The sequence below is a fragment of the Hyperolius riggenbachi genome, chromosome 8 (genome assembly GCF_040937935.1).
Source record: "Hyperolius riggenbachi isolate aHypRig1 chromosome 8, aHypRig1.pri, whole genome shotgun sequence".
Taxonomy (NCBI): domain Eukaryota; kingdom Metazoa; phylum Chordata; class Amphibia; order Anura; family Hyperoliidae; genus Hyperolius; species Hyperolius riggenbachi.
The window spans coordinates 60,810,416-60,882,504 of record NC_090653.1 but is presented as its reverse complement, the minus strand read 5'-3'; the positions used below and the strand labels follow the sequence as shown (position 1 = coordinate 60,882,504).

The following is a 72,089-nucleotide window of genomic DNA, read 5'->3' as shown; positions in this document are numbered from 1 at the left end:
CCAAATCTTCATGGTTTATTAAACAGAATCTTCTGAACAAGATGCAAAAACAAGTTTTCAAAAAGACCTTATAGTTTTTGAGAAAATAAATGTTAAAGTTAGGCGGAATTTCCGCGATTTACGGCGGAAATTCCGCATTGGAATGCGGAAATTGGTAGCGGAAAGCGGAATCGGTATTTGGCAAAGGCGGAATGCGGATTTACCGTGGAATCGGAAATTGGCATTTCGGACCATCCCTAGTCTGTTGGGGGGCCCCCAGGCTAATTTTGCCCTAGGGCCCAATTGTTACTTGAACCGGCCCTGGTAGAAAATAATCTTATTTCTCAGCATCAACATGGGTTTACTAAAGACAGGTCCTGTTTGACTAACATGCTCAGCTTTTATGAGGTAGTGAATGCTAATATGGATATTGGGAATGCTGTAGATGTGATATACTTGGACTTTGCAAAGGCCTTCAACACTGTTCCCCACAAAAGTCTGGTGCAAGGACTGGGGAAGAGTTTGTGTGCATGGATAGGGAACTGGCTAATGGACAGAAAACAAAGAGTTGTGGTCAATGGATCGTACTCAAAATGGGAGACTATTAGCAGTGGGGTCCCACAGGGGTCTGTTCTGGGTCCAGTGCTCTTCAATTTATTTATTAATGACCTAGTAGATGCAGTAGTGAGCAATGTTCCTATTTTTGCAGATGATACAAAATTGTGCAGAATCATCAACTCTCAGGAAGATAGTGTCATATTGCAACAGGATCTAGATAGGATAGCTATATGGGCACATACATGGCAGATGAAATTCAATGTTGAAAAATGTCGTACCAATGGTCTAGCACCATACAAAATAAATGGGATACAATTGGGGACATCAAACTTGGAGAAGGACTTAGGAGTACTCATCGACAACAAGTTAAATAATCGTACTCAATGCCAAGCCGCTGCAGCTAAAGCTAACAAAATTTTGGGATGCATTAAAATGGAAATAAAAACTCGAGATTCTAGCATAATATTGCCCCTGTTTAACTCTCTAGTAAGGCCACATCTGGAATATGGAATCCAGTTCTGGGCACCACATTACAAAAAAGATATTGCAGTTTTAGAGCAGGTGCAGAGACGAGCAACAAAATTGATACGTGGGATGGAAGGTCTCTACTTAATTGAACACTGCAGCTTTAAGCTGCAGGGCCGCACAAGTGATCCCCCCCCCCCCCCACCACCACCACCACCACCACCAACAGAGCTCTGATCGCCCCCTCTGTGTTTATTTTTTTTTTAAATAAATATTTATTAGTTTTTTTTTAAATATTTATTACTATTTGTATTTATTATTATTATTTTTACAACCCCTCCCTCCCCCCAGCCGGCCAATCACGGCGATAGGCTGTCATAGGCTTCTGCCTATGAGTGCCGATCGCTCTCTTGTCCCCCAGGGGGACAGCCGTGTCACACAGCTGTCCCCAGTACAGCGCTGCTGCTGATCGCAGCGCTGTACATGTAAATACAAGGTGGTTTCACCGTGTAACAGTCTTCCGAGCGACGATCGCTCCGCCCACCAAGCAGGAGATGCACGCGCAGCCTGTGCACGATCTCCTGAAAACTGCTGCCCGAGGACTTTACGCCGATCGGCATTAGGCAGTCCTGGGGCTGCCGCCTCGGCTACACTCATCGGCGTCAACGCGGTCGGCAAGCAGTTAAACAAAATTAGGCAAAATAAATGAAATCAATATTTAATAGATCCTCCTTTTGCAGAAATGACAGCCTCTAAATGCTTCCTGTAGGTTCCAATGAGAGTCTGGATTCTGGTTCAAGGTATTTTGGACCATTCCTCTTCACAAAACATCTCTAGTTTATTCAGGTTTGATGGCTTGCCAGCATGGACAGCACTCCTTAAATCACACCACAGATTTTCAATTATATTCAGGTCTGGGGACTGAGATGACCATTCCAGAACATTGTACTTGTTCCTCTGCATGAATGCCTTAGTGGATTTTGAGCAGTGTTTAGGGTCGTTGTTACATAGTTACATAGTTATTTGGGTTAAAAAAAGACATATGTTCATCGAGTTCAACCAGAGAACAAAGTACAACACCAGTCTGCTCCCTCACATATCCCTGTTGTCTTGTTGAAAGATCCAGCCCTGGCACAGCTTCAGCTTTGTCACTGATTCCTGGACATTGGTCTCCAGAATCTGCTGATACTGAGTGGAATCCATGCGTCCCTCAACTTTGACAAGATTCCCAGTCCCTGCACTGGCCACACAGACCAACAACATGATGGAACCACCACCATTTTTTACTGTAGGTAGCAGGTGCACTGTAGATAGCGGCGATCGAGCGCGGGGCGGCGGCGATCTGTGTGCTCACGCAGCTAGCAAAGTGCTAGCTGCGTGCAGCAAACAAAATTATGCAAATCGGCCCAGCAGGGCCTGAGAAAACCTCCTGAGCGGCTTACCTCGAACTACGTTCGGGGTTACCGCCAGGAAGGTTAACTGGAACTGAGTCTGTGGTCTTCCATTTCCTCAATATGTTCCTAACTGTGGAAACAGCTGAAATCTCTGAGACAGTTTTCTGTATCCTTCCCCTAAGCCATGATGGTGAACAATCTTTGTCTTCAGGTCATTTGAGAGTTGTTTTGGGACCCCCATTAAAAGAGGAGGGATATTTACAATTGACCCCCTTAAATACGCTTTCTCATAATTGGATTCACCTGTGTATGTAGGTCAGGGGTCACTGAGCTTACCAAGTCAATTTCTAAAGGTTTTGGAAACAATAAAATGACTACAGCACCCAAATTTATGCACCTGCCTAATTTTATTTAAACAATTATCGCGCACTTTCTGTATATCCAATCAATTTAATTTCCCATCTCAAATATCACTGTGTGTGTCTCCTATATGATATATTTAACTGACATTTTTTATCATAACAACCAACGATTTATACAGTAAAATCATGACGATGAACAAGGTTGCCCAAACTTTCGCATCCCACTGTATGTACGGCTTTAAAGAAAACCTGAACTGAAACATACACACGTCATACATACCTCTGGTGTAGTCTACTCCTCAATTTCTTTCTCCTCCCCTGTGTCCTGTTTGTCCAATTGGGATCAATAGAATTATCCATTCTCCATTTTGAAAATGCCCATTACCCCATTACAGCTTCCAGGTCAGCACACTGTTAAACCGCTATATCGCCCACTTGAGCCATAAGAAACAAGGACATTACCTTGCTCATCAGTTGTCCTTTCAGTTATAACTGACAGCAACTGATTTATAACTGACAGCAAATGCTATATTTCAGTTCTGACAAAATCTTGTCAGAGCTGGAAGGAATCATTGTTAAAAGCAAATGGTGAGCTTCTGAGAGGAATTGACAGCGAGGTTAGTATGTAATATTCATTTGCAGGTACATCATGTGTTTATTTTAAATAATTTTACTCGGTTCAGGTTCTTTTTAAGTGACTTACTGAAGTGGTATTTTAAATTAGTATAATTATAATTACACAGGCATAAGGCCTGTCTCCACTTATAATATACTATGGAGGCATAAACAGAAGCTGATGGTGTTAGATGAAGTTCACTGAATTAATGAATGCTTTAGAATTTCTATGAATGTGTGCTATGGCTGTTGTGAATGTATACTGCATGTGTCAGGGTTTATATGAAGGTATTAATCAATCTTGTCACTAACTGTCCCTCAAAGGAGCTCACAATCTAATCCCTACCATTGCCATATGTCTATATTATGTAGTGTAAGTACTGTAGTCTAGGGCCAATTTTTTAGGGGGAGCCAATTAACTTATCCGTATGTTTTTGGAATGTGGGAGGAAACCGAAGTGCCCGGAGGAAACCCACGCAGACACGGAGAGAACATACAAACTCTTTGCAGATAGTGCCCTGGCTGGGTTTTCGAACCAGCGACCCAGCGCTGCAAGGCGAGAGAGCGAACCACTATTTTAACAATTTAAAATAAGAAATATATCAATTTAAATGATAGAAATAATGTTTAGAGTAAGTTGAAGTGTACCCGAGATGGTAAATAAAAATATACATACCTGGGGCTTCCTCCAGCTTATCGCTCCCTCGCCGTCCTCCTCTGACATCTGGTTCATCCCCAACTGCGTCGTTTTTTGTCGACCGGCGATTTTTCGGAGAGACCTTGCTGCGTGGATACAGGCGCGATTACAAGAATGATGTTTAGCGACGCGCAGCTACAACGTGGGTTCCGATGTTTAAGATCCCAACTACTCTGCGCAAAGCACCGTGATCGCTTGACTACCCCTTCCCGCCAGTCATGTGACATCACGTGTAGCACCCGTCTGGGGGGTGGGTCATGGAATATTCAACTTAACACCATCTTCAGTATAGTACTCCTTGATATATATATATATATATAGGGTAGCTAGAAATGATGAGGCCCCATAGCAAAATTTTAGTTGGGCCCTCAGATGTAGGCACTCTTGAGCAATGTCACCTGCCTCGAGGTAACTGGTCTATTTACATTCTCATCCAATCATCACTGCTTATAGTCTATGGACACTGAGCTAAAGTGAAGGAGGAGGAATACATGAAAGTTAATAGTAAATCTATCAAGTACCACCTGGGCCCCCTTTGTTCCAGGGCCCTATAGTATCTGCTATGGCTGCTATGGCTATTGCTACGCCCCTGATATATATATTTGAAGTTGTGATCTGTTATTTTCTATAGGTGATTTTTTTTTATTTATTTTTTTTAGAGTTTACATTTTCATTGAATTTTATTAATGTGGATATAAAGAGCTTACATTGGAGTGCAATATTCTTAACCAAGACAATTAGAATTGTAGACATGCTAACTATGTGACTAATAAAGTATACTGTATTATTATTATTATTATTATTTATTAGATTTATATAGCGCCAACATATTACGCAGCGCTGTACAATAAATAAGGTTACAGACAATGATAACAGGGGTGACAGAACAATACAGGTAATAGACAATAGATACAACAATACAGGTAATAGCAAAAGGATACACAACACAATGCAGACAGCAGTACAATGCCAGATCATAAACTGGAGTGGTAGTGGTAACAAGTTCCAAATTCTGGGTAAAGTGCACACAGTCATGTATGATACACAAGGGGAGAGGGCCCTGCCAAAGGCTTACAATCTAGAGGGAGGGGTTGGTGACACAAAAGGAGGGGGTGCAGCAAGAAGTTATTGGCAGAAAGGATTAGGGCAGTGTTGAGTTAATGTAGGCCTCCTTGAAGAAGTGAGTTTTGAGTGCTTGTGCTTGTACTGTAATATTGAATAACAAGCATTCAATATACAGTATACTGCGAATCTAGTGTTAAAAGCCTCGGCATGAGGAAATACGGTACTTTTCTTATATGCATCCAATAGACCAATTCCCGGGGAAATATATTTTAGTTTTGGATAGTGTGGCAAAGGGTTTAAAGTAAACCAGAGATCTTGAAAAGTGAAGATTTGATACTTGCCCGGGGCTTCCTCCCGCCCCATAAACATGCTTGCGTTCCACGCCGTCCTCCCGCGGTCTGCGAGGAAGGTGTGGCTCCAGCTGAGAAAGGAATCAATCGCTTCCTTCTTCCCGGAGTGTCTCCCCATGCTTGGTCATTACAGAGGATCTGTGAGTGGAGCATGCTTGTCCCTCTTCAGCCCTGTCACAACATTTCATCTCTATGACTCCCTCTAGTGGCAGATTTCATTACATGACACTGCTAGAGGGAGTCATAGAGAGGAGACACTGCAACAGGGCTGGATATTGATGCCCACGAGGTGAGTAGCACGTGCGACTCTGCATATGGCGTGGGGGAGGGGGGTGCTACCTAATACTGTGGACATATCTGGCTATCTATACTGGGGAGGGAGTTGCCGAATACTGTGGGCATATATGGCTACCTATAGTGGGGAAAGAGGTTACCTAATTCTGGGGGCATATCAGGTTACCTTTACTGGGGGGGGGGGGGGGGGAAGGATGGCCTACTTGATATGGGGGGCACATCTGGCTTCCTATACTGGGTTCAGAATTGAATTAAGATGTAATGGGGCCCTAGGTAAGGTAGTAGAGTTGCCACCCCCTTGTGGTAAGCTGAAGTGGAGAGAGAAGTCAGAGAAGGTGGCAGGTGGGCCTCCCCACATCCACTAGGCCCAAGGCACCTGCTTTGGTTGCCTGGTGGATGATCCAACTCTGACAGGATTGGAGGGCTACCTAATACTGGGGACACAACTGGTTATCTATACTGTGGAAGTGTACCTACTTAATACTGGGGGCCCATCTAGCTACCATAGCTCCAAACCGGGGGGGGGCACCTATGACGCCAGGTGAAAGTAGTTCATCAGGCGGCATGGACGCTGGAGCGGCATCCCACCCGCCCCCCTTCCCTAGTTCCCTCCCAGCAGCCGCCACTCCTCTTCTCTTCTGAGCCGGTGCCCGCTTCCTCTAGGATAGTCCCCAGTCCCCTCGTCTCCGTCATAGACCTCAGATCAGCGCGTCCCGGGAACGCTGCTTTGAAGAGGAAGCAGGAGAGCGTCTCCCTGTGGCGTTGCATATACAGGAAGTACTTACTTCCAGTATATGCACCGTTACCAGGGGAACCAATCTCCTGCTTCCTCCTCAAAGCAGCACTACTACCTATACTGGGGCCACTTTACTGGCTACCTATACAGGGGGCAACACTATTGGCTACCTATACTGGGGGCAACTATACTAGCTACCTATCCTGGGGCAACCATACTACCTATACTGGGGGAACTATACTGGCTACCTATACAGGGGGCAACACTATTGGCTACTTATACTGGGGGCAACTATACTAGCTACCTACACTGGGGGAACTATACTGGCTACCTATATAGGGGGCAACAATATTGGCTACCTATACTGGGGGCAACTATACTAGCTACCTATCCTGGGGCAACCATACTACCTATACTGGGGCAACTATACTGGCTACCTATACAGGGGGCAACACTATTGGCTACCTATACTGGGGGCAACTATACTAGCTACCTATACTGGGGCAACCATACTACCTATACTGGGGGAACTATACTGGCTACCTATACAGGGGGCAACACTATTGGCTACTTATACTGGGGGCAACTATACTAGCTACCTATACTGGGGGAACTATACTGGCTACCTATATAGGGGGCAACAATATTGGCTACCTATACTGGGGGCAACTATACTAGCTACCTATCCTGGGGCAACCATACTACCTATACTGGGGCAACTATACTGGCTACCTATACAGGGGGCAACACTATTGGCTACCTATACTGGGGGCAACTATACTAGCTACCTATACTGGGGCAACCATACTACCTATACTGGGGGAACTATACTGGCTACCTATACATGGGGCAACAATATTGGCTACCTATACTGGGGGCAACTATACTAGCTACCTATACTGGGGCAACCATACTACCTATACTGGGGGAACTATACTGGCTACCTACAGAGTGTGACAATAATTCATCCTCACACGTTTGCCTCAGGCAGCAAAAAGTCTAGAACTGGCCCTGCTCCCAAATGTCCCTTTTTGGGAACCAAATCCCTCTGTGCCTCTTTCACCCTCATTTGTCCCTCTTTCAGGACTGATGTTCGGACTTATGTAAATTAACATGTTAATTGACTCAGTGGCGGCCGCTAATGAAGTATGGCCCGCATTTAAAGTTACGTGCATTGCTACGGAAGCAGCTCGCATAACTATGGGAAGGCACGGGCCATACATGGCAGCAAGCGCTGCTAAGTAAGGCGTGCATATTGTGCGCTCCTGCACATTAAGCTGAGCTGCTGTAGCAGAAAGTCCTATATGTGTATTTTTCTACTGAAAAATGTGTTTCATTGACTCAAAACTTTATCCCCTTCCTTTAAATTGATACATTTCTTATTTTCAAATGTTATTATGAAGCAAAATGAATCAGGATAGAGAGAACCAGTTTGGTTTAAATTATGAAACAACATATTTTTCTTAGGAAATCATATTATGTGTGATTAGAGGTGTATCGGGGTGTGGTTAGGAGTGTGGCTTAAGTGTCCCTCTTTCTGATCTCAAAAAGTTGGGAGGTGTGGGCTACCTATACTGTATTGTGTGTGTGTGTGTGAGTGTATGGGGGGGGGGGGATACCTTTATACTTGGCGCTACCTATACTGGAGCTGGCAAAATTCAGGAGGGTGCAACACTTTGGGTCTCTGCCTCTGGTGCTGTAGAATTTTGTCCTGGCCCTAAACTATATTGAGAAAAAAAAGTCAGACAATCAGGCCCAATATAGAGACTGTATTTGTAAACTCATCATCTCCTGTTCCTGCTGTGAGCGTGTGATGATTGCATACTTTGTGGTTTACACAGAAGGAATGCAGCACAATCATCGGTGGACAATTATTAATATATATCTGCTGAAGTCATAATTACACTCTCTAATAAATTCCAGGTTGTTTGTCAGCATTGGCATGGCAGCATACAGGGCAAGTCACGTTTCGCTGGCAGCAGGTCAGACAGACAAAATAAGAATGTAAAATGTGCAGCCAAGCTGAGGCGCTGCTCCACACATAAACCTCCAATCAGCTTCTTGCAAAGAGTACCTGATTTTTACTAAAGTGCTGACAGGCTTCCGCAGAGCCTCACAGCTGACATTGGTCACATTGTCCCTCAGCCAATCAGGTTGTTTCGGCATCAGCTCACAGGGCATAACTACAAAATTCAAACTGTATTAGCTGCGTGCATATTTCTGGTGTGTGACTGAGACACCATTGAAGCCAAAGAGATCAGCTGGACTGCCAGGCAAATAGTATTGTTTAACCACTTCACTACTGAGGGGTTCTGTACCAGAGCAATTTTCATCTTTCAGGGCTCCTCCCATTCATTCGCTTTTAACTTTATTACTACTTATAACAACAAAATGATCTATATCTTGTTTTTTTTGGCACCAATTAGGCTTTCTTTATGTAGTACATTTTGCTAAGAATTATTTTATTCTAAATACATTTTAACAGGAAAAATAAGAAAAAAAATGTCCGCCCCATTTTGCCCCTACGTGCGGACGCCCATTCTAGCTGTGAGGAGGACAGGAAGATGAGACTGACGAGTAGAGTTGTTCAAATCCGAATTCCGGAGATACCCGGATAGTTCTACCTGGATATCTCCCAGTAAACCTGTGCGGGCTGGACGGGGGGGGGGGGGTTAATCTTACCTGTATGACGTCTTGTTCGGTCCGTCTCTGGTGCCTCCCACGATGCGGTCCAAGCGGCGGTCACGTAACTACAAACACTTCCTCCTTCCGGGTTGGAGGAGGAAGTGTTTGTAGTCACGACCGGCGCATGGAACGCATCGTGGGAGGTGATAGGGACGGACCGAAAAAGACATCATACAGGTAAGATTGCCCCCGCCCAGCCCGCACAGGTTTACTGGGAGATATCCGGATAGAACTATCCAGGTATCTCCCAAATTCGGATTTGAGCAACTCTACTGATGAGCTACGTTGAAGGACACAAAGACTCAATCTCTAAGCAGCAGGGGGCGGAGTTGGGTAGGGTCATGGGACCTCTTGGCATCTGCTAGTTTTTTCAGTAAGTCTTGGGTCACTTGACTGCCTTTTCCAAAGGGAATTTTTCCAGAATAGCTGCATCAAATATAAAAATAGGTTGAGCAATGTTTCTTATTAACCTTTACTAACATCTCTTCTCATTTGTACTGGCTGATCAATCAGAAACGAAGTAACAAACAGGCTATGAGAACATCACAAATGATTCATATTCAACATAGCCCAAAGTAAAACAATGAACATCAAACAGTTTCTTATGTTTTGTAACATGTTACACATCAGCTGATAGTCCTGTGAGACTGGTACATTATAATCACTGATGCAGGACATAAAAGGTTGTGTAATGTGCTAATTTTGCATAAAATTTAGCAATCATGATTACACATAATGCCGATTTCATTTTTCTATATACGATGGGCTTGATTCACTAAGCTTAGCGCTGTGTAACAGTGCATGTTAGCTGCTGTTATGCACGCTAGTGAATCAGAGGGCCTTAATTTAGTGTCCCTACACGCTACCCGTGCTATTGGCAGCGTAGCGTGCGTAATCGGGGAGCGGGCACTCTGTGTACGCTGCGCTGCTGAATTGCAGCATAGCGACCGCTAGTAATTAACGTCGGCTCCACTCCTCCCGTCCTGAGCTCCAGCAGGTCCAGTCACATTAAAGGACCTGATCCTGCACTCTGATTGGCCCAATAGGTCTGTCACTTGACAGAAAAAAGGACAACTGAAGTGAGAAGAATAAGGAGGCTGCCATATTTATTTCCTTTTAAACAATAGCGGTTACCTGGCAGCCCTGCTGATCTATTTGACTGCAGTAGTGTCTGAATAACACAGGAAACAAGCATGCAGCTAATCTTGTCAGATCTGTTAATAATGACAGAAACATTTGATCTGCATATACACAGGTCTATGGCTAGGTTCATTGGAAGCAGAGGATCAGCAGGACAGCCGGGCAAATGGTATTATTTAACCCCCCCTGGGACCGCCTAACAATGATGGGCGTGGCCGTGGCGGCAGCCCAAGGACCGCCTAACGCCAATGGGCGTCAAGTCCTGGGGCTGGGCGATTGCCGCTCGGGAGACTGGAAAGACGGCAAAACCGCCATCTATTTACATGTACAGCGCTGGAATCAGCAGCAGAGCTGTACTGGGCAGGGGCGTAGGAATAGGCCCTGCAGCCCCTGCGCCCGCGGGGGGGGCCCGGCCCCCCCCTGGGGCCCGCTTGGGGCCGTTTTGTGGGTGCTGGAGGGGTGGCAGCATGAGGGGAAAGCCTTGCCCACAGTCGGCGGGGAGAGGGGTAGTTCCCCCCTCTCCCTCACCTCGGGGCTCTCCCCTCTGTGCTCCCCTCCAGCTCGTAAGTGTCTGTGGGGCTGTGGTGGGCAGCGAGCGGCGGGCAGATACATACCTGCTTCCGTGCGTTCCATCGGAGACTTCTCCCTCTAGCGGCTGACGTCACTTCCGGAAGTGACGTCAGCCGCTAGAGGGAGAAGTCTCCAATAGAACGCACGGAAGCAGGTATGTATCTGCCCGCCGCTTGCTGCCCACCACAGCCCCACATTACTGCTGCCCTCATTACGATTTTCAGGTGTCTGCTGCCCTCATTACGATTTTCAGGTGTCTGCTGCCCACATTACGATTTTCAGGTGTCTGCTGCCCTCATTACGATTTTCAGGTGTCTGCTGCCCACATTACGATTTTCAGGTGTCTGCTGCCCATATTACGATTTTCAGGTGTCTGCTGCCCTCATTACGATTTTCAGGTGTCTGCTGCCCTCATTACGATTTTCAGGTGTCTGCTGCCCACATTGTGATTTTCAGGTGTCTGCTGCCCACATTACGATTTTCTGGTGTCTGCTGCCCTCATTACGATTTTCTGGTGTCTGCTGCCCTCATTACGATTTTCTGGTGTCTGCTGCCCACATTACGATTTTCAGGTGTCTGCTGCCCACATTACGATTTTCAGGTGTCTGCTGCCCTCATTACGATTTTCAGGTGTCTGCTGCCCTCATTACGATTTTCAGGTGTCTGCTGCCCACATTGTGATTTTCAGGTGTCTGCTGCCCACATTACGATTTTCTGGTGTCTGCTGCCCTCATTACGATTTTCTGGTGTCTGCTGCCCTCATTATGATTTTCTGGTGTCTGCTGCCCACATTACGATTTTCAGGTGTCTGCTGCCCACATTACGATTTTCAGGTGTCTGCTGCCCTCATTACGATTTTCAGGTGTCTGCTGCCCTCATTACGATTTTCAGGTGTCTGCTGCCCACATTACGATTTTCAGGTGTCTGCTGCCCACATTGCGATTTTCAGGTGTCTGCTGCCCACATTGCGATTTTCTGGTGTCTGCTGCCCACATTACGATTTTCTGGTGTATGCTGCCCACATTAGGATTTTCTGGTGACTGCTGCCCACATTGCGATTTTCTGGTGACTGCTGCCCACATTGCGATTTTCTGGTGACTGCTGCCCACATTGCGATTTTCTGGTGACTGCTGCCCACATTAGGATTTTCTGGTGTCTGCTGCCCACATTACGACATTCTGGTGACTGACTGCTGCCCACATTAGGATTTTCTGGTGACTGCTGCCCACATTACGATATTCTGGTGACTGCTGCCCACATTAGGATTTTCTGGTGACTGATGCCCACATTGCAATTTTCTGGTGACTGCTGCCCAGATGGCGATTTTCTGGTGACTGCTGCCCACATTGCGATTTTCTGGCCCACATTACGATTTTCTGGTGAACACTGCCCACGTTACGATTGTCTGGTGAATGCTGTCCACGTTACGATTTTCTGGTGAACGCTGCCCACATTACGATTTTCTGGCCCACATTACGATTTTCTGGTGAACACTGCCCAAGTTACGATTGTCTGGTGAATGCTGTCCATGTTACAATTTTCTGGTGAACTCTGCCCACATTACGATTTTCTGTCCCACATTACGATATTCTGGTGAACGCTGCCCACATTACGATTGTCTGGTAAATGCTGCCCACGTTACAATTTTCTGGTGACTGCTGCTCACGTTACTATTTTCTGGTGACTGGTGCCCACATTACGATTTTCTGGTGAACTCTGCCCACATTATGATTTTCTAAAGGCCCACATTACGATTTTCTGGTGAACTCTGCCCACATTACGATTTTCTGGCCCACATTACGATTGTCTGGTAAAATGCTGCCCACTTTACAATTAATTTACAGTGAAACGCTGCCCCATTACGATTATTTGGCACCTATGGGGGGGGCCCCATCCAAATATTCGCAGGGGGGCCCAGTGATTTCTAGTTACGCCCCTGGTACTGGGGATAGCCGTGTGACACGGCTGTTCCCCTGGGGGACAAGAGAGCAGGTAGAAGCCTATGACAGCCGATCACAGTAATTGTCCAGCTGGGGGGAGGGAGGGATCTGAAAAAATAAATAAATCAATAAATAGGAAAAAATATTAACAAAATAAAGATATAAATATTTATTAACAAAAATAAACAACTTGGGGGCGATCAGACCCCACCAACAGAGAGGTCTGTTGGTGGGGGGGAAAAGGGGGGGGGGGAATCACTCGTGTGCTGTGTTGTGCGGCCCTGCAGCTTGGCCTTAAAGCTGCAGTGGCCAATTTAGTACAAATGTGCCTGATCTTTAAGGGGGTTTACCACTGTGGTCCTCAAGTGATTAAAAGGAAATAAATATGGCAGCCTCCATATCCCTCTTGCTTCAGTTGTCCTTTAAATCCATCCCAAGCCGAAGCTGGGGATCAAAATAAGATACTCACCTAAAGAGGGAGAAGCCTCAGGATCCTGTTGAGGCTTCCCTCGGTGGTCCGGTGTCCTCTGTCTCTGAGCGTGGCCCCCCTCCACATCAGGGGCGCGCAGCTCCTGTTCTTGCAGCATGGCCGAGCAGTAGACACGCGAGCACAGCCGCGCATTTGCAGGAGCACGAAGCCCATGGCTCAGGCTTACTGCACATATCCAGGCGCGGCTACTGCTCGGCCACTTTGCAATAACAGGAGCTGTGCGGCTCTGATATGATTAGGGACAATGCCTTTTGCTCAGGGCCGGGCCGAGGCATAGGCTGGAGAGGCTCCAGCCTCAGGGCGCAGTGTAGGAGGGGGCGCACAATTCATTCAGCTGTCATTCCTAATTGTGTTTGAAGCAGAAAGAAATAAGAAAAGGGGATACATAGCAGTGACTGCAAGCCACATAACTAGAGATTAAGGTGTTGGGGAGGTTGTGGGCCCTGTGGCGCTTCTTAGTCTAACAGCAATCAGTGTGTGACAGCTGAGGTGGCAGGGATGGAGGGGCGCACTTTGGTGTCTCAGCCTTGGGTGCTGGAGGACCTTGTCCCAGCTCTGCTTTTGCTAATCTTCAGGGAGGGAAGCCTCAATGGGACCCTAAGGCTTCCCTCTCTCTAGTTAACGCCTCGTTCACACTTGCGTTTTTGCAAAAAACGGAACGGATGTCCGGATCCGTTCCGTTTGCATCCGGTTTTTCATCAGTAGGTGATCAGGTTGATATCCGGATCCGTTTTTAAAGAGATACAGACTATATAAATTCTTGGGGTCTGGGAGGACTGCAGAAGCCCTGGGGTCTTTGTTGGAGACAGCCTGACGTGTGGAGACCATCCTTGGATATAGAGACTGCAGTTTAGACCGTGGATCCAGTGTTTTGGTACTCATTTTACCTGGGAATTGTCTCCTTTTTGATTTTTACATATACTATGTGGGAAGAAGGCGTGCTCCTTGCAGGAGATGGTGGGTGCACCAGGCAGGTAGCTGCTGCACCTGTAGAATCAGGTCCTCAGGTGTGTAGGGCCTCACCTCTTCGTCCGACATGCTGCCAAATATCTCCAGCCACAAGTCACTTCTGCTCCACTCCTCAAACGCTGGGCCCATGAAAATGCATAGGAAGTGGGTAGAACGTCCAGATTTTTTATAGCCAGTGTGTTGCCTCCTTTCCGTTTCTCATTGGTTCAGCTGTGCGGATGGTGCAGTCAGGATCCGGTCCGGGTGCGGCGGCCGGATCCGACGTACAGGAAAAATAGAGCAAGAAAAGTGTACGGAGTCCGTATCCGGTCCGCGTGGAGCGGACGAGTATGTACGCATCCATAGACTATCATTGGATTGCCAAACGTCCGTTCCGTTTGTACAGTATACGTTCCAGATCCGGTCCGGAAAATCCTGACTGCTAACGCAAATGTGAACCCAGCCTAAGTATCTCAATTTGTACCTGAGCTTCGGCTCAGATACACTTTAAGAAAGAGGGACATTTAAAACATGCCCCTGTCACTACTCTAGCCGTGCTCAGCCACACCCGTAGTCAAGAATATCACAAAAAATTTAAAAGAAAAATATATTGTTTTATCGATCAAACTATGCTGGTTCTATCTATCTCATCATTACTGATTTCATAATAACATTAAAACAAATAAAAATATCAATTTAAAGGAGGGGAATAAAGTTTAGAGACAATTTAAACCGTTTTTTAGGAGAAAAACACATATATTTTACATAGATCTGTACATCAGTCCTGAAAGAGGGAAAATTAGGAAAAAAGAGGGACAGAGGGACTTGGTTCCCAAAGATGGTCTGCCACTTCAAAAAAGGTACAGTTGACAGCTATTTATTTAGCGCCGACATATTACGCAGCGCTGTACAGAGTGTATTGTCTTGTCACTAACTGTCCCTCAGAGGGGCTCACAATCTAATCCCTACCACAGTCATATGTCTATGTACAGTGCTGGCCATAATTATTCATACCCCTGGCAAATTTTGACTTAAAGTTACTTTTATTCAACCAGCAAGTAATTTTTTGATGGGAAATGACATAGGTGTCTCCCAAAAGATAATAAGACGATGTACAAAAGGCATTATTGTGAAAAAACAGGTGAGAAAAACAGCAGCTCTCTGCAGTTGGTTAGTGGACAGTCATGGCTAAGACAAAGGAGCTCAGTGAGGACCTGCGGCTGCGCATTGTGGCTGCTCACAAGTCAGTAAAGGGCTGCAAGGCCATTTCTAAATGTTTTCAAGTTCCAGTTGCTACAGTGCAAAGTATTATTAAAAAATGCAAGATGTTCTGCGCTGTGGAAAATCTCAGAGGGTGTGGTCGGAAGCCAAAAGTGACACCTGTGCTGGCCAGGAGGATAGAGAGAGAGGTGATAAAGAATCCAAGGATCACCACCAAGGCCATCCTGGTGAATCTGGACTCTGCTAGTGGCAATGTCTGAAGGCAGACAATCCAATGGACACTGCACAATGCTGGGTTGCACTGATGCAGAACAAGGAGGACACCACGTCTCCAGATAAGGCACGCAAAAGCTCTCTTGGACTTTGCAAATGCTTATCTGGACATTTGGTCTTCTGTGAAAGAAAAATTGAATTGTTTGGTCACAATGATGTTTCCTTCATTTGGCATAAAAAAGGAGAAGCCTTCAACCCAAAGAACACCATCCCCAATGTCAAACCTGGTGGTGGGAGCCTAATGCTTTGGGGTTGTTTTTTCAGTCAATGGACCAGGGAACCTAATCAGAGTAAACGGCACCATGAAAGAAGAGTAATACATGAGGAATCTCAGCGACAACATCATGCAGTCTGCAGAGAAACTTGGCCTAGGCCACCAATTGACATCTCAGTATGACAATGACCCTAAACACACAGCAAAAGTGGTGAAGAAATGGTTAGCAGACAACAACATTAATGTTTTGCAGTGGCCCAGCCAGAGTCCTGACTTGAATCCAATTGAGAATCTGTGGAGGGAACTAAAGATCAGGGTGATGGCAAGAAGACCCTCCAACCTGAAAGTTTGGAGCTTATTGCTAAAGATGAATGGGCAAAAATACCTGTGGAGACATGCAAAAAGCTGGTCTGCAATTATAGGAAGCGTTTGATTGCTGTAATAGCCAATAAAGGCTTTTCTATTGATTATTGAGAAGGGTGTGAATAATTTTGGACTGGACACTTTTTGTGAAAATGTAAATAAAAGCTCAGAATGTTTTTCCCCCACAATAATTCCTCTTGTACATCGTCTTATTATCTTTTGGGAGACACATATGTAATTTACCGTCAAAAAATTACTTGCTGGTTGAATAAAAGTAACTTTAATGCTGGGAACACACCATAGGTTTTTTTCAGCAGATATATGGTTCAATAGATGATTCAATAATTTCCGACATGTCCGATCTTAGTTTCAATCGTTTTTCCGATCGACTTCTCTTAGAAGTAAATGGAAATTGATAAGAAAAGATAAGAAATCGGAAAATCGATCGGAAATAAGATCAGACAGTAAATCGACTGAAAAATCTCATCGTGTATTCCCAGCATGAGTCAAAATTTGCCAGGGGTATGAATAATTATGGGCAGCACTGTATGTATTGTGTAGTCCATGTATCATAATCTAGGGCCATTTTTAGAGGGGGAAGACAATTGACTTATCTGTATGTTTTTGGGATGTGGGAGGAAACTGGAGTGTCTGGAGGAAACCCACACAGACAAGGGGAGAACATACAAACTCCATGCAGATTTTGACACGGCTGGGATTTGAACTGGGGATCCAGCGATGCAAGGCAAGAGTGCTAACCACTACGCCACCGTGCTGCTATGGCAAAGCACTCTTACAAAATTGAGCGTCTGGGGTAGATAAATTTCAACAGATATCAGACGACCTCTGTATATACGCTGGATTCACTCAAGGTTCTCGGCTAAGGTGCTCTTTATCATCCACCAAGGCCGAGTTCACTCCACCGTGTGTCCATAGCTTTACACACCTTTACAAATAAGGATGATTAATGAGAAGCAAATAATTTCTCCTTGCATATTAATTTCATGTAAATGTTGACAGGAAGTTATTCTGATTGTTCCAGTTTCAAACTGCTGTAATTTACATGAAGGTTGAATGCAAGGAGAAATGATTTGTACCACATTAATCATCCCTATTTACAAACAATAAAAACAAATATGCAGAAGGCTGCGAGGAAGTGTCTAGCTGTCGGCCACTAGATGTCGCTGTTTCCTCTCTTTTTCTTTTCTTGTAGTAGCAGTAGAGAATTGTTCTTGGTTTTTAATCTTGCGCTTCCTGGTCCCATACAGATCTGTGGACTATCTAAAAAAGCTTTTATGGCAAAGGCCTAGTATTATTATTTAGTATTTACAGTAAAACCCCTGTTATCCAGAACTCCGTAAACTAGAAGTCTCAAGCGACCAGGAAGAAAAATCTGGTCTTGCAGGGTGCGCCTGGATCTAAGACTTCCTTCCAACAGGACACAGCTAGTTAGAATTGTCAGCTGCTCGTCTAGTGTTAGAACCACCAACACAGGCGCCCCACAAGGATGTGCACTGTCCCCGATTCTTTTTTCCCTGTACAAAAACAGCTGCACCTCATCTGCTGACACGGTTAAGGTCATCAAGTTTGCGGATGATACAACCATCCTTGGTGAAAACGGGGATATAATGAATATCGCAGTGAGATTGAGCAGATCTACAAGTGGTGTAATAACTTGTGGTGTATAGCTTATGGATAGTGGTGTATAACTTGTTCTAATTACAGCAAAAACTGTGGAACTGATTATGGACTCCAGACGGAATGCACCACCACCCGGCCCGGTCTCCAATGATGGGACTGAGGTTTCCAGGGTACACAGCTACCCGTGTCTGGGTATCACCATCACCGAAAGGTTGAAGTGGAACCTGAATACCACCTTAACCCAAAAGAAGGCCCAGCAGAGGCTGTTCTTCCTGAGGTAACTGAGGAAGTTTGGAATGCTTTGGGATCTACTGACCAGGTTGTACACGGCCACTATTGAGTCTGTCCTCTGCTCCTCCATCACTGTATGGTACTCAGGGGCAAGTGTAAAAGACAAAAACAAACTCCAGCGAGTAATTAATGTTGTTGAGAGGATCATCGGGACACCCTGCTCATACCGCCCCCCCCCCCCCCCCCATTCACACATCTAGACTGAGGTTCGGGGCAAACAGGATCACACACGACCCTTCCCACCCTGGTGGTCGCTTCTTTAACCTCCTTCCCTCAGGCAGTCCTCCTCCTCAACTAAGTCCTCTCCCTCAGTCTCCTCCAGCTACGCTGATGCCCCCGCACAAGGAACGCATGCCCATATGGTGACTCTAACCTGTTGCACTGTACCACAGACCATGACAAAGTTGCTAGCACTACGTTGTTGTTGTTGTTGTTATTGCATTATACTGTTGTTATTGCACTATGCCAATCGCTGTTGTACCACAAACAATTCCGGGTGAGGCACCTGTCGTACTTGGTGAATAAACCTTATTTTATTCTATTCTATAAATTTACTTTTACACCTCTTTATACAATAATAAACCTCTGTTGAATTAAGTTAAGTCTGTACTTTGTCCTATTTTGTTTTTAATTACTGTATTTCAGCAATAATACAGGGGTTAGGGTAAGTATACAGTGTGGGGTATAGTACTATTTTATAGCTAGGCCTATTTTTAACATTGATTCTCAAGCAACCAGAAGGCACACTTATCTGGCATCAGCCAATACTCATGGGGGTTTTACTGTATAAAGCATTGACATGTTCTGCATTGCTGTACAGAGCCTATGGTCTTGTTCCTTTATTGTCTCTCAGAGGGGCATACACTCTAATCCCTACCATAATGATATGTCCTTCATAGTCTAGGGCCAATATAATTGTGCGCTATGTATAATACACACTAGATTCTAAGGCCTGGAACCCACTAGCAGTATGTTACTAAGCCATTTCTAAGCACTTGTGATTTGAAAAGCTGCTGCTAATGTAATGCTATGGGCAGGGGCATACCTAGAAATCCCCGGGCCCCCCTGCAAAAAAACAAAAAATCCGCCCCCCCCCCCCATCTCCCTAGGGCCCGCTCAGGTACTTTTGTGGGACAGGAGGGGTCGCAACATAAGAGGAGAGCGTGGCCGCAGATCGGTGGGGAGGTCTCAGATCACTAAGTGCTTCATGTAACTTCCTGTGTAAACAGGAAGTAGCATGAGGCTCTTAGAGATCGGCGGCAGCAGGCTGAACACATACCTCCTTCTCACCGGAGGTCTCCGATCACTAAGTGCTTCATGTAACTTCCTGTGTAAACAGGAAGTAGCATGAGGCTCTTAGAGATCGGCGGCAGCAGGCTGAACACATACCTCCTTCTCACCGGAGGTCTCCGATCACTAAGTGCTTCATGTAACTTCCTGTGTAAACAGGAAGTAGCATGAGGCTCTTAGAGATCGGCGGCAGCAGGCTGAACACATACCTCCTTCTCACCGGAGGTCTCCGATCACTAAGTGCTTCATGTAACTTCCTGTGTAAACAGGAAGTAGCATGAAACTCTTAGAGATTGGAAGACCTCTGGCGAGAAGAAGGTATGTGTTCAGCCTGCCGCCGCCGCCGCCCGCTGCCACCAATGATTGTAGGAGGGGAGCGCTGAGAGGAGAACCCGAGGTGAGGGGGGGGGGGGAATGTCCCCCCCTCCCCACCGATCTGCGGTCACGCTCTCCTCGGCGGTGGCAGGGGTCGCATCCCCTATTGTTACACCAGTGGCTATGGGTGTGATTCCACTATAAAAATCACTGATAGCATTGCATTAGTAAGGGCTTTTCAGATCACTAGTGCTTAGAAAAAGCTGCTAGTGGGTCCCAGGCCTAATTCAGCTTTTCGTGCAAATTTCCAAGAAAATTTGAACGGAGCCAACTGAACCCAGTGGCTGCTGTGACTCCAAAATACTTCAGTTTATTGTAAGATTGGCCAATGGCCATACATACTTTGACATTTCTAGCTAATACAATTATTTTTATCAAATCACTCCAGAATCTATTGCCTTCCACCACCCTAATCAATCAACTTTTGGTAGTTTTTCATCCAGTTTAATTATATTAAGGTATGTTTGGAAATGTCCTTTAAGACGGGGCAGATAAAAATGGCGCTGGGGGAATAGAAATGGTGCCACATAGACTTACAATATATAACACTATTTAGCGTTTTATGAGAGTTAAAAAATGGCGCATGGCGCTTACACTTATAACGCTATAAGTGTTAAAAATGCGGGGAGGAGGGGCTAGGGTTAGGCAGCATAGGGTTTGGGGGAGACAGTGAGGCGATGGTGTTAGGCAGCGGGGTGGAAGGAGTAAGATTAGATGGAGGGAAGATGTGTGCATACCTTGTCCTGACCGACGATCGCTCCTTCACTTCTTCAGTTATTTTTGCTGTAGTCCTGCATCCAGCCAATCACCATGTAGCTTCGGTCCCTGCATGGTGATTGGCTGGCTGCAGGACTCCTACAAACTAACTAGTAAGTGAAGGAGCGATGGCGATCTCCGGCCGGGACAAGGTAATCTATGCCTCTGCACACATCCTACCTCCACCTAATCCTGCTCCCTCCACCCCGCTGCCTAACACCAGAGTCCCGCTGCCTCTCTTTCCCCACCGACCCCGCTGCCTAACACTAGCCCCCCTGCATTTTTTAATGGCGCACCATTCCGCCGATAAATGTATCATAAAACGTTATTTACCATTTTAATGTATTTACATTAAAGCGGAAAATAGCTTTTATGATACATTTATTGGCGGAACGGTGTGCCATTTTTCGCCCTGCGCCATTTTTAACTGGACCCCCTTGAAGAGGGTGGGTAAGGAGTTTGGGGTATCATTGACTGCATAACATTGTATTGCATTGAAATCTTAATGAGATCAAGTGGAGAAAGTGGCAGAGAATTGATAAGTTGTTGTATAAAGATCGCCATTAACCATTTCAGCCGAACGGGTATGAGTCTCATGTCTGTGGCTACTGCTGCTATAGCCGCAGGGGAGTGAGACTCACATCTGTGCACTTTGCGGAGGTGCGCGCACGATGGCGATGGTCAAGGAGACGGGGGATTAGTGGCAGGGGACAGAAGTTCTCTGAGCCAATTCGTGCTTGTGCAATTTTTTTTTTGGGGGGGGCTCCTCCCCCAAATGTCCCCCTCCTCGCGCTCCCCATCTCCTCCTCCCTAGATGTGCGGCGCCGCTCCACTTACCTGCTCTTAGTGTTCCAGGAATGGGATCTCCATCCACCTGTCCAGAGTCCTGTATCCATGGCTACAGCGGTGCCTCATGTGACCTGTTGGCCGGGTCACATGAGGCGCTGCTGTAGTCACAACATGAATAATAAACAGAATAAGGGTTTGAGCAGAGTTATAATCATCTTAAAACATAACTTTTATTATTCATAATAGGAATACACAGTTTAAAAGGAACAGTCGGTGCACAAAAAAACAGCAACCCCCCCCCCATCCAAAAAAAAGACGTAGTGGCGTAGCTATGAAGCTATGGGCCCTGGTGCGAGTTTTACATTGGGCCCCCCCAAGCACTCTATACATAATACTTGATACAGCGCACCAGAAGCTGCCAATGGCAACTACAGTATTAGAGGTGCAAGAAGGGGATGGGGAATAGTTTGTTAATGATTATGACTATTCAAAGTATCTATAGAAGTTATTATTACCAGCACAGGACCAATAAGCAGCTAATACTTTCGTTGAGAAAGAGCCCCATGGGGCCCCTCTGGCCCAAAGGCCCCATTTCCGGTCATTACCAGCAGAGCACCAATGAAAAGCTAACAAGATGGATGAAGGAGGGCCCTGGAGGAGCAGCACCTGCAATCCTGCAGGGGGGCCCAGAGCTGTGGGGGAAGGGGGGGGGGCAACTACTAAAATTCCCTTCCTCCAATACAGATGTCTATACTTCAGATCATGTGGTTTTTGGCTACACTTGTGATTGGGTGTAAAGATCCTGATGGCCCCACTTGTTTTATGACCCTTGTGAGATGGGAACCAAGACCATGAAGGGCATCAAGGGGAGGGAAAGAAAAGGGTGTGAACATTGGGGGATCCCATGAAAGTTTTGCTGGTTGGGGGCCCCATAAATTGTAGTGACGCCACTGACAAGGACCACAGACTGACAGGAAGATGGACCTGGCATGGCACTGGCTAAAGCATATGTTGCCCCTAACCAATAACACATGGGCTCAGTTCAGTAAAACACTGGAGAATTGTGGCAACATGGGGAGCACCAGAAAGGTATGCGGAGCTACGCCCCAGGAATTGGTGGTGTGTAGTAAGTAATGTCTGACCATGTCATGTTGTCTAAGTTGAACTGTGATTCTTTTTTATTGTTGGGTAACAGCCTTGCCTTTTAAAGAGGAACTGTAACCAAGGATTGAACTTCCTCCCAATCAGTAGCTGATACCCCCTTCCCCAGGAGAAATCTTTACCTTTTCTCAAATAGATCATCAGGGGGTCTGTATGGCTGATACTGTGGTGAAACCCCTCCCACACTGTGATGACAGCACCCAGGTAGTGACATCAAACTGTGGGAGCCTTGTTGCATTGTGGGAAATAACAGCTGTTTCCAAATGCCAAAAAAGCAGCAGCATCTCCTTTCACAGAGATCACCTGACAGCAGTAAAAATGTCACCATGTGAAACATTTCAGAATGTAAATTAAGGAGAGGAAAGTTTTACAATGAGCAAACACTGACTAAATAATCTATAAATTATTATTGTAAAAATTGAGCACTTTTTTTCATTATATTGTTTTCACTACAGTCCCTCTTTAAACTGTGTATCCCTATTGTGAATAATAAAAAGTTATGTATACAGTCCTGACACTTTAAAGGACACCTGAGGCAAAAATAAACAAATGAAATAAACGATTGTATCTATCTTCCTTCTCCTAAAAATGACTTTTTAAGATATTACAGTTTTATTTTATGTTTAAATCTACTTTTTAAGTTTTAAATGTTTTATTGTTTTTGCTCAATGACACATTCATTGAAGTATGCCAGAGCTAAAATCTATGAACTATTGACCCTTTTTATCTCTTTCCTGCTCTCAGAAGTCATTTTCTGCTAGGAAAGTGTTTTATAGTTGGAATTTGTTATCAGTGAGTGTCACACTGTAGTCACTTCCTGTCTGAGTCAGGACTGAGTCAGCCACTTACATACCTGATATTTAACTAAAAAAGGAACACAGCATAGTTATTTGTGTGCTAGGCACTGTACATAGGCATGTCTATCTCATCATGTCACATGTCATCCCGGGTATCCTTTAATTAAGCTGACATTTCAAGAACCAAAATTGTGGCCATTATAGGAAACTCCACATGTGGCACAAATCCAACACTCTCCGTTACCCTGAGAACATGAATGATAGCCTGTGGAGATGTTATTGATCAACAGGGACAGGGATACTGGTCAGGATGGAAGTAAAGATGGATGGCATTAAAAGATTACTGAACACCAATGCAACTGATGTAGCTTAAAGTGAACCTGAGGTGAGCATTATATTGAGGCTGCCATATTTTTTTTCTTTTAACAAGGCGCATTGCCTGGTTTTCCTGCTGATCTTCTGCCTCTAATACGTTTAGCAATAGACCCTGAACAAGCATGCAGCAGATCAGGCGTTTCTGACAAAAATCTGACAAGATCAGCTGCGTGCAGAGCCGGCTCTATGCAGGGGCAAGAGGGGGTGGGGCCCCCTCAAATAAATGTTGTGCCCCCTCAAGCAAGTGGGGTGGCAGCGGAGAGAAGAGGGAGCGATGGGCACAGCGGTGGGGAAGGGGCTCCCCTTCTCTCGCTCCCTCCTCCAGATATGAGCGGCTAGCAGCGGCGGCAGCACACTTCCTCTCTTCCCAGTGCGGGAGAGAGATCTGTGCACCACTATGGTCTAAACTAGACCAGACTAGTGGCGCACAGATCTCTCTCCAGCGCTGGGAAGAGAGGAAGTGTTCTGCCGCCGCCAGCTGCTCATATCTGGAGGGGAGAGCGAGAGAGGGGGAGCCCCAGGTGAGGTAACGGGGGGGGGGGGGGGGGGGGGAGACGTCCCCCCTTCCCCACCGATGTGCCCATCGCTCCCTCTTCTCTCTGCTGCCACCCCACCTGGGGAGTGGGACATCTATACACTGGGAGTCAGGACCAGGTAAGTCCTGGCTACATATACTGGGGACACCTCTACACCTGGCTACATATACTAGGGACACCTGGCTACATATACTGGGGACATCCATACACCTGGCTACATATACTGGGGACAGCTATACACCTGACTACATATACTGGGGACAGCTATACACCTGACTACCTATACTGGGGTGACATATACCCCTGGCTACATATACTGGGGACATCTATACACCTGGCTACATATACTGGGGACAGCTATACACCTGACTACATATACTGGGGACACCTATAGACCTGGCTACATATACTGGGGACAGCTATACACCTGGCTACATATACTGGGGACACCTATACACCTGGCTACATATACTGGGGACACCTATACACCTGGCTACCTATACTGGGGACACTGGCTGTATGTCATTATGTGCATTTACTGGTAAAAGGCTGTCTGTCATTATGTGCATTAACTGGTGAAACGCTGTCTCTCATTAAATGTTTTTACTGGTTAAAGGCTGTCTGTCATTACGTGTATTTACTGGTGAAAGGCTGTCTCTCATTACATGCATATACTGGTGAAAGGCTGACTGTTATTATGTGCATTTACTGGTGAAACACTGTCTCTTATGTGCATTTACTGGTGAAACGCCATCTCTCATTACGTGCATTTACTGGTGAAAGGCTGTCTCTCATTACATGCATTTACTGGGGAAACGCTGTCTGTCATTATGTGCATTTACTGGTGAAACGCTTTCTCTCATTACATGCATTTACTGGTGAAAGGCTGTCTGTTATTATGTGCATTTACTGGTGAAACGCTGTCTCTTATGTGCATTTACTGGTGAAATGCTGTCTCTCATTACATGCATTTACTGGGGAAATGCTGTCTGTCATTATGTGCATTTTCTTCATATTTTTTTATGTAACTACATTAGCTGGTATAACTACATTAGTTAGCCCCACCCACTTGATGTTATGGCCACGCCCAATTTTTTGCCGCGCCACAAATTTCCTCGGACATGATGCAGCCTACTCATTTTTGACTGCCCCCTCATATGTGCCTGTCTAGAACCGGCTCTGGCTACATGCTTGTTTCAGGTGTGTGATTTAAACACTACTGACTAGAAAGATCAGCAGAACTGCCAGGCAACCAGTATTGCTTAAAAGGAAATTAATATGGCAACCTCTATATGTCTCCAGGGGCAGGTCTTCCATGAAGCAATGTGAATCACTTGTTTCAGGGCGGCAACAATTAGAGGGCTGAAAGAGGCGGCTCCTCCCCCAAATGTCCCCCTCCTCGCGATCCCCATCTCCTCCTCCCTAGATGTGCGGCGCCGCTTCACTCACCTGCTCTCAGTGTTCCAGGAATGGGATCTCCATCCACCTGTCCAGAGTCCTGCATTCATGGCTAAAGCGGTGCCTCATGTGACCTGTTGGCCGGGTCACATGAGGCGCTGCTGTAGTCAGAGAGGAAGCAGGACTTCTAGTGTGGCTGGTGATCCCATCGCTAATCTGCTGAGAATGGGTGAGCCATGTGGCGCTGGTGCAGCACATACCTTATCAGTGAGGGTTATGCTATAATCCAACTTGGGAGAAACTGTCACTTGTACACCTGATGTTTAACTCTTTCTGGCAGAAAAAGAAGAAAAGGAACACAGCCTAGTTATTTGTGTGCCTGGCACTGTACATACACATGTCTATCTCATCATATCACATATCACCTTGGTTACCCTTTACAAACTATTCAGCAGGGACAACATCTATATTTCTGTTCTCAAAGTCTCTCTTGTAGCTTATCTGACAGACACGGTTCGTGTAAAATATGAAATAAATGAATGATCACCCCTTGCTTGCTCTGCATATAATCTAATGATTGCTGTAGAGCCCGGGGTTAGGAAATCTCTGATAGACTGGAGTGTGTGTGAGGAAACCTCTGATAGACTGGAGTGTGTGCTAACCACTGTGATAAACTCTGCTCTGGATGCCATTGAGACTTTGTAGCAGGAGCAGGATTAGTTTAATTAGAAGCAGTTGTACTTCAGGCAGCAGAGGAGGGGGAAGAAGGTCTTGTCTGATGGAGGATTCCCATGACATTAAGGTCTAGAGTGAGTAATCCTGATCTGCAGCAGCGGCCTGAGAGCCTGACTATAAAAGGAAGGGAGAGGGCTGTGTGGTCCTGGGGAGGGACACAGAGCCGTAGTCATGACAACACAGTGGACCATGTGAAGAAAGCAGATATTATTTTGGGAGCAATGCGTGGTCCTACGAAGAACTGTAATATGACGTACTGGATTTTGTCCAGAGCAGAGAAAGGCTGCACAGCAACAAAGGGAAGTGGCTTGTCAATACAAGACGTTCACCATGGTCATTTTTCAAGCGTTGGTAATAATCTGACGTCATCATTAGAATATGAATTTGTTTGGCTCTTGGGAAGTGGAGGGAGAATCACTTATCTTAAAGAGGAACCAAGGATTGAACTTCCTCCCAATCAGTAGCCGATACCCCCTTCCACTGAGAAATCTTTACCTTTTCTCAAATAGATCGTCAGGGAGGTCTGTATGGCTGATACTGTGGTGAAACCCCTCCCACAGTATAATGTCAGTACTTAGGTCCTGACAGTTTCCTGTCTGTGAACCTTGTTGCATTGTGGGAAATAACAGCTGTTTCCAACTTCCAAACAACCAGTATATCCCCCCCCCCCCATGCATATGTATATCTATAAAAAAGCAACCTTTTAGTCTATCTTCAAGAAAGGAGTTCCGCACAATGCCACAATTACACACTTTATTGGCGGACGTATCCTAACATAGCATCACATGCACAATACTGACATGTTTCGGACCTGCTGGTCCTTAATCATAGCAAAGGTTTTATGATGACTCAACTCTTATTTAAAAGGAAGGAGGCAGCCGGTGGGAGGGTCAATCCATATCTGCCCACTTGGGGTGGTAACCTTTTAGTCTATCACAATGTTAGGAGATTGTGGTTATAGATAATGGCAGTTGGTGCTGTCTAGTTTTTGTCATGTCTACCAGCAGTAAAGGTGATGACATTCAGGCTCATTGTGGCGCAAACAATATGAACAAATTACATGACGAATATCAATCATTTCTTGATCTCCCTTCTATTTTTTAACTTCTCACTTTGTGTCATCACAGCAGCCCGCCCGGCCTCCTATTCATGGGAGAGGCCATAATATGTTGACCTTTACAGATTGTTAGTGATGACGCTAACAAAAAAGGAAAATGCCAATGTTGGACATAGTCGGACACAGGATTAGAAAGGGCGTACGTAAAAAAAGGGCGCCTGGACAAAAAGGGCGCGGGGTGTAAATATCGTTTATAGAAATATTTACAAATAACGATTTACAAATTTATAAATAATAAATAATGTGTATGAAATCGGCAATTGTTAAATCGTTAATCTTCCCTCTTTAAAAAGTGAAACTTATAATTAAGTTTGTTAAAAAATCATTAATATAAGTTTAATCGTTATAATTGTATCTTATTGTGAATAATCTTCATTTATCGTTTCGTCTTATAATAAAATCTGAAAATATTGTTTATAATGATGATATATATATATATATATAAGTAGGTTCCTAAAAAGTGTTCTAAAAAAATTATTATGTATTACAAAAATGTTAATAAAACTATGCCTAACCCTACTCTCACACAGAACCCTCCCTGTACCTATCCCTAACCCCAGGACTCCCCTTGTGGTGCCTAACCCTAACCACCCCCCTGGTGGTGCCTAACCCTAACCACCCCCCTGGTGGTGCCTAACCCTAAGACCCCCCTGGTGGTGCCTAAACCTAAGATCCCCCTGGTGGTGCCTAACCTTAAGACCCCCCTGGTGGTGCCTAAACCTAAGACCCCCCTGGTAGTGCCTAACCCTAAGACCCCCCTGGTAGTGCCTAACCCTAAGACTCCCCTGGTGGTGCCTAAACCTAAGACCCCCCTGGTGGTGCCTAACCCTAAGACCCCCCTGGTGGTGCCTAACCCTAAGACCCCGCTGTTGGTGCCTAACCCTAACCACCCCCCTAGTGGTGCCTAACCCTAAGACCCCCCTGGTGGTGCCTAAACCTAAGACCCCCCTGGTAGTGCCTAAACTTAAGACTCCCCTGGTGGTGCCTAAGCCTAAGACCCCCCTGGTGGTGCCTAACCCTAAGACCCCCCCTGGTGATGCCTAACCCGAAGACCCCCCTGGTGGTGCCTAACCCTAACCACCCCCCTGGTGGTGCCTAACTCTAAGACCCCCCTGGTGGTGCCTAAACCTAACCACCCCCCTGGTGGTGCCTAACCCTAAGACCCCCCTTAGTGTTCGCTTTATTATGTGGATAGTAATGTTTTTCAAATAGTGACTGTAAAAAATATATTGCAATTTACGTTACGTACTGATTGCTTTATTTTGTGAATAATAATGTTTTACAAACAGTAAGGGATAAAATGTTATAATAATAATGTTTTAGTTATAAATAGGATAAATATGTTTAGTATTTTTATAAACGTTATTTGTCACGGGTGCATTTTGTAAACGTAAATCATCACAAGCACAGTTATAAAACATTTAAAAGCTCCGGGCGCCGTTTATAAAACGTTATTTATCTCCGGCGCCCTTTTTTCCTGCTTGGCGCCCATTAAATGTTATTTACTATGGGAGTGAATGGCTGTTCCCTTTTTGTCCACTAGCTGCCTGCGCCCTTTTTTCCCGTTCCCTTAGAAAGGGCCATTTTCAATAGATTTGATCTATCGATCAATATTAGTTTATTTTCCTAGAGTGAACTCGAATTACTTCATTTTTTTTCTAATTTGAGCTCCAGCAATAGTGAGCGCCCAAATTAGTCACTGAGCGCCGATGTAGCCGTAATTCTCATTACAACCTATGGCGGCGCCCAAATTATCAGCGCAGCTCTGTGCCGAAATGAGCTGTCTCTGTGCACGTGAATTTATTATAGGTTATCTATTATAGTGAGTTTTGGTGAGTTTGGGGATTGAAAATAAGCATGTAGTGATAAATCATGTACAAATATGGCTGAAAAAGTATTTGTAGTCCAATAAAACCGTAAAGGAACATTTGAAACACAGTTATACACCGTTTAGTCATAATTGATCAAACAGGAGAAAAGTGCAGTGAGAATAAGCATGCAGGAGTGTAACTACAGAGGTGTAGGTGGGTCCAGAGCTCCCAACTACTATTCACTCCCTCCGATAAAGAGGTCCATCCTTCAGATCAGGAGTTTTGTGTCTACACTTGTTATGGGTGTGAAGACCATGATGTCCACGCTTGTTTTATGACCCTGGTGAGATGGGCCCCAGGCTGTGAGGGTCAAGGGAAAGGGTGTGATCATTGGGGGACCACATCAACATTTTGCTATGGGACCCCATAATTTGTAGTTATGCCACTATAAGCATGACTATTAATTGAATCAAACAGGAATCATTCAAGAAGTCTAAAAAACTTTTTGAGTCTTGTAGAAGTAACAAAAAAGGTGCACGCGATTTGACATTTAAACACTGATCTTTTTCTACGATCGACTTTAGAAATTTAGGATTCATTTAGGAATGGAACAATTGAAAAAAAAAAAATGCTCGATCGAATGGACAAAAATGGCCTCCAGTGGAGAAGCAATACCGTCTGAGGTGGGAGATGTGATCGAGCTGCCACTCACCACCATGTCCAAACAGGAGGCACAGCTTCCACTCAACCCACCTTCCATTGGGATGAATAGAGAGGAGTGGTTTGGACTGCAGTGTAAAAGAGAGGTGTGGGTAGGCTTCAGGCAGTAGGCTTTCTGGACACTACAGAAGGGAGCCTGTTAGTCCACTGAAAAAAAAAAACACAGCTGTGGTCACATGATGCACTGATACACATTATGTCCCCAAATACGTGCTTAGATTATAAATTGCCCAAAGACAGGAACTTAACAGCACCTTGGGCCCCACAGCAAAATTATCATGGAGTCCCCGGTCGATCAACTACCCACCCCCTGGGCCAGATAGAATTGGGGAGTTGGGGGGCACAGTTAGAGTTGGGGGCGGGGACGTTGGGGGGAATCCGACATCATTCCTCCCTCTCCATCAGGGCCGGTTGTTGTAACAATGGGCCCCAGGGCAAAAATAACTTGGGGGGCCCCCAACAGAAACCCCCTGACCTTAGTTGCAGCCTAATGACCCTCCTGCTCCCCTGAGCAGGCTGCTGACCCCCCTTCCCAATCACCTCCCAACTTAACTATGCTGTCTAGGGGTCCTGCAGAGTCTTTGGCAGTGTAGAGTCTCACCTGCCAGCCAGCACAGGTGAGATGCTACTCTGCCCAAGACTCTGCAGAAGCCCCTGGGAGCAACAGTTAAGAGGAAGGGGACACTATGGGGGCCCCTACAGGCTCTGGGGCCCTGGATTGCCCCCTTTTGCCTCTATGGTAGCGCCAGCCCTGCTCTCCATGGACAAAATGGAATCTCTTTAAAATGTAAGACTTTAAACATGTTATTATTACTTTGTGTTATATGCTATACGCTCTCTCTGGCTGCATTCTGCAGCATGCCTCTGCTGTAAAGCAATATTCTGGACTACATTGAGACTGAGATCTCCTTATCCATGTATACGACAGTATATTCGTGTAACGGAATAATCACTACATAGCTTTTCTGCCTTGCTTCTGTACCAACCGTTATTCCTCTGTCTGTGGGAATTTTCCAACGGCTGGAATATTTTCATCATGAGCAAAACATGATTTGTTTGTATTTGGGATCTGAGAATAGAAGATGGGATAAAAATACACGAGACAGGTTTATTATTGGAAACATGTCTCGCAAATGTGAAGGCACAATTTGCCAATCGTATAAAAAATGCATTTTACCCACAATCCACTGCTCTGCCCCAGGTTTTTTGAGATATTTCTCCATGGCTGTAGACGAGGGTTTCACAATCCGCTGATCTGACGCAGATCCATTTCCAGTAATATGGTCAAAAGAGGAAAGTCTGTGGGGTGTGTGGTCAATCTCAGAATGATTAAAGCCACAATTCCTGCCCAGGAGTACATCACTGAACAGGGGGCGGGGCTATACATATGACCCTGTCGGCGGACTCTGCTGCAGGGTCATTTGATTGTCAATTTTTTTGCGTTGTGGTGGCAGGAGCATCGCATCACAAAGTGCAAAAAAAAAAAATGTAAAAGGGACCTTAAAGGGGAACTTCAGCCTAAACAAACATACTGTCATTAAGTTACATTAGTTATGTTAATTAGAATAGATAGGTAATATAATCTCTTACCCACCCTGTTTTAAAAGAACAGGCAAATGTTTGTGATTCATGGGGGCTGCCATCTTTGTCATGGGGGCAGCCATCTTTTTGGTTGAAAGGAGGTGACAAGGAGCAGGAAACACAGTTCCAAATGTCCTGTGTCCTGATAACCCCTCCCAGCTGCACACGCTAGGCTTTAAATGTCAAATTCAAAATGTAAAAAAAGAAAAATTTGCACCAAAACAGCAGAACGAGAGCAACAACATCAGAAATCCCATCATGCTTTGCACAGCATCAGGGGAAAAAAGCCCGGGCAGTTTTCTTCTATGCAGCTAAAAATGAGGCTTGGATAAGAGAAACAAAGTTCTGATGCTGTGAAACTGTTAAAGAAACACCAGGCCTTTTCAGTGCTGCTGAGTCAATTTTTAGTCCGGACGTTCACTTTAAGTGATATTATATCCAAATTTAATCTATGGTCTCAAGCATTAAACACAGCATAAAATCAACCCCTTCCCGACCACCTAATGCCGAAAGGTGTCAGGAAGGTGGCAGCCCCAGGACCACCTAACGGCAAAAGGCAGCAAGGGCGGTGGGCAGAGATTAGCAGGGATTGTGCGCAACGATGTGCAAGCGCATCCCCACTTCAGTGACGGAGCTCCGCTGTGTCAACAGCCTGCCGGCGGCGATCGCCTCTAGCAGACCGTTAGATGGCGAAACCGCCTTCTATTTACATTGTTCAGTGCTGTGATCTATGGCAGCACTAAACTGGGGACAGCCGTGTCACTCGGCTGTCCCCTGGAGAGGCTCCGATTGCGATCGCCTCTCATAGGCTGATGCCTATGAGAGAGGATCGCCCTGATTGGCTGATGGGGGGAGGGAGGGGAGAAATAAAATAAATAAAAAAATAGAACATTTTATAAAAAAAATACAAATAAATTAATTGAAATAGAATAAACATGGCACCAGCCATCAGAGCCCATCAACAGAAAGTACTGTTGGAGAACAGAAAGTTCTGTTGGTGGGCAGAAAGTTCTGTTGGTGGGCAGAAATTGGGGGGGAGGATTCACTTGTGTGCTAAGTTATATGGCTCTGCATTGAGCTATTAAAGCTGCAGAGTACAAAATTGTAAAAAAATAGCCTGGTCACTAGGGGGTGTAAGCCTGTGGTCCTCAAGTGGTTAACAGCTAAAACCATCTGACTATTTTTCAAGTTAATGGAAGGGTTAAAACTCAAGCTTTTTACTTTATTTAGCTGCTACTTGACAAGCTTGCCTTGGAGACTAGCATTATCAGATTATTTCGGAAGTGTAATAAACTGTGTAAACAAGGTAGAAAAGTTCCTGCTGCATCCAAGGGGGATGCATAGAACTTTATCTTCCTTATTTTCTCACTAATTACTTAATTAGCATTCAATCTGACCTATAGCTGGCCATGATATCAGTTAGCTTCAGTGAGGTGTAAATATGCATTGAAATGATACTAGAACAGTCTTATAGTGTTTCATATTCATTTTTTACCGTGTTTAAAGCATTAGGGCAAACATTGGGGTTGATTCACTAAGACAAACAACATGCCTTATCAGAGTTAACATGCCTTATCAGAGTAGCATAGTGAGCACTACAAACTAATGCCTGCTAATTGGTAATGACGAGGGCTCCACTCGTCCTGCCCTGAGCCCCTGCGGGTCCAATCACTTGAAAGGTCATTACCCCCGCACTTTGATTGGCAGTGGCAGGATTGGAAGTGACAGGCAGCCTATTGGGCCAATCAAAGTGCGGGGATAATGTCCTTTAAAGTGATTGGACCCGCAGGGGCTCAGGGCAGGACGAGTGGAGCTCTCGGCATTGCCAACTAGCAGGCATAGGTTCGTAGCACTCGCTATGCTACTCTGATAAGGCATGTTAACTCTGATAAGGTGTGTTAACTCTGATAAGGCATGCTATTTGTCTTAGTGAATTAAGCCCAGTTCATTTTGAGTGTAATCCCACTTTAAGATGTTGAAGTAAGAGTCGGAGATTGTACCATGCAGCTGTAAAGACATACTGGTTCCTTCCATGGTCGATCTGTTGTACTTTGGCCAGAACATTTTTTTGCACAGCTTAGCACATATTGTATCTGTAAAGGAGTTTGCATTGAATTCTCTCCTCTCTGAATATCTAAGAGCTCTAACTTCTCCTATCCTCTCTCTTCAGTTCTCTATTCCAGATTTAGAAGTTCTCTCCATCCAGCAATGTTCCTGGGAACTTGGGAAGAAGTGTCAGCCAGCCAAGGATGATGTCACCAAGTCACATGACGCTCCGCTCCTTATGAGGTGACAGCCGTTGTACCAGAGAACGGTTGATCAACTGTTTTTATCCTGCTGGGAAAACAGAGTGAAGGCAGAAGAAATATTTATTTGAAAGCTTAAAGGGATAGCGCAGTAAATGTTGATAGCTTGGCTATGGATAAAGGAAAAAGTTGATCACCCAGTACGTGTTCCACTGGATCTCTATATTTAGCCACCCTCTTCTTCTCTGGATGTAAACATTCCCTCCTCTTATAACTAGTATGAGTATCTGAATCTCTCTTTATTTATGCCGCCTGTAATCCCTTGCTTGTCAGTCTGGGCACTAGAAGCCAGGAAAGCTTTATTGCATTACAAAAACTGTCAATGTAACTCTACAGCTCGGTGACGGGAAACGACAGTACGAAAACCTCATCAGTGCTTTGGTGTTCCTCCAATATCTGGTTAGCAAGCTGATCTGCAAAGATAAATGATCCACAAGCTGGTAAGCTCTAGAGTGTAAGCTTGCAAGGGCGGGTAACTAGGGACGGATTAGGTATAGTTTATTGCCCAAGGCCCACTGTCACCCCCCCCCCCCATCCTTTTTGTCCTCTGTATTCCCCCTGTCGTGTGCTCCCCCAGTCCTGTGCTCCTCCAGTCCTGTGCTCCCCCAGTCCTGTGTCCCCCCCATCCTGTGCTTCCCCCCATCCTGAACTGTGCTCTCCTCATCCTGTGCTATGTCCCACTGCTTACCTCTGTTAAAGGGAACCAGAGACGAAGCACCCTTGTGTATTTTACATATATATCAGTAAGAACATTAGAGAAAACACTTACCATGCTCTCTGTTTCATCCTCACTGCTAAAAGTGTCTGTTATCAGCTGTGATAAGAATCCTGGACTGAGCATTCAGTCTAGCTTTGCCGGGAATAATTATAACTGAGTCATTATAGCAGAGCCACAAGGGGGCAGGCTTGGGCTTGAAAAGACACCAGAGAAGACAGACTCAGCTATAATCTTTCCGTAGCAAAGCTAGACTGAGTGCTCAGTCGGGGATTCTTATCAGAGGTGATAACAGTCAGATTAACCAGGGAACAATGAAACAAAGAGCAGATTGGGTGTTTACTGTCATGTTCCCACTGATTTATAAGATAAAATACATGAGGGTGCTTCATCTCTGGTTCTCTTTAAGCAGGGTGACCACGGAGCAGGTCTGCTGTTTACATGTTTGGCAATGCTAGTCTGCTCTGCGCTCTTTGCTTCCAGGTGCCCTAGGCCATGGCGTTTGTGGCCTTGCCTCAAATCTGGTCCTGCAGGGTCCCACTCTTATTGTTTCTTATTTTGCTGTAATTTACCCTATGAACGTGTACCAATGTCAGTGATGTCTCAAACCACACATTACAGCAAATCTGAAGCGAACATAAAGTGATGAGATAATGAATTGTATGTGAGGTGCAGCTAAGAAATAGGACATTAGTAGCAAAGAAAAAAATGTCTCAGGTTGTTTTCCAGTACAGGAAGAGTTAAAACACCTGAGTTGTTACCTATGTACAAGAGCTTATCTGAGCTATCGCACACTTGGCAGTGCGTGAAAGGTCGCGTTTTCTGTCATGTGCGTTTTTTTGCATTTTTATTGTGTTTTCTGTGCTTTTTCTGTGCGTTTGTGTTTGGCATTTTCTTCCCGCACATGCATTTTTCGTGCGTTTTGTATGCGTTTTCATTCTTTTTTTAATGTGTTTTATGTAAATCACTAGGAAGTCAACAGGAAGCGTAAATACATCAGACATTTTTTTTTTTTACAAAAACGCAGAAAAAAAAAAAAACCTGCATGCAAAACGCATACAAAACGCAATACATTGAGTCACCATTGACTTTCATTATGTGCATTTTTTATGCATTTTTTAAAATATGCAACAAAACCAGTGTTTTAAAAACGCGTATTAAAAAACGCATACACATGCATATTTTCATGCGTCCTATAGACTTAACATTATACACATTAACGCTGCGTTTTACGCAACGCTAGTGTTACTGCTTAGTGTGTTGCCAGCCTCAACCATCTTGGTCAAAATCAGCCTTCTTTCTAAATAGCTTGAACTGTCAAGAAACAGTGAGGGCCCTTTTCCACTTGCAATCACTAGCGTTCGCGCTGAACGCTAGTGATTGCAATTCAGCAAATGCCCAAAATTTCGCGGCGATTTTCCGACATTTGCGATCGCGATTTTGCTATGCTATGCACTGCATAGCAAAATCGCGGCAATAATCGCTCCGCCGCGCGATCGCGATCAGGTAAAAAACGAATCGCGGTAGTGGAAATGGGTGCTTTGCGTTTTTGCGGTTCAGCCATCGCAAACGCCGTAGTGGAAAAGGGCACTGAGAGACAGCTTGATAGAAGGTTTTACTGCAGGAAAGTTCAAAGGGTAATTAGCTCTGCTCTGTTATACAGCTTAAAATACAGAGTGTGGTTTCTAAACTGCAAATATGACAGAATGATGCAATGTTATATATAAAGCTATATAACTCAAAATAAAAATATGATATTCTTTTCTTTGCTACTAATGTTTTATTTCTTAGCTGTACTACACAAACAAGTCATTATTTTATAAGTTTATTTTGTGCTTCAGTTTCAATTTAACTATATATGTATTTGTACTTGTATTGCTGGATGTCATGATCGTACAGTGTTGAACTTCTCATTTATATATGTTCCCCAATAAGATGTTGGCGCTAAATAAATAAAAAATAATAATAATAATAATAAAGATAATCTAGACTTATTTTCAGGGGCAAAGCTGCACACTTTCCAGGCAATCTGAATGATGGACTACAGGATGATGGAATGCACCCCAAAATGCTAATTTTGTCAGATTTGACAAAAATGTCAGAAACTCATTTTCTACTGCATGCTTGTTCAGGGTTTATTGCTAAAGGCATTCGAGGCAGAGGATCGGCAGGATAGCCAGAAAACTGGTATTGCTTAAAAGGAAAAAAATATGGCAGCCTGAATGGAGAGAAATTGTCACTGGCATACCTGAATGTTTACTCTTTCAGCAAGAGAAAGAAAAAAAAGGAACACAACATAGGTATTTGTATGCTTGGTACTATACATATGCATATTTATCTCAGAAGTTCTCGGTATTCCTTTAAGCAGTTGAGCTTTCTAATGAGTAGAAAGCTGTGCATTGAATGTAATGTATGGCATTCAGCTCTACTCATCGTGTGGTAAGACTTACACATTATTCTGCTTAATGCAGTTTAGTGTATATGTTACGGCCAGAACCCGAAGTGTGGCCACTTCTAGTTCTGGCCAGCCACTTCGGGTTCTGGCCGGCCAATGTGCAAAGTGGCCGCAGCGCAGCGGCCAATGTTAGAAATGGAAAGTTTACATTTATTTTACAGCCGTCTCGCTGCGGCCAAATGTATTAAAAGTTGCTTAATTTAATTAAATATAGCCGGCGGCGATGTGATAGATGAAGCCGCCGGCTTTCGCACTGCCTCCTCCTCCTCTCCTCCTCCCCCCCGCCTCTCTCCTCTCCCCTGCCTCCTATACGACATACGGAGCAGCCAGGCGGGGACACGCGTGTCCCCGAGAGTCGTTCGTCGCGGCAGGGGAATCCTGCCGTTCCTGCAGAGCGGGCGCTGGCAGAAGCAATGTCTGCAGCCTCCCCGCTCTGCTTCCCCTGCCGCGACGAACGACTCTCCCGGCGGCTCCGTATTGTATGGAAGGCAGGGACAAGGAGAGAGGCGGGGGGGGGGGGGGGGGGGCGGGGGAGAGAATCGGGGGGGGGGGGGGGGAGGCAGTGCGAAAGCCGGCGGCTTCATCTATCACATCGCCGCCGGCTATATTTAATTAAATTTAAGCAACTTTTAATACATTTGGCCGCAGCGAGACGGCCGTAAAATAAGTGTAGCTTTGCATTTCTAACATTGGCCGCTGCGCTGCGGCCACTTCGCAAATTGGCCGGCCAGAACCCGAAGTGGCCGGCCAGAACTAGAAGTGGCCACACTTCGGGTTCTGGCTGTAACATATACACCCCTTCAGAGGCATAGCTATGGGGAGGCAAGGGGAGACATGTGTCCTCGGGTGCAGCACTGTGAGAATGCTCATTGTGGCCATGCACCCCCACATGCATGAGTGGCGGCTCGTTGGTTGCCCGAAGTGTCCCCGCTTCCCTCCCTCTCTCTGTAGAGAAGTGCAGAAATGTTAATAACAGAAGTCTCACCTGCTCTGACGTTTCGGCGATGATTTCATATCTGCTCTGCAGCGCATCCAGCGTCCTCTCCTTAGTAACCACGGCATCATGTGACAAGAGATACCACTGTTACCAAGGACAGGACCCTAAGGGCTCAGCAGAGGAGAGATACCATCATCGCTGGAACGTTGTAGCTGGTGAGTGTTTTGCTGTTTCATCTGGCTATGTAATGGGAGGACACATCTGGCTATCTAAACAGGGGGAAGGGGGCACATTTGGCTATCTGAAGGGGGAAGAGGGCACATTTGGCTATCTGAAGGGGGAAGGGGGCACATCTGGCTAACTGAAGGGGGGCACATTTGGTTATCTAAACGGGGGAAGGGGGGCACATTTTGCTATTTAAAGGGGCACATGCATCTGGCTATCTCAATGGGGGAAGGTGGCACATCTGGCTATCTAAAGGGGGCACATCTGACTATCTAAAGGGTGCAAAATCTGTTCCCACGACCACTCCCACATTCATGTAGCATGGCCACATGCCGCAGGACTATCCAGAGGGGCGCACAAAAACTGTTTCTGTCCCCAGGTTCTAAATATCCTAGCTACCCCTATGCATCCCTTACATCTGTACATATATTACGTTTATGAAGCCCACTTGCAACACAGGTTTGCTTTAATCTACAATGCTCTAGCCTTTGCAATCAGCAGCTTGAAGGGCTAATCGTATGCCAAAACAGACCTATAGATTACACGGTGGAACCGAGCCCAGAGGAATCTTGTGTTTGTGCATGGCCAGTTCCTGCTCTGGCACAGCAGGCACCTCGGAGCCCAGTCCTGCCCGCTGGCAACAGACTAGAAACACTATACTTTGGGCAGCACAGCACATTCCGCGGCTTATGATGTCACACTCACTAATTGTTTACTTGCTTCCTCCTTACATGTTTAATGTTTCTGCGGTCTGCCAGTGTGATAAGTGTTCTTGGAAACAGCTTCCATCTCTCACAGTGCCTGCAAAGTCCTTCACACCAACCACACTACTGATTGCTAGCAGCACTTTCTCTGTAGACTCTGGCTTGCTGCAAATCTTTTGAGTCAAGTTTACTGAAGCCAACTTCCTGGAGGAAAAAAAAATATGTTAGTACTGAATAAAGAGTTGAAACTTATTAGATACATTCAGTGACGGATATTTGGAAAAGGCCACAAAGCGCTGGGCTTTGGGCGGCGGCAGCTCAAGGGGCGGTGGCAGCTCAATGGAGCAGCTAGACATGAAAAGGGGGGTGCTACATTTGAAAGAGAAGGCTGCAAATGGGGAGCAACACATGATAATGGAAGCTGATGCCCAAGGGGGCTGTACATGAAAGAGAGGGGCTGCATACATGGATGTTACACATGGAAGGGGGGTGCTGCTGCACATGGAAAGGGGAGTCTAAATATACTCGGTCTAGGGGCGAAAAAAAGTATAAATCTGGCCTTGGATACATTTTATTGCTGTCTGTACCTCCATTGGAGAGATTTTCCCTCACTCTGTGCCCCGGGACCTCTATGTATCTTTGTTGCTTTAATATAAAAAGTAGTAGTCAGGAAGTGAGGGACACCACTAAAAACTAGTGAAAATTGTTGTCAACTAATTACGATTATGCAAAATTTCATGTATATTTTCAAAATTACACCCATACGTAATTATGATTGGTAAAGACAACTGATTTTGTGTAATCATTCGTAATTTTGCATAATTTTTGTGTAAATTTTGCATAATTTGGTGGTGAATAGCAAAGCCCCCATGCTACTGTCACCAAAATTGCTACATATGTTAAAAGGATACTGAGCAGGTACAAATAAAAACATCTGGTACTTACCCGGGACTTCCTCCAGCCCACCGTAGGCTGTGAGGTCCCCCGGCGTCCTCCTGGCTCCTCTCCCGGTCCTGCTGGCAGCTCCGTTAATTGGCGACTTCCGCCTAAACTTGCCACTACGAGTCCCCGCCGCGCACGTTACTCGTTATCACGCCGGGTGCTACACATCATCATGCCGTCCGGCGTGAGAGTCCTGCGCATGTGTGGTGCAGAGTTAGAGAACTGCGCATGTGCAGGACTCTCACGCCAAACGGCGTGATGATGGGTAACGTGCGCGGCAGGGACTTCGGCAGTCGCCAATTAACGGAGCCGCCAGTGGTACCGGGAGAGGAGCCAGGAGGACGCCGGGGGGACCTTGTGGCCTCTGGTGGGCTGGAGGAAGCCTCAGGTAAGTACCAATTTGGTTTTTGTGTACCTGCTCAGTATCCCTTTAACCTCCTTGGAGGTAATCCCCGAGCTAGGGCCGGGGCGGAAAACTGCAGCTAAGAGCGGTAATCCTGACCTCTGCTCAGGGTAGCCGCCGGTAGATCCCGACATTGGCCGCCATTCTTCTTCTTCTCCTCCGGGGCTCTGCTTCTTGCTGGTTAGATCGCCGGCTGTCGTCATGACTACAGCCGGCAATTTCACTTTAGAGTTGGAGCGCCACCCGGAGGATGGAGGCATAACTGCAGCGCTGGAGCCGGGGAGGTGAGTGATTGCTGGGCTGCTGCAGATCTCCCTGCCAGCATGATTTTTTTCCAGGTTTTAGGGTCTGAAAAGGTGCAAAAAAATTGCATCGCTTTTAGACCCTAAAATCCGAAAGGAATCATAACGCCAAAGGGATTAAAGAGAATTGTGGGTCAAAAAGGAAAAATGGTTTTTAAACTCAGAAAAATTACAGTTTAAAAACCATTTTTAAAACTATGCAAAAATTACATGAAATTGCAAATGATTACAATTACAAACTAAATGAATTACGATTTTTCTACAAATTTCGCATGACGATTTTGCATCCTGATTGCGAATTTTGATGCAAAATTGTGTCTATACAAAATTGTGCTCATCACTACTAAAAACTAGTCAAGGATTCTGTCTATTCCTCCTCCTCGTCATCTTTCTTTTTTATGGTGTTTCATTTTCCTTTATATTAACATGTGCCATTTTTATAGGTATGCACAGGGCCAGATTTACCATAAGGCACTGTAGGCACGTGCCTACAGGCGCCTGATGATGGAAAGGCGGCTCACTCCTCTCCCCCAGTGCCTCCCTCCCTCCTACCCCATGCAGGGTCCTGATGAGAGTGTAAATGAGAGGTTAGTCACCCGGCTCTCTGCATTCCACTGATGAGATCTCCCTTCAGTTAGGGGCACCTCTAGCTACTTAATACTGATATCCCTCTAGCTACCTAAAACTTGGGGCCCCTCTAGCTACTTAATATTGATGATACTTCTGGCTACCTAACATTAAGGGGCACAAGTAGATACCTATAACGGGTAAGGGAGGGAAGTAAGGGAGAAGTGACAGCTGGGCCAGCCAGTACGCGTATATTGAAAAAGGGCGCATGGAAAAAATGGCGCGGGATGTAGCCGAATTTATAAGTTATAATGTAAAACAATGTTTTCCATATAGAGACAAAAGGAGAGGCCAACAGGCACCGCAATAACAGGTGTTTAGCATAGGTGTAATAATCTTGGGCTGCAGCACTGGTCTGGTGTATATCTGGCAAGGATAGCGTGCTCAAATCCAAACAGAATACACAATATATATAGCACAATAGGAGATACACAGGATTGGCACATGCAGTTCCTTGTTTTAAAACAGCTTTAATGGATCCGGCTGTACATCATGGGAAAACATAAAATGAATTTCCAATCACTTTAAAACGTTCCTACCAGTTCCAGTGCTTGGTGGGGTGAAGTGGGAGCGGTGGCTAGAGTTGGGCCGAACGGTTCGCCTGCGAACGGTTCCATGCGAACTTCAGTGGTTCGCGTTCGCGTCCCGCAGGCGAACCTTTGCGGAAGTTCGGTTCGCCCCATAATGCACATGGAGGGTCAACTTTGACCCTCTACATCACAGTCAGCAGGCCCAGTGTAGCCAATTAGGCTACACTAGCCCCTGGAGCCCCACCCCCCTTATATAAGGCAGGCAGCGGCGGCCATTACGGCCACTCGTGTGCCTGCATTAGTCAGAGTAGGGCGAGCTGCTGCAGACTGTCTCTCAGGGAAAGATTAGTTAGGCTTAGCTTGTTCCTGTCTGGCTGCATACCTGTTCTGTGAACCCACCACTGCATACCTGTGCTGTGAACCCACCACTGCATACCTGTGCTGTGAACCCACCACTGCATACCTGTTCTGTTCAGTGGACCCGCCACTGTATACCTGTTCATTGAACCCACCACTGCATACCTGTGCTGTGAACCCACCACTGCATACCTGTGCTGTGAACCCACCACTGCATACCTGTTCTGTTCAGTGGACCCGCCACTGCATACCTGTTCTGTTTAGTGAACCGCCACTGTATACCTGTTCTGTTTAGTGAACCCGCCACTGCATAACTGTTCTGTTCAGTGGACCCGCCACTGCATACCTGTTCTGTTTAGTGAACCCGCCACTGCATACCTGTTCTGTTCAGTGAACCCACCGCATCAGTGCGCATACCTGTGCAGTTAAGTGAACCCGCCACTGCATACCTGTTCTGTTCAGTGAACCGCCACTGTATACCTGTTCTGTTTAGTGAACCTGCCACTGCATACCTGTTCTGTTCAGTGGACCCGCCACTGCATACCTGTTCTGTTCAGTGAACCCACCGCATCAGTGCGCATACCTGTGCAGTTAAGTGAACCCGCCACTGCATACCTGTTCTGTTCAGTGAACCGCCACTGCATACCTGTTCTGCTTGACTGCCTTCTCCGCCACCACCAACAGGGTCCGGGACTCCAGGCGGATTGCTGAATTTTTTAGGCCGCTGCTAGCAGCGGCCGCTGTAATAATTTTTCGGGTGCGTGTACATGACTGCCTAATTTTTCTGGCTGCACTGCGGGCAGCTGCAACAACAAAAGAAAAGGCATGTACATGCGCCCATTCCCCTTCGTGATCATTACCTTGCCGTGGTGAAGGGGCTTGCGTATCACAATGGAGCAATGACCGGCGCCTAGATGAGTGTCTCGGGGGGCACACCCACGATAATAAGGTCGTTGCCTCATTGTGGTCAGACCAAATTTGATCAGCTGGACAGTCACTGTTCTGTCATTCAGCTACATCAGCCAGGTGACCATATGGGCTGTAAAGCCACCAAAACCTGCACTCTCGCCATGGTGCGCACCAGTAAAGCACGGCCGTCACTACACAAACAGCTGTTTGCGGTGCGTTACACGATGAGTTTGGTGTGTCAGTGTGAAGCAGTACCTTAATTACACTACCTGATTGATGTATACACATGCAAGATGTTTGAAAGCACTTTAGGCCTGTCATTTAGCATTCAATGTGATTTCTGCCCTTAAAACGCTGCTTTGCGTCAAATCCAGATTTTTCCCGGGGACTTTTGGCATGTATCCCACTCCGCCATCCCCCCCTCCAGGTGTTAGACCCCTTGAAACATCTTTTCCATCACTTTTGTGGCCAGCATAATTATTTTTTTTTTTCAAAGTTCACATCCCCATTGAAGTCTATTGCGGTTCGCGAACTTAGACGCGAACCGAACCTTTCGCGAAAGTTCGCGAACCCGGTTCGCGAACCGAAAATCGGAGGTTCGGCCCAACACTAGCGGTGGCTTGCCTGATGCACGTTTCGCTCGTATGAGCGTCCTCTGAGGCTCTGCGCAGAGCCTCAGAGGACGCTCATACGAGCGAAACGTGCGTCAGGCAAGCCACCGCTCCCACTTCACCCCACCAAGCACTGGAACTGGTAGGAACGTTTTAAAGTGATTGGAAATTCATTTTATGTTTTCCCATGATGTACAGCCGGATCCATTAAAGCTGTTTTAAAACAAGGAACTGCATGTGCCAATCCTGTGTATCTCCTATTGTGCTAAACAATGTTTTCCCTTAGTTGCGTTGTAAACAAAAATATAGTGCTGTATCGCTGTAATGAACGTATATTAAACGGCAAAATACCGTCTATAACAACAACCGTATTCTGTAGTAAAACGTCAAATCGCGTGTATAACATAAACGTATTGTTGAATGAAACGTGAAATGGCGTGTATAACAACAAACGGATAGTGTATTAAAACTTCAAATAGCGTCTATAATAAAAACGATATTTACACTGCTATTAAGCATAGTAATAGAATAGTAGATTTTAAAGGTATTTCACATCAATTATACCTAACTGTAAGCTCACACAGATCTCTCCTTCTCCCTATCCCTAACACCTAGACCCCCCCCCCCCCCTTTGTATTAATGCACATAATGTAATAAATCGTATAATTACACATATTGTGCTGTAACTATATCTAACCTTACTCTCATACACAGCCCTCTCTGTACCTATCCCTAACCCCTAGACCCCCCCTGGTGGTGCCTAACCCTAACCACCCCCCTGGTGGTGCCTAAACCTAAGACCCCCCTGGTGGTGCCTAAACCTAAGACCCCCCTGGTGGTGCCTAAAACTAACCCCCCCGATGGTGCCTAAACCTAAGACCCCCCCGGTGGTGCCTAAACCTAAGACCCTCCTGGTGGTGCCTAAACCTAAGACCCCCCTGGTGGTGCCTAAAACTAACCCCCCCCTGGTGGTGCCTAAAACTAAACCCCCCTGGTGGTGCCTAAACCTAAGACCCCCCTGGTGGTGCCTAAACCTAAAACCCCCCTGATGGTGCCTAAAACTAAGCATCCCCCTATTGGTGCCTAAACCTAAGACCCCCCGGTGGCGCCTAACCCTAATCACCCCATAGTGCTGTATATTTCACTGTAACTATACATAACCCTCCCTATACCTATACCTAACCCCTAGACCCCCCTGGTATAGCTTAACCCTAACCCATAATTTGTATATTTGTAATACATTAAATAGTCTTAAAATGACGTATACAATATTAATATTATAAATAAATAAAATGATATATCACGTAAGCATTAAAAAAATCTTAAAATAACAGTAATATTAAAAACTATATTTTACTAACTATAATCAACACATTATAAGTGTAAAAAAACAAAGTTAATACCAAGTATGATGTACAGGATCTTCTCAAAAAATTAGCATATTGTGATAAAGTTCATTATTTCCTGTAATGTACTGATAAACATTAGACTTTCATGTATTTTAGATTCATTACACACAACTGAAGTAGTTCAAGCCTTTTATTGTTATAATATTTTCAGCAGTGGCTGAATAGTGTAATGGTTAAGGGCTCTGCCTCTGATGTAGGAGTCCTGGGTTCAAATCCTGGCTCTTCCGACTCGGTAAGCCAGCACCTATTCAGTAAGGAGTTCATTGGGCAAGTCTCCCTAACACTGCTACTGCCTACTGAGTGCGCTCTAGTGGCTGCCTCGCAAGCGCTTTGAGTCCGACAGGAGAAAGGCGCTATACAAAAAAAGGAATTATTAAAAGGAATTATTAATATTGATGATTTTGGCATACAGCTCATGAAACCCCAAATTTCCTATCTCAAAAAATTTGCATATTTCATCCTACTAATAAAAGAAAAGTGTTTTTAAAACAAAAAAAGTCAACCTTCAAATAATTATGTTCAGTTATGCACTCAATACTTGGTCGGGAATCCTTTTGCAGAAATGACTGCTTCAATGCAGCGTGGCATGGAGGCAATCAGCCTGTGGCACTGCTCAGGTGTTATGGAGGCCCAGGATGCTTCGATAGCAGCCTTAAGCTCATCCAGAGTGTTGGGTCTTGCGTCTCTCAACTTTCTCTTCACAATATCCCACAGATTCTCTATGGGGTTCAGGTCAGGAGAGTTGGCAGGCCAATTGAGCACAGTAATTCCATGGTCAGTAAACCATTTACCAGTGGTTTTGGCACTGTGAGCAGGTGCCAGGTCGTGCTGAAAAATGAAATCTTCATCTCCATAAAGCTTTTCAGCAGATGGAAAAACAATAAAAGGCTTGAACTACTTCAGTTGTGTGTCATGAATCTAAAATATATGAAAGTCTAATGTTTATCAGTACATTACAGAAAATAATGAACTTTATCACAATATGCTAATTTTTTGTGAAGATCCTGTATTTCTAATAGAATAAGGTTCAAAAACGGGATTTATACATTGGTATTTAAGCATTATACGTATGTAAACGACTTTTAAATGTTCGTTGTGTAAACGAACATTTACTTGTTACAGTCCTGTAAGCGTTCCTATAAGCGAAATTTAAAAACAAAAAAATAAGTGTATAACACAACATCAAAACGAACTTGTAAACGATATTTCTTATAAACCTTAATCTGTTAATAGTACTGTAAACGAACATTTACTTGTAACAGTCCTGTAAGTAAAATTAAAAAACGGAAAATAAGTTATAGCTCCTATAAGCGAGATTTAAAAACGAAAAAATAAGTATAACACACAGTCAAAACGATCTTGTAAATGATGTTTGTTATAACCCTTTTTGTATAAACGAAAACTTTTGATAAAACGTTCCTTGTAACCGCTATTTCTCGGGCGCCCTTTTTTCCTGTCGGGTGCCCAATAGCCGATATTTTGTATAGCAGTCTATGGCGGCGCCCCTTTTAGTCCACTAGCCATGCGCGCCCTTTTTTCCCTGCCCTAGCCAGTACACTCACGGTGCGGTTCAGTGGGTGTTTGTAGGTTCATAGAGGGTGAAGTCTTTCTGTGCCTGTAGGCTCCTGTGAGGTAAATCCAAGCCTGGGTATGCAACCACCCCCCTCCCCTCCCCCTCTGCAAACTTGATATTTCAGCAGACTTCACTGTTGTATATGCTAAATATCCAAAGCTACAGAAATTTCAATGCCCATATGCACCCATGTTCATATCAGTAATAAACAGAAAATCGCACGCCGGCCGCCTCGCGTCATCACGGCGGCCGGCGTGAAAGTACTGCGCATGCGCGATTAAAGCGCGCATGCGCAGTACTTTCACGCCGGCCGCCGTGATGACGCGAGGCGGCCGGCGTGTGACGTAATCCGCGTCATACGCGGAAGCTGCAGCCCGACACTCCACCGAGTGTCGCCCGGGCTGCGGCCTGTCAGCCATACCGGAGCGGGGTGAAGGAGAGGAGCCAGGACGCCGGCGTGGGACCTCCCGACCAGCACTGGGCTGGAGAAAGACCCTGGTGAGTACAACTTTACTTTTTTTGCTGAGCTCGGAGTCCCTTTAATGTCTCCTGGCCACCTTCGTCTCTTATAAAGTTTTCTGGTGTCTAATGGCCCCCCTCCAACCCCTATACAGTTCCCTTGTGTCTAGTGGTCCTCCTCCCTTCCCTATATAGTTTCCTGGTGTCTAGTGGTCCTCCCTCCCAATACATCTCTCTGGTGTCTAGTGGCCCCAGCCCTCCCCTATACAGTTCCCTAGTGATAAGTGCTTTCCCCCTACCTCCCCCATATGGCTTCCCTGGTGTTCTAGGGCTTCACCTCCAATATAGCTTCCCAGGTGGTCTACAGTGGGCCAAACATAATGCAAAGTGGGGAAACCACTTGGGGCCAAATTGAATGGTTCCGATCGTGGGAACCACGAATTATCTGGCCTTGGGTACGTAGCTTAATGCCATACCATAGACATATTCTGTCACCGTCTAAAGACAATTTTTGGGGTAATTCAACGCACTTATCTGTATGTTTTAGGGATGCCGGGCCCCCTGCAGGTTCTGCCTCTCTGACAACACCCCGCCCTCCCTGGCAGAACGCAGCGTAGCTAGGTGTTAACATTTACCCGATCCCGCCTCATGTCTCCTCTGCCTAAATATTCTTACTATCTGTTCTGACACATTAAAATAGCCTAAGTCAGGGCTGGTTCACACGGGGCCTCTGCGGGTTTCCGTTCCTGATGTTTACTACCAGGATAGACCAACGCTGCATTGAGACGAATGGGAGGATTCATCTCCATGTGTTTACTGTCCTTGACTGGTGATTGTGTGAACGTCGTGGTCGATCTGCATGTAGTGACCTGTATCGGTTGCACACAAAACATGATCCAACAATGGGATGGCAGGAACTGATGCCAATTGCTTTTCTGCTTGGTTAAAGACCCCCAAAAGCGTAAGTATTGCCACGCCGCCAGTGAGCTGAACACGGGGTGAGCCGAATTACGGTTCCCCCTGCTGCCACTCAAATCCCCGGTGGCATTAACCACTTCAGTACCATAGGCTTACACACACAACCCCCCCCCCCTCCCCCGTGAGCAGGCTATTTGTGTCTTAATTCAGGCCACTGCAGCTTTAAGGTCTCCCTGCAGGACCATACAACTCAGCACACAAGTGATTCCACCTCCCTTTTCTGCCCACCAACAGAGATTTCTGTTGGTGGGCTCTGATCGCTGCTGCAGGGCTTTGTTTATTTTCTTATTATTTTATTTGTTTTTTTTTTTTTATTAAAATGTACATTTTATTGTAATTTTTTATCTCCCATTCCTCCCTCCCCACACCAGCCAATCACAGTGATCAGCTCTCATAGGCATCAGCTTATGAGAGCTGATAGCTCTCTGGGCCTCTCCAGGGGACAGCCGAGTGACACAGCTGTCCCCAGTACAGCGCTGCCATAGATTGCAGCGCTGTACAGGGTAAATAGACAATGGTTTCGCTGTCTATCAGTCTCCTAGTGGCGATTGCTGCTGGTAGACTAATGATGGATGGAGCGGAGCTCCATCACTTAAATGGGGATACGCGCACATCGGCACACACGATCCCCAGCAGAACACACCCCAGCAGTTCACGCCAATTGGCAATGAGCGGTCCTGGAGCTGCCACCTTGCGACCACCAACTGGCGTTAGGCGGTCGCAAGGGGGTTAAATACTATTCCCCCTCTGAGCTGTAGCAACTTGGAGGGAGATGTAATTCAGAGTCTGTCAATGGTCAGATTCCCAAATTACCCTTGCGCAAGGCGTGGAGCATAGCATTAGTGCTATGGCGGTGCATTGCTTCAGCGCTCGGCACTGAGCGCTGGGTACCGAAATGACCTGCTCTGTGTGAAGCGGCCCTTTCCCCAGTTGGCAGGAGAGTGCGTTTAAAACTTTTAGACATGATAACATTTAAAGAACAAGTAAACGTTTCAAATGTTATTTGGATGTATAACTTAATACAATTACTCCTCGCAGAGTTCTCCTTTAAAGTGGTGCCCTGGATGCCCATCTCCTATGACCTTGCCCTATATGGAGACCTGGTTATACATGAATGCCTGTGTATAAAACATACATCTAGTTCTCAGTCAGCACGCTGTATACTTTGGCTGTGTGTATGGGAGCTATTCTGTCAGAAACACTCGTATTTCACATTATTTCATCTCTGTGGTTAGCAGGCTGTTATTTTTCTGTTGTTGTTAATTATCTTTATTGAGGCATACCCATGAGAACAGATTGTTTCAGCATTCTCTGCATGGTGTTTTTCTTACTAGTGTCAGCAGGGGTACAGCTAGAAATCATAGGGCCCAATGGCTAATTTTTGCTTTGCTTGGGGCCCCCACCAAAAATGATAAAGCACTTGATGAGTTGGGTTGCTGCAGTCATGGAGATGGGGACAACTTACTTCCCTTACATGTCATAGGTAGCTACAAGTATCCCTTAGTAGTATTATGTAGCCAGAGGTGCCCTCAGTATGAAGTTGCCCCGACTGAAGAGAGATCCTGTCAGTGGAATGCAGAGAACTGGGTGCGTAACCTGCCATTTATACTCTCATCAGTAGAGAGGGGCGTGAGCCGTCTTTCCATCATCAGGAGCCTGTAGGCACGTGCCTACAGAGCCTTATGGTAAATCCAGCCCTGCCTATGCTCCACTCACGCTACTCTGCATGGAAAAAAGGGAAGAGGTCACATGTGGCTACCTCTACTGCATCTCTGGGGGCCTGCTGTGGGACTCCATTGGACTCCCTTATCACAACTGGTTGCTCACACAGGGACCCTCTTAGCTATGGGCCCCATTGCAGCCGCAATGGCTGCTATGGCGATCCCTACACCACTGGCCACATCACCAGTTCAAATATAGTAAGTCCAGTATAGGATAGAACACCAGAATCTTCACTTTCAAGTTTCATTCAATCTATTCAAAGTTAGGAGGGTTAGTGTTGGGGGATATGGTAGGGGGAGGATAGAGGTCATAGTCAGGTAGAGGAGGTATGTGGCATTTAAGGAGGAGGTTGTTTTGGGAGCTGGTTAGTTTTAGATGTAGGTAGGAGAGGTAGCGTTCGACACCATGTAAGCTGATAGTAGAATATTGCCAATATAAGATTATGAATATCGGCAACACCTGGCACTCAAATCAACAAACACCTAGTACAGGCATGTCCAAAGTCCGGCCTGGGGGCCAAATGTGGCCGTCCAGCCATTTCTGGAGGCCCCCAAAGCTCTTTACAGTTGTTAATTCCATACGTCCTGCAGGCCATAGCTGTGGTGTGGCATACAGGGGCCAGCAGCAGTAACAGGCACTGATTAGCAGCTGCCACTGTTAGGGCTGGATTTACATCACTGGAGCCTATAGGCACAGATGTCCTGGCACCCTAGACTTCTCTGTCACCTAGCGTTAGGTAGCCCATGATACCCTCAGTATTACGTTGCTAGTGGTCCACATGAATGAAGGAAGATCTCGTCAGTGGAATGCCAAGACCTGGGTTAGTAACCTCTCATTTACGTTCTGCCCGGGACTCTGCATAGGGAAGGAGAGAGGGAGGCACTAGAGTAGAGGAGTAAACTGCCTTTCCATCACCAGGAATCCAGTGCCATATGGTAAATCCGGCCCTGGCCACTGTGCTAACTGAACACGGTATATGGGTTATTTCCTATGGAAATGTTTTGGCAAAATATCACAGGCATAGTGTACCTAACGGCAATCAGCAAACATGGTGTTTAATTTCACTAGTTCAGCCCTAGCACTTTCAAAAAAGACGATATGGCCCTTGGCCAAAAAAGTGTGGCCATTCCTGACCTAGTGTACATTTATTTCCCCATACCTGATACCACCAATAACTCAAAAATAATCACTGACATGCCTCTTGTAATGAAACCCACTCAAACATAAACCCCCACAACTTAGACTATTCAATGCCTGTCCTAGCAATCCCCCTAACCCCCTCCCAAGCCCACCAGCTAACTCTAACCTCTCCAACTCCCAAAAAATACTAAACATTAACAAAGTAGCCCAGCACTGAAATGCCTAGATCACCAAAAACCTGCTTCCACAAATAAACCAGGGTGGAAATGGCCAGGAATGAGATTACACTGACTGCTGTGTAATGTCAGCCTCAGATGTTTTTTCTGAGGAACTTTCAGTGCAGCAGTATTTGGCATCACATTCAAACAACTGGATCTGCCTCTAAAATGTCTCACCTTGCTGCTGGATAGAACTGCCTCTCTCCTGCCTGTGTTTTGGGGTCATGTTTCCAACTGTGGTTGGAGCCTGTAGTAGTCAGTTTATTTACATCACCATATGGTAGGCATCACACTCATGGACGCTAATTAAGACGTACTTCAGAATGCCAAACACCTTTTTTTATCTACTATAAAACACAACAGCAAATTAACAAACACCTTTCATGTGAACCACAGAGTCTGGGGCTGTACAACATCTCTGCACATAGCCTGCAGGGTCTGCACTTATATCAACCGCCACAGAGATGAACAGGCCAAAGTTCTGCAATACTTGCCTGAAATACTGCTGCTGGAGTTCTGAATGCCGTACAAAGAAGCACTGATTATTTAATAATGAAACAGATATAAAGCTGGCCTCAGATATAAAGCTGCCAAGCTATTATTTACAGTAAATTGGGCTCCTGATTAGCTCACACTTCATACTCATACAGTGTTAGTTTGCCCAAGTCCTGCCAACAGTCTGCAGAGGGGGATAAAGAGTGCAGAGGGATAATTTACAATAAGAGAGAAGGGAGAATATACATTAGAAGCAGTGAAAACATCTGGAAATATATCTCATGCTTGGAACACACAATGCAATTTTCCCGCCCATCAGCAGGAATCAAGCGATTATTTTTGACATGTTCGATCCGTTTATGATTGAAAAAGGGATCAATTTTGCGAAGTTATCATAGGAAAATTGATCCCTTTGTCGATTGGGAGCAGTTTGGACATGTACACGTTACAACTTCCTGTCTGATCATCCATTGATCGAACAGGAAATAGCATTGTGTGTTTCCAGCATCAGAGCTGGGCTCATCAGCTACAGTGCTGGACTTCTGTCTTAGGACGGCCTTGGTTAAAAACTTGAGCTTTCTTAAACAGTGTGCCACGCTGAACTACTTACCTACTCTGATGATCCAGTAGGGGTAGGGGGAGCGGATCAGTGAATAATGGTGCACAGTGCCTATGCATAAAAATGGCAGCGCATTAAAAAGATACGCTTATCGCTATTTATCATTAGTACTGCATAATAATGGCGCACAGGGAAAAAAGAAGAAAAACGGCACACACTAACGTTGTTTATCAATAGCGCAGTTCATATGCCAAACAGCAGACGTTATTGCCCACAGTAACGTTATTTATCAATAGCGCCCTACATAAGCCAAACTGTAGAAGTTATTTAACTGCAAAACGGTGAATAAATTTAATGTAACACTGTCAAGGTTAGGGTTAGGCACCACCAGGGGAGTGGTTAGGGTTAGGCACCACCAGGGGGGTCTTAGGGTTAGGCACCACCAGGGGAGTAGTTAGGGTTAGGCACCACCAGGGGGGTTGTTAGGCACCACCAGTGGGGTGGTTAGGGTTAGGCACCACTAGGGAAGTGGTTAGGGTTAGGCACCACTAGGGGGAGTCTAGGGGTTAGGGATAGGTACAGAGAGGGTTCTGTGTGTTAAAGCTAAATAATGATAAGTTATCTGCCGTCCTTTCACTATCCCTGGTCACCCGATCCCTATACACCCCAGCACCAGCATCATCAGGTTTGATCATTCCTTAACTTGTTTGATGGATGTATAATATGTGGCATGAAGATAAATAAACGTTTAAAGGGACAGTGGCCCGGTCTACTTTTGATGTACTAAATAATGATAAGGCTTTAACATTATATAGCGATAAGCGACATACGGATTAGCGGCAACACTGTGCGCCATTATTCGCAGGCGCCATTTTCAGATGGATCCAGGAGGAGTGGAAAAAGTATTTTACATTATGGTTGCTATTGCTAATTATGGAAGGGGTTCTAGTACATAGCAGGGAGATATAAACATTTTGGTAGGGGATTATGAAATTGGGGAAGTTTAGTTATGAGGAAATTTGCTAGGACATGGGAAGAATAGTTTTTGACGTAGAGCAGCATATGTGTCTGTTTAAGGTGGGGGTGGATCAGATTGAGGTTTGTTAGGACACGAAGAGGAATACTTGTGAAATAGAGAGATTTATATAGGGATAATGTTAATGATAATGTGTTATGTTAGAGGAGAGCGAGATTTGGAAGGGGATGAAGAGATGAATCCACATATATGCCTGCAGGACTCTATCGCTTGGTCTACTGACCAGCAGAGATCCAGGGTTCTGATCCAAGTTGCTTTTTCTCCTAAGTTTACTCCTAGGTGATATTTTCACACCTCATCAATAAAATGTATTTTAAACCACCAGAAAATTAGAAAATACTCACCTACTTTTTGGTACTTTTTCAATTGCACAATCCTGAAAAGTTATTTTAAACAGAAGATGAAAAAATGTCTCCTAGGAGAAAACTAAGGAGAACATTTGAATTTAAGAATGACCCCTATCCCATATGCAATTAACTTTTCCTCCTGCGTTTTCTCCCAGGAGATACTTTTTCACCTTCTCTTTAAAATAACTTTTCAGTACTTTTCAATATACAAAGTACTAAAAAGAAGATGAAAAAGTACTACTTTATCAAAATTATTTTGAATATTTTATCACTTGCTGGTGGTTGTAAAAGCATTTTATTGACAAGGTGTAAACATATCACCTAGGAGAGAACGCAGGAGAAGACGTTTTTCTCCTGAGTTTTGTCCTAAGTGATATTTCACAACTTGTCAACAAAATACCTTTGAAACCACCAGCAAGAAATAAAACACTTAAAAAATAATTCTGACAGTACAGTACTTTTTCACATACTCTTGGTATTGAAACGTTCTTTTAAAAAGAAGAAGAAGATTTATCTCCTAGGAGAAACCCAGGAGTTTCTCATAGGAGATAAGGGCCCATATGAAATTAATTTTTTCTTCTGAGTTTTCTCCTAGGTAATATTTTCAAAACTTGTCTATAAAAAGCCATTTAAATCATCAGCACGCAAGAAAATGCTCAAAACAATTTTGATAGTTCTTTTTCACCAACTTTGTTATACTTCTTCAATTGCAAAATGCTGGTAAGTTTTTTTTTAAATAGGAAATGAAAAAATATCTCCTAGGAGACAACTGAGGAGAAAAAGTTAATTGCAAGGGCCCATATGCAATTAACTTTTTATCCTCAGGGGATATTTTTTCATCTTCTATTTAAAGCAATCTTTCAGCACTTTGCAATTGAAAAAAGTATCAAAAAGTAGTTGGAAAAATACTATCAAAATTATTTTGAGTATTTTCTTGCTTGCTGGTGGTTTAAAAGCCATTTTATTGACAAGTTTGACAGTATAATCCAAGAGAAAACTCAGGAGAAAAAGTTAATTGCATACAGGCCAAGTTGTCAACTTGTTTTTTAAATACATTTTTCAGCACTTTGCAATTGAAAAAGTACCAAAAACTAAGTGTGAGGCTGAGTGCACACATAACAGAACATGAAAGGTTGCGGTTTCTGTCATGTGCAGGTTTTTTGTGTGCGTTTGCGGTTTTTGTGTGTTTGCATTTTTTTTTTTCCACATATGCATTTCCCTTTTTCTCCTATGTTTTCTCCTAGGTGATAATTTTTGATCTTCTCTTTAAAATAACTTTTCAGCATTTCACAATTAAAAAAAAGTACCAACAGTAGTAGAAAAAGTACAATCAAATTGGTTTTATGTATTTTCTTGCTTGCTGGAGGTTTAAAGAGGAACTCCAGTGAAAATAATGTAATAAAAAAAGTGCTTCATTTTTACAATAATTATGTATAAATGATTTAGTCATTGTTTGCCCATTGTAAAATATTTTAAATCCCTGATTTATATTCTGACATTTATTACATGGTGACATTTTTACTGTTGGCAGGTGATGTAGCTGCTGCATGCTGTTTTGGCAGTTGGAAACAGCTGTAAACAGCTATTTCCTACAATGCAACAGGGTTCACAGACAGGAAACTGCCAGAAGTACCTCGGTACTCAGAGCTTCTTGTGGGAGGGATTTCACCACAATATCAGTCATACAGCGCCCCCTGATGGTCTGTTTGTGAAAAGGAATATATTTCTCATGTAAAAAGGGGTATCAGCTATTTATTGGGATAAAGTTCAATTCTTGGTCGGAGTTTCTCTTTAAAGGGACTTTTATTAACAAGGTATGAAAATTTTTAACTTGGAAAAAATTAAGGAGAAAAAGTGAATTGCAAATGGGTTCGCCGCGATGTTCGGGTGTTCGCGCCGAATTCCGAACATAATGGAAGTCAATGGGGACCCGAACTTTCGTGCTTTTTAAAGCTTCCTTACATGCTACATACCCCAAATTTGCAGGGTATGTGCACCTTGGGAGTGGGTACAAGAGGAAAAAAAATATTTGAAAAAGAGCTTATAGTTTTTGAGAAAATTGATTGTAAAGTTTCAAAGGAAAAACTGTCTTTTAAATGTGGAAAATGTCATGTTTCTTTGCACAGGTAACATGCTTTTTGTCGCCATGCAGTCATAAATGTAATACAGAGAAGAGGTTCCAGGAAAAGGGACCGGTAACGCTAACCCAGCACCAGCACACGTGATGGAACAGGAGGAGGCGCAGGAGGAGAAGGCCACGCTTTTTGAGACACAACAACCCAGGCCTTGCATGAGGACAAGAAGCGTGCGGATAGCATGCTTTGTACCGCCATGCAGTCATAAATGTAATAAAGATAAGAGGTTCCATAAACAGGGACCGGAAACGCTAACCCAGCAGCAGCACACGTGATGTAACAGGAGGAGGCGCATGAGGAGAAGGCCACGCTTTGAGACACAACAACCCAGGCCTTGCAGGAGGACAAGAAGCGTGCGGATAGCATGCTTTTTACCGCCATGCAGTCATAAATGTAATAAAGATAAGAGGTTCCATAAACAGGGACCGGCAACGCTAACCCAGCAGCAGCAGACGTGATGGAACAGGAGGAGGCGCAGGAGGAGAAGGCCACGCTTTGAGACACAACAACCCAGGCCTTGCATGAGGAGAGGAAGCGTGCGGATAGCATGCTTTTTACCGCCATGCAGTCATAAATGTAATAAAGATGAGAGGTTCCATAAACAGGGACCGGCAACGCTAACCCAGCAGCAGCACACGTGATGGAACAGGAGGAGGCGCAGGAGGAGAAGGCAACGCTTTTTGAGACACAACAACCCAGGCCTTGCATGAGGACAAGAAGCGTGCAGATAGCATGCTTTGTACCGCCATGCAGTCATAAATGGAATAAAGATGAGAGGTTCCATAAACAGGGACCGGCAACGCTAACCCAGCAGCAGCACACGTAATGGAACAGGAGGAGGCGCAGGAGGAGAAGGCCACGCTTTGAGACACAACAACCCAGGCCTTGCAGGAGGACCAAAAGCATGCGGATATAGCAATGCTTTTTGCCGCCATGCAGTCATAAATGTAATAAAGATGAGAGGTTCAATAAACAGGGACCGGCAACGCTAACCCATCACAGATGGTCATTGTTCATGTTACTTGGTTGGGGTCCGGGAGTGTTGCATAGTCGTTTCCAATCCAGGATTGATTCATTTTAATTTGAGTCAGACGGTCTGCATTTTCTGTGGAGAGGCGGATACGCCGATCTGTGATGATGCCTCCGGCAGCACTGAAACAGCGTTCCGACATAATGCTGGCTGCCGGGCAAGCCAGCACCTCTATTGCGTACATTGCCAGTTCGTGCCAGGTGTCTAGCTTCGATACCCAATAGTTGAAGGGTGCAGATGGATTGTTCAACACAGCTACGCCATCTGACATGTAGTCCTTGACCATCTTCTCCAGGCGATCGGTGTTGGAGGTGGATCTGCACGCTTGCTGTTCTGTGGGCTGCTGCTGCATGGGTGTCATAAAATTTTCCCACTCCAAGGACACTGCCGATACCATTCCCTTTTGGGCTCTAGCTGCGGCTTGTGTTGTTTGCTGCCCTCCTGGTCGTCCTGGGTTTGCGGAAGTCAGTCTGTCGGCGTACAACTGGCTAGAGGAGGGGGAGGATGTCAATCTCCTCTCTAAAGTCTCCACAAGGGCCTGCTGGTATTCTTCCATTTTGACCTGTCTGACTCTTTCTTCAAGCAGTTTTGGAACATTGTGTTTGTACCGTGGATCCAGAAGGGTATAAACCCAGTAATTGGTGTTGTCCAGAATGCGCACAATGCGTGGGTCGCGTTCAATGCAGTCTAGCATGAATTGAGCCATGTGTGCCAGAGTCCTGCCAGAATCATCATCCTCTTGTGAGCGTTGTGATAGTTGTTGTGATGCATCATAGTCGTCACCTTCTTCCTGGTCTGCTTCTGCTGACCATTCGCGCTGAATTGTGGAAGTCCAACGTGCACCGCTCTGGCCCTCGTCAGTGGTGGCAGGAAATTCCTGCTCCAACTCCAGCTGTTCCTCCTCCTCTTCTTCGTCATAGCTGCTGGGGCCAGCGTTTCCTGAGGCGGATGGCCTGATGTTGGTACCATCACGCTGATCGTTTTCTCCTTCAGATTCCCCCAGTTGCATCATGACAGCTGTTTCCTTGATTTTCAACATTGACCTCTTCAGTAAACACAGCAGTGGTATGGTAATGCTGACTGAAGAGTTGTCACTGCTCACAAGCAACGTGGACTGCTCAAAATTTTGGAGGACTTGGCAGAGGTCCAACATGTTGGCCCAATCGGATCCACAGAAGCTTGGCAGCTGTCCGGATGCGCCTCGGTACTGCGCCGTCATGTACTGGACCACTGCACTCTTCTGCTCGCAAAAGCGGGCTAGCATGTGCAGCGTAGAATTCCAGCGCGTAGGGACATCACACAGCAAGCGATGGTGGGGGAGATTGAAGCGCTCCTGCATCTTGGCGAGTGCCCCCGAAGCAGTACTGGAATTTCTGCAATGTTTGGCCACTCGTCGCACCTTCAACAGAAAATCGGCCACGCCTGGGTATGTCCTCAGGAACCGCTGAACTACTAGGTTCATCACGTGCGCCAGGCAAGGGATGTGTGTCAGCTTAGCCAACCTTAAAGCGCGAATGAGATTACTCCCATTATCACACACAACCATGCCCGGTTTCAGGTCCAGCGGTGCCAGCCACAAATCTGTCTGTTCCTTTATTCCCCTCCAAATTTCCTCCCCTGTGTGCTGCTTATCCCCAAGGCAGATCAGCTTCAGCAACGCTTACTGACGCATGCCAACAGCTGTGCTGCACTGCTTCCACGATCCTACTGCTGCTGGGTTAGCGTTTCCGGATGAGGTACAGCTTTGAGATGCATTGGAGGAGAAGGAGTCAGAGAGGTAGGTGCTGCTGTTGTTATCCAGTGGGAGGGACGGCGGTGCAGCTGTTTGCGGCGTGGGCAACACCCGCGCCGTAGCAGGTGAGGAATCACTGCCAGGCTCCACAAGGTTCACCCAGTGCGCAGTAAGGGAGATGTATCGACCCTGGCCGAACGCACTCGTCCAGGTGTCAGTGGTGAGGTGAACCTTGCAGGCAATGGCATTCTTCAAGCTTCGGGTTATTTTGCTGACCACGTGCTCATGCAACTCAGGCACTGCAGAGCGCGCAAAGTGGTAGCGGCTGGGAACCACGTAACGTGGGATGGCCACTGACATCATGCCCTTTAAGCTGTTTGTCTCCACCACTCGATATGGCATTTCGCAGGCCAGAAGCTTGGCTATGCTGGCTGTTACTGCCACGGCCCGGGGGTCATTTGCTGGCAATTTCCTCTTGCGCTCAAACATCTCCGAGACAGACAACTGAATCGTAGGGCTGCACACTGAAGGGCTGTTGGTTGTTGTGTTTGATGAACACTGGGAGACCTCAAGAGCACTACTCCGGAAAGTGACAGTGTCAGCGTCTGATGTTTGTGAATGTTGTGAACCACGCAATGGCTGGGCTACTGCTGCTGCTGCTGAGGCGGGTCTGGTGGTGAGTCTGGTGACCCCAAGGGAGGCAGTGTTGCTGGTACCCTGTCCTGCCGCGTTTGCTCACAGAGTGGGATGTTTGGATAGCATGTGGCGGCTCATGCTGGTGGTGGAGAGGTTGTTAATACTTTTCCCCCTGCTCAGGCGGGTCTTGCACACCTTGCAAATCGCCATAGTACCATCCTCAGTGCAGTCTTCAAAGAAAGCCCAGACTTTGGAGCACCTGCCTTGCTGGCGATTTCTGTTTGCGCCTCTTTTGCCCCCCACTTGAACTTCCACGCTTGTGGTGCCTGAAATTGCGCGCCGCCTACCTTGTGGCACAAGGCGAACTCGTGCAGCAGTGGGTTCTTCAACAGACTTATCTGTGCTGCTGCTACGACGGCGATGTTCTCGTTCACAAACAAAATCCGGGTCTCTGTCGACATTGTCCATACCCTCCTCTTCCATCTCCTCAAACTCGTCATATGTCATTGTGGGGGGCCGCCGCCGTGGAGTAGAGCTCCCCAGAACAACCTCTGCACAGCTCACTCCAACGTCGTCTTCCAGATCTTGTCGGCCGACCTCCTGCAATTGCAACCCCTCCTGCCCAACTTGCTCTGGGATTTGGGTTTCCGAGTCCTCCTCGGACTCGACCTTGTATTTCAGTGCGCGGTGCATTTCCCACAGTTAATGGTTGTGAATCCAGGCACAACATTTCTGGCTGTTCCTCCATTGACCTTTGAAAGGTGGAAGTTTGTTGGGCTGGGAATAGCTCCTGCGAATACCCCATTGTGTCCTGAGGTAATTCATCGGACTGGTTATCTGGCAGTTGTGTGCGTGGTGTCGCTGCCGGTTGTGTCAGCTTTGTGCCCACTGGCTCCTTGTAACTGGCTGAGGACTTGGACCTCGTGCGTGATGTGCTGGTGCTGCTTAACCCACTGCTGGACGCTTGAGAGGTCATCCAAGTAATTATCTGGTCCTGTTCTTTTGGATTTGTGAGGGTTGTTGTCCTGGACAACATGGGCGGTATTGAGTGGGTTTTCTTGGGTGCTCCCCTGTGGCCTGTACGTGAACCGTCAGGGGAAACACCTCTTCCCTTGCCCCTTCCTCTTTCACCGGATTTCTTCCTCATTTCACTTATCCTTACAGTACACGCTGACTGGCAGCAGTACAGTGGCAGTACAGAAATGCTATACAGTGGCGGGTGAGCGGTGTACCACTATTGCCAGCAGCGACACAGAGCACAATGCTATACAGTGCCGGGTGAGCGGTGTACTACTGTTCCCAGCAGACACAGAGTGGCAGTAAACAGAATGCTATATATTGTGGCTGAGCGAGGTACACAGAGTGGCAGTAAACAGAATGCTATATAGTGTGGCTGAGCGAGCGGTGTACTACTATTCCCAGCAGACACAGAACAGTAAACAGAATGCTATATAGTGTGGCTGAGCGGTGTACCACTATTCCCAGCAGCGACACAGAGCACAATGCTATACAGTGGCGGGTGATCGGTGTACCACTATTCCCAGCAGCGACACAGAGCACAATGCTATACAGTGGCGGTTGAGCGGTGTACTACTGTTCCCAGCAGACACAGAGTGGCAGTAAACAGAATGCTATATATTGTGGCTGAGCGAGGTACACAGAGTGGCAGTAAACAGAATGCTATATAGTGTGGCTGAGCGAGCGGTGTACTACTATTCCCAGCAGACACAGAACAGTAAACAGAATGCTATATAGTGTGGCTGAGCGGTGTACCACTATTCCCAGCAGCGACACAGAGCACAATGCTATACAGTGGCGGGTGAGCGGTGTACCACTATTCCCAGCAGCGACACAGAGCACAATGCTATACAGTGGCGGGTGAGCGGTGTACTACTGTTCCCAGCAGACACAGAGTGGCAGTAAACAGAATGCTATATAGTGTGGCTGAGCGAGGTACACAGAGTGGCAGTAAACAGAATGCTATATAGTGTGGCTGAGCGAGCGGTGTACTACTATTCCCAGCAGACACAGAGTGGCAGTAAACAGAATGCTATATAGTGTGGCTGAGCGAGGTACACAGAGTGGCAGTAAACAGAATGCTATATAGTGTGGCTGAGCGAGCGGTGTACTACTATTCCCAGCAGACACAGAGTGGCAGTAAACAGAATGCTATATAGTGTGGCTGAGCGAGGTACACAGAGTGGCAGTAAACAGAATGCTATATAGTGTGGCTGAGCGAGCGGTGTACTACTATTCCCAGCAGCGACACAATGACCCTGGCTAGCGTGGCTGGAGCGCGAACTACCCTGCCTGCCTACCCAAAGCTAAACCCACAGACAAATGGCGGAGATATGACGTGGTTCGGGTATTTATTTACCCGAACCACGTGACAGTTCGGCCAATCAGAGCGCGTTCGGGTCCGAACCACGTGACCCGTTCGGCCAATCACAGCGCTAGCCGAACGTTCGGGGAACGTTCGGCCATGCGCTCTTAGTTCGGCCATGTGGCCGAACGGTTTGGCCGAACACCATCAGGTGTTCGGCCGAACTCGAACATCACCCGAACAGGGTGATGTTCTGCAGAACCCGAACAGTGGCGAACACTGTTCGCCCAACACTACAAATGGGCCCCTGTGTCTTCACTCGCCCTATGTCACAAGGCATCACCCTGGGCCATATGCAATTCACTTTTTCTCCTGGGTTTTCTGCTATGAGATAATTTAACATCTTTAAAGTGTACCAGAGCTGTAAAATTAAAAAGATTTATACACACCTGGGGCTTCCTCCAGCCCCATCGGCTCCGATCGCTCCCACACCACCATCCTCTGCTCTTCGCAGCTTTGGGAACCGGGTCCCCGCACTTTTAGTCAGAGCCAGTCTGGCGTAAGAGAAGTGCGCCCTCTACGTATCTCTCAAGCAGCTGCTGGAGAGATACGCAAAAAGCTCACTTCTCCTGCGTAGCTGGCCGTGACTGATATTATTATTATTATTATTATTTAGTATTTATATAGCGCCGACATATTATGCAGCGCTGTACAGTGTATATATATATATATATCTTGTCACTAACTGTCCCTCAAAGGAGCTCACAATCTAATCCCTACCATTGCCATATGTCTATATTATGTAGTGTAAGTACTGTAGTCTAGGGCCAATTTTTTTAGGGGGAGCCAATTACCTTATCCGTATGTTTTTGGAATGTGGGAGGAAACCGGAGTGCCCGGAGGAAACCCATGCAGACATGGAGAGAACATACAAACTCTTTGCAGATAGTGCCCTGGCTGGGATTCGAACCAGGGACCCAGCGCTGCAAGGCGAGAGAGCTAACCACTATCAGTGATGGGTCACAGTACTCGAAACTGCGGGCAGCGGAGGATGGCGGCGTGGGAGTGATTGGAGCGGATGGGGCTGGAGGAAGCCCCCGCTTTGTATAAAATCTTTTTAAATTTACAGCTCTGAAGGTAGCCACTAACGGTCCAATTTCTAGCGAAAAAATCATACGAGCGATCAGAAATTCTGATCAGAAGTGAAATATTGTAATAAATCGTTCACTACACCATCAACAAACCAATCTTTACTTCCTATCTATCACAACCAAAAAGAAAATCCAAATTTTGGTTTGACGAAAATTCATTCGGGGCGAAAAAATTTTCACTCGTTCATAATCGATTGTGTCCACCAATGGAGATTATTTACAACCAATCCGATCAGAATTTCTGATCGCTCGAACGATTTTTCGCTAGAAATTGGACCGTTAGTGGCCACCTTTAGTCCCTTTAAATTAACTTTTTAGCACTATGCAATGGAAAAAGTACCAAAAAGTAGGTGAAAAAGTACTGTCAAAATTATTTTAAGTATTTTTTCGCTTGCTGGTGGTGCAAAAGGTATTTTATTTATAAGTTGTGAAAATATCACCTAGGAGAGCACAAAAGTGAATTGCGTAGGGGCCCCTGGCCTTTGCCCATCTATGAGGACCTACAGACAAGCCTTCACCCAGGCTGACCTAATCGTCTGTATTTGGCCTTCTATTTGCGACTATCATATTTTCGGAAGCGAAGGAGTGAGGTAAGATTTATTGCATGCTGAGATCTGCTCTCCACGATCACATTTCAGGGTCTACTGAGGTGAAACGCAGCGTGCACTGAAGGAAAGATACAGTAGCTCACGTTTGCCTTGTATTTCAGGAAAGTGAATGGTAAGGTCATTTCATTGGAAGACTGTAGACACGTTCATCACCATGCATGTATTTCAGCCAACCATTCCATAAATGTAATGACTTGGTGTTGCCCAGCATTCATATTTATCCTTACGGAGAAGGGAGTGAGGAGAATGTGAGACCTCTAAGTAGACAATGCTGGTGCTAACTTACTAGGTGTACATTATAATGACAAGGTAGGTTCTAGAATTTCTGTTGCCTGAAGCAAACTTTGGAGGATACCTTCCATCTAAAACCCCATCACCGGTGAGAGATCACCATGGACAGTCAGAGGGGAAGCTTTGGCATGCGAACAATCAGGCGAGGATGCTGGCACCAGACCGGCCAAACACCACACCCCTGTCATTGGGCCAAACACTGCACTCAATCAGTAACAGTGAACTATCAGATGCCAAATGAGTACAGGAGATGTGTGGATAAGGAGGCAAAGACATGAGGGCAGTCTTATGGTGTTTCATATTCATTTTTACTGTGTTTAAAGCAATAGAGCAAAACATTATTTTTGAGTATAATCTCACTTTAGAGTAAGCCTGAGATGGGGCCCAAGAAAAAAAATGATACATACCAGGAGCTTCCTCGATCCCCCTCCGGCCTAATCGCTTCTTCGTCGTCCTCAGTCGCCGCCTGGATCATCTGAACATTTCCCCAGAAAGTCCTCTGGTCCAGGTCACTCCTGTGGCCGGGAGCGTTCTGCACCTGTGCAGTACTACAGGATGCTCCTGGCTACGGGAGCGCACGCAGCTGGACTGCGCCTGCGCTGACTGGCCTCGAATGGACGACTTACCAGGGCCAGTTACGGACAAACCGTGCAGCATCTGAGGGCCAAGAAGAGGGATCGATCAGGTCAAAGGGGGCTGGAGGAAGCGCCAGGTATGTATATTTTTTTTTTAACCCCATCAGGTACACTTTAAAGCCACTTCCCATAGATGCTTACAGATAAACGTTCACGTTACCAGCTCATTCTAGAAGCAAGCAATACATTTGTTTCATGTGCAGGCGGGTTCACATGGTGTTGTGCCTATCCCTCCGCAGGTCTAGAGGATCACAATAGACTTGCCTGATCATGTGACCTGCTAGTGAAGCCAAGTTTTAATGTTCATTCTCCATTAATCGCAAGCATGACATCACTGGCAGAAGCAACTTCTGTACAACATTACCCTTAGGCTAAAGTTACACACACTCTTTCAACATCCCTGGCAGAAGCCTGAAAATGTATGCTGAGGAAGAATGCAATGCAGGCAGTGCTTTACAGATGTGTTCAATACATTCTCTATAGGCGCATTAGGCCCAAGGATTGAACTTCATCCCAATCAGTAGCTGATACCCCCTTTCCCATGAGAAATCTTTATGGCTGATATTGTGGTGAAACCCCTCCCACAGTATGATGTCATAACCATTGGCCTGACAGTTTGCTGTCTGTGAACCTCATTGCATTGTGGGAAATAACTTTTTCCAACTGCCAAGCAAGCAATATCTCCCTCTGTGCATAGAACTCTCAGTAATGAACATTCTGTACAGATCCCCTGGCAGGACAAAAGATGTCACCACCAGTGACACATTTCAGAATGTAAATCAGAGAGAGGAAAGATTTTACAACGGGCAAACACTGCCTAAATAATCTATAAACGAATATTGTAAAAAATATGCAATTTTATTCATTATGTTATTTTTACTACAGTTCCTCTTTAAAACCCCACAGAGAGAATGTGGAATGTGGAAAGTTCAGCAAGGCTGCTATAACTAATGTATAACTTGCCACTGGCTATCACACCTTCCTGAACCCCCCTGGCGGTAAACCCGTGCTGAGCACGGGCTATGCCGCCGGAAGGCACCGCTCAGGCCCCGCTGGGCCGATTTGCATAATTTTTTTTTGCTACACGCAGCTAGCACTTTGCTAGCTGCGTGTGCAATGCGATCGCCACCGCTACCCGCCGATCCGCCGCTATTCGTCACGCCGCGGCCACCCCCCACCCCCAGACCCTGTGCGCTGCCTGGCCAATCAGTGCCAGGCAGCGCTGTGGGGTGGATTGGAGTCCCCTTTGACGTCACGGCATCGATGACGTCGGTGACGTCATCCCGCCCGTCGCCATGGCGACGGGGGAAGCCCTCCAGGAGATCCCGTTCTTTGAACGGGATCTCCTGATCTCCTCCGGCGATCGGAGGGGCTGGGGGGATGCCGCTGAGCAGCGGCTATCATGTAGCGAGACCTTGTCTCGCTACATGAAAAAGAAACATTTAAAAAAAAACGGATTTGCTGCCCCCTGGCGAATTTTTAGCAAACCGCCAGGAGGGTTAATTCATGCTTGACTCATTATCTTATATCACATGTGAGATGGTGCAATAAGAGTCAGTGGCCACTCATGCCTTCCAGCTCAGTTACCGCAGAGAAGGTGCATGGAGGTTTCCTGCTGAGCTATATTAGCCCTGCACCACAGCCCTAGCACATGATAGCAAACAGAGAGATAGAGCCCAGAAGCCCGGGGGTCCCCCTCATCTCTGCTTACCAGCACACTATACCTGTCAGCACATGGTGGGTCGCCTTGCAAGAAGGTGGAAAAGCCTCCTCTCATCCCCAACAAAGCACTCTGCCCACTACTGGTAGGAAAAAAGCACTTCATCCACCCTGACCCAGTGAGGTGTCTGCCCAGTAATGTGGGGGTAGGTTTTAGATGTTATGCACCCACAACCTGGCTAATTTGTATAGGGGTCTTTCTTGGGTTTCCTCTTTGGCACCCTATTGTCATCTGCTTGTTAATTCAAGTTGCCTTTCATCTTGAAGAATCTCTTCAGCTTGCATTAAGACGGGCTTTTTCTATTGGCTTTGCTCCTGTCAGTCATAGCTCTCTCGGCTTCTGCTTAAAGGAGTTCTGTGGGGGGTTTCTGAGGAGAAAAACAGACACTTACCTTAGGCTTCTATCAGCCCCCTGCAGCGGTAATGTCCCACGGCGTCCTCCTGCTCCCATCTGCAGTTCTCCGCCGCCGGCCCCGGTCTAGCGCGGCATGGGATTCAACTGCGGCTGCGCTACAGTGGCTGCGCACCCGCTCACTTCCACCTTTGTCGTCGGAAGCTTACTGCGCAAGCGCAGTACAAGAAAACGTTGTACTTCGCCTGCGCAGTAAGCCTCAGATGACGCGAGCGGAGGCGCGGCAGCGCGCATTATTCGTCTGTGTGACAGACGAATAATAGCCCGGTGCCGGCTGCGGGGAACGGCGGATTGGAGCAGGACGGAGTGGGACATTACCGCTGCAGGGGGCTGATCAAAGCCCCTGGTAAGTGGCAGTTTTTCTCCTCAGAAACCCCCACAGAACCCCTTTAAGTGAGTCACGGCTCTGCACAGTCTCTGCACTGTTTACGCCACATCAGAGCTGCCAGTAATGTTTCGGGTTTTTACCGCATTTTCTGGTCTTTATGAATTGACATTTACTGACATATGTTGAGGTATTTACAGCACAAGTCGGTAATTTACCTCACTGCTCTGTAATTTCAGCTTGCCATGCGGTAACATCCTTTATGAATTGACATTTTCCTAAGTGCTCGGTAACGTTAGCTGTTTTCTGCATTACCAAATGTGTTAATGCTTTATGAATCAAGGCCATAGAGATCATGGTAAATGCTACGTTTAGGATTTTAACAACAGCAGCTAATTTGGAAAGAATATCCATAATTCATAACCCTTTGTAAGAAATCATTATGTAAATAAGAAATGTACAGGAGAGGAGTGGAAACTTTTTCTTTCTTAAAGTGGTATGAAAATCTGCATTTCCTCTTTGCTGCGACGGCTCAGGAAACTGAAGGAGGTGGCGCACAAGTCCGGTTCCCTGGAGGAGTTTAGAGCTGCCAGAAATGACTTAAATCGGGAACTAAAAAACGCTAAGAGGGCCTTCTCGGACAAGTTGAGCCTGAGCCTCCAGTCCAACAACTCACGGGAGGTATGGAAAGGCCTGAGGGCAGCTACGAACCTCAAGCCCCCGCACCAGCAAGCAGCCCCCAGCACCAAACTGGCCGACGAACTCAACGAGTTTTATTGCAGGTTCGAAAAGCTACCCAAGCAGCCCGACACGACAACGGCCACGGACAATGGGGCGCACTCTCCCCTTCCTGGCCCGGGAGATGGCGGTGACGCACTGGTTGCAGTCTGTGAGGAGGAAGTACTACGACACCTACGCAAGCTCGACCCTAGGAAAGCACCAGGCCCGGATGGCGTGACGTCGATCTGCCTAAGGACATGTGCAGACCAGCTGGCCCCTGTACTCACCTCCATATACAACAGATCTCTTATGGAGGGAAAGGTCCCCTCCTGCTTCAAGAGGTCCACGATTATCCCAGTCCCCAAAAAGACGGGTAAATCTGACCTCAACAACTTCAGACCAGTGGCCCTAACCCCCACCATCATGAAGATCTTTGAACGGGTGGTCCTTGCCTCCTTGAAGCACTCCACTAACTCCCTCCTTGACTTACATCAATTCGCCTACAGGGCAAACCGGTCGGTGGAGGACGCCACCAACATCAGCCTGGCATACATTACTGAGCACCTCGACAGGCCCAACTCCTCCGCCAGACTACTGTTCTTGGACTTCAGTTCCGCCTTCAACACCATCCGCCCTGACATCCTGCACCTTGCACAGCTGGGAGTACCGCCCCCCCTCTGCAGGTGGATCGGGGACTTCCTTCTCAACAGAACGCAGAGGGTCAAGCTAGGCAACTGCTACTCCAAGGTGAAAACTACTAACATAGGCGCTCCGCAAGGATGTGTCCCAGTGGCGTAGCTAAGGAGCTGTGGGCCCCGATGCGAGTTTTACAATGGGGCCCCCCAGGCACTCTATACATAACAATTGATACGGCGCACCAAAACCTGCCAATGGCAACTACAGTGTCAGATGTGCAAGAAGGGGATGGGGAAGAGCTTGTTAATGTTTACCACTAGTCAATGTATATATAGAAGTGATTATTATAAGCACAGGACCAATAGAGAACTAATACTGTAGTTGAGGGAGGCCCTTCGGGGCCCCTCTGGCCCAAGGGCCCCGATGCGGTCGCTACCGCTGCACCCCCTATTGCTACGCCCCTGATGTGTCCTGTCCCCGCTCCTGTTCTCCTTGTACACCAACAGCTGCACCTCAACTGTTGACTCTGTCAAGGTCATCAAGTTTGCGGATGACACCACAATCATTGGACTTATCAGCGGTAACAATGAAGATGCCTACCGCAGCGAGATAGACAGGATCTGCAACTGGTGCACAGATAACAACCTAGTCCTCAACGCAGCAAAGACAGTGGAACTGGTTGTGGACTTCAGGAGACGCCCACCCCCTCTCCACCCTATTCTCATAAGGGATACTGAAGTCTCCAGGGTCCCCTGCGTTTGGTTCCTCGGCACAACCATCACCAAGGACCTAAAATGGGGGGAGAACACCTCCATTACCCAGAAAAAGGCCCAGCAGAGGTTATTCTTCTTGCGCCAACTGAAAAAATTTGGCATCCCACGCGAGCTGCTTAGGAGCTTCTACACTGCCACCGTGGAGTCCATCCTTTGCACATCCCTCATCGTCTGGTACGCAGGGGCATCTGCTAGCGACAAGTACAAACTCCACCGGGTAATCAGCTCTGCAGAAAAGATCATCGGGCTGCCACTGCCACCCCTCAACCTCCTCCACACGGCCAGAATGAGGACGAGGGCCATCAAGATCTCGTCCGACCCCTCCCACCCGGGCTGTCGGTTCTTCAAGCTCCTTCCACTGGGCCGCCGCTACAGGGCTGTCCCCACCAGAACCTCCAGACGCCGGAGTACCTTCTTCCCCCAGGCGGTACTCCAACTGAACTCGAACCTCACATGACAACTTGTGTTTCTGTTCCTTCTGCATATAACCCCCGCTTGACTGTATGCCCCCCACAATGTTCATGTTTATGTAGCCCTCCCACAATGTTCATGTGTACGTAGCCCTTACTACGCCATATGTATGCAAGTCTATGTATGTATGTTCAAATGCCGTGCCATGTGCTCCAAAAACAATTCCGGGTATGTCTCTGGCATACTTGGCAAATAAAGCTGATTCTGATTCTGCTCTAAACGATTATTAACAGCAAGGGTTCCCAAATGTTTTGGGTCGAGGGCCGGCACTACCATAGAGGCAAAGGAAGCAATTGCCCCAGGGCCCCAGAGCCCGAACCAGATGACTTTAACGGTTAATAGCAAATCCACCTTAAATGCTAAAAACTCCAAATTTGCAGGATATGTTAAGGAGATCATTGAGAATAAGAGGAAAAAACTATTTTTCAAAAAGACTTTATAGATTTTGAGAAAATCAATTTTAAAGTTTCGAAGGAAAAAAGTATACTTTTAAATGTGGTAAATGTCACTTTTAGTAGCAAACCTAACGGTAGTGTAATTTTACATGCATCAAAAGAAAGAGCAATGAATTTTCCTGACGGGGTTTCCAGGGGGTGGAAACTCCTCCGCAGCCGCAGAGCTTTGGCCAGGGATCGCTATATAGCCGCAATATGGCTGTATGAAGATCCCTGGCATTTTTTCCTATTGGGGGGAGTGTGGGATTTTTTTTTTAAATTATGTGGGTCCCCCCTCCTGAAACTTTTTAACCCCTTGTCCCCCATGCAGGCTGGGATAGCCAGAATGTGGAGCTCCGACTGATTTGGGCTTCACACCTTGACTATACCAGCTGCAAAAAAGTCCCTTAATGCTGATTTTTGTTCTGGGGTATCTGTTGGGGGGGCCCCCAGGTTTATTTTGCCCTGGGGCCCCTATGTTGCTAAAACCAGCCCTGGGGCCGGGTCAACATACTTCAGAATGCCGGAGTATACATAGAAGTCTTTGCGGGCCAGACAGTAATGCATACCAATTGGACAACAGTGTCATCTGATGTGGAATTTGATTGGAAACTAGCAAATTACTGCTTTCTGGCTTCATTCTATAAGCGAAACCCCAATATTTAAAAATGTAGCTGACTGCATCAAAAATACATTTTGTGTGTGTGGGGCCGGTAAAAAAGCCTCAGGGGGCCACATTTGGCCCGCGGGCCTTAGTTTGAGGACCACTGATTTACAGCATAAAACCTACTACCACAAAAACAAGTTTTGTAGCAGAACAGCATGCTAACAGTTAAACACATGACTTCGTTCTTCAGTGAAAAGCTTGTTGCTTCAGTGGAAAGCTTCTGGCCGCATCTGAAGAGGTGATAACATTATCTTTTGTTTACATTCCTTTGTCACATTTAGTAAACATTAGCAAACTGCCAAAACTGAGCTGAGAAGCAGAAAGAGCTGAGAAGTGATCACTAGATAGATTTTAATATATAAATACGGCAGCTATGCAATAAAATGCAATGGCAGCTTTCAGAGCAGATAAACTGTACTTTGGGGACTTGTAATTTGTTAACAGAGGGAATTATTTCTGCACAAAAGCAAATATGATAACCGTGTGGGTAATAAAAAGTAGGAAAACACATTTTTATAGAATGTTATGTCAGAGTTTTATCCCACTTTAAAATGTTAAAACATCCACAAAAACTTTTGCGAAGTAAATCCTGTCTGAATATACCTTATATTTTGCAGCATCGTATTTCACCCTGCACCGCAGTGAAGCTGAGCTCTCCCTCTCAGCCGCTCTACAGCCCTGTAGTAAGGAAGAGGCAAGTTATAATTAGGTGCCTTTAAAACGAATCAATTCACTGCCCATTTCAGCGTTGCATAAAAACAGACTTTCGTTTCCATGGAAGTTGTTGGACGGATGTTATAAATAGACGGAGTTTTGATCTCCTTCTCTCTCTCTCTCTCCTGACAATTGAGCGTAGCACGTGTTTTATTTCAGTAGAATCTCGTTTTGTAGTGTCTGACATTCCAAGGCGCTGAGATCAGTGCAGAGGGACCCCTGTCTCTCTCCCCACAGAATGCATGTGTGATTACCACAAAGTGGGGATCCCAGCCAGGAGACACAGGGCCTTGTATCCTGTTACTATTGTCATAAATAAGCAGAAACCTCTCCCTGCTGCAGCCTACAGGTCTCTCTGCTAGTGTCCTGAATCCACTTCTGCTGGATCAGCTCTCCTTTAATAATGCCTGGATCAGTCGCCACTACAGCAGCTAATCCTATTGCTCAGGGACAAGGCTGGATCTATACTCATTATATTACCTTTTCCCAATGATGGATTCAGATGAAATGGGGCCCTAGGAAAGGTAGTAGTTTGGCTCACCCTGATGGTTCTTTTGGCAATCTGAGGTGGGAGACGGGACAGGAAAAGTGGGAATTGGGCCCCGTGAAACCCACTAGGCCCCAGACACCTGCCTAGGTTGCCTTGTGGATGATCCTGCTCTGCCTTTTCCCCTCTAGGACGACAATTGTTTGCCACCCCATCCCTTCATTTGTAGGCCCTCCTTTCATGTGCAGAAGCTATGTTTTAATTTTCATTGTACAACAGCCCCCCATTCCATGTACAGCCCCATGTCACGTAGCCCTTCTCTTCTATGTAGTCGCCCTTTCAATATGAACCTCCCATGTCCTGCAGCCCTGCTCTTCTGTATATATCAGTCACCCCTTCACTGTACAGTAGCCCCCATTTCATTAGCAATGTCATTGCATAGGCAAACACAAGGGGGGATTACAGCTGCCCAGAATCCCCCCTCAGACCAGGGTTGGTG

General features: G+C 46.1%; 1 protein-coding gene and 1 long non-coding RNA gene across 2 annotated transcripts in view; both read right to left on the bottom strand.

Annotated features, from left to right (window-relative positions):
* Nucleotides 1–8,696, bottom strand: part of LOC137527346 (transmembrane protein 229B-like) — a 22,543-nt gene extending 13,847 nt beyond the window's left edge. Inside the window, exon 1 of the mRNA XM_068247855.1 lies at nt 8,590–8,696. Coding sequence (XP_068103956.1) covers nt 8,590–8,696 — 107 coding nt within the window. The remainder of the gene's footprint in view (nt 1–8,589) is intronic.
* A 24,980-nt stretch (nt 8,697–33,676) lies between these two features.
* LOC137528177 (uncharacterized) lies at nt 33,677–71,067 on the bottom strand. The gene is made up of 3 exons (XR_011023309.1): nt 70,993–71,067; nt 39,102–39,278; nt 33,677–34,069 (listed from the first exon to the last, which is right to left on the bottom strand). It is a non-coding gene; the product is annotated as an uncharacterized lncRNA (long non-coding RNA).
* Between the last annotated feature and the right edge of the window lie 1,022 nt (nt 71,068–72,089).